Below are 72089 nucleotides of genomic sequence, written 5' to 3' on the forward strand. Positions count from 1 at the left end.
CTTAAAATGGAGATAATAATACAGGTTGAGCATCCTAAATCTGAAAATCCAAAATGTTCCAGAATGCATAACTGCTTGAGTGCCAGCATGATGCACAAAGGGAATGCTCATTGGAGTATTTCATGTTTTATGTTTTTGGATTTGGCATGCTCAACAGGGGCAAATATTCCAAATATAGTGCAATTATTCCAAAATTTGAGAAAAAGCTCTAAATCCAAGACATTTCTGTTCCCAACCTATATCAACTTTTCCAAGACATTGTGAAGATAAAAGTAAGCAGAAAAATTAGATCACTCGTAAGAGTTTCTGAGTGCTCACTTAAATGGTAAAACAAAAATACGTTGTTATTATATTGAGATATATATACAACATAGAAATGACAAGCTTTTAATATAACAATATCAAATTTTACTTTAAAGAATGCATTGCTAAAATTTTGCATTTATAGAAAAATTAATATGAAAAAACTCATGACATTAATATATTTATTTAACTTGGTAGCTTTCAGTTTTGCAACAGATGAGACCTTATTATTTAGATAAACTGAAATTCTAATTGCTCTATAGCATTTAGAAAGCTCCTCTAAAATGAAGATTAACCCAGAATGACTAAAACTACATTTGTATAGAATTTGTTTCAATCAAATTTATATTTACTATATGTATGTAGCTTTTCAGCTATTGCACACATTGCGCAAAAAGCAATAACTTGCATTGAAAGTATCTACAGCATGTACATCTTTATTCAGTTACATCTCATCTCAAGCAATTTTTTTCCTACCCTGCATCGATTTGGTTGTTTTTAACCTTTCATCACTTCTTCCTTTCACTCCTCTGTAATTCCAAAAGGTACATCATGATATCTTTACTCATTGTTTTGTAACAAATTCTCTTACAACCAAGGTGAATAGATGTTTGAGTTTATAAGAGAAAAATCCAGCATTAAACCACGATGCCACAGCAACAATCCTTTACACATACCTAAAGCATTCATGGTAAAATTTTAGATTCTTTATATTACTTGAAGATACTTTAATGCTGATGTGAATAAATTTTGAGTCACATTTTTCTGTTCCAAGAAGCAGGTTAACAGACAAAATTTTAAAAAATAATAATTCACAAATCAGTAGAACTTGATTTGAATCCTGACTCTGTCAGTTATTTGTTTTGTGATTTGGAACAGGCTGCTTAATTGGTTTACCCTAAGATTGAGCATCTATAAAAATATGCTAATTGCAGTAGCATTATGAGGAATTAAAAAGTTTATGTTTGATACCATTATATTATTTAGAAATAATTCTCAAAAGCCATAGAATCTGCTGATTAAAGTAACTTTTTTAGAAATCAAAAGTAAAGCACAAATATTAAATTTGCCTGGGAAGATTATATATGAATGATACATATATAACATAAAATATTATTTATAACAACATTTTAATGAATTTGAATGTAATTTTGGTATTTTTAATAAAAACGAAGTAAGGTTTACAAAGTGAAGTAAATTATCGCTCTTTGGAAAACACCTATTAGTGACAAATATGCCAATTTAAAACCGAGAAAACTTTGTACAATGTGAACAGATTTTGTTGTTACATATACAGGATTTTAAATAAGCTTATTCTAAAAAATCTTCAGCATAGAATTACAGTAATTAATGTGCACTAAACAAGCAATTTACTCTGGCGCATCATCCACATTTGACAAATGGTTATGGTTTGCAATTAGACTAAGCGCAGTTGCTTTAAATTTATCACGCGTGAGCTTAATTGTTGCTTTATCCTCCTTTATTGGAAATCTGTTGTAGCCTATACATAATGGATATAAAGTGTGTACAGGAAATGTTTTCCAATCATAAGCTTTAAGAAACTGTACCCTAAGAATTTAAACATATTACAATGCAATGTAAACTGAAGTTTAATCATTCCATGGAATAGGAAACTTCCAAAAACAGTATCTAACAAGACATTAATGCTGAGGTAAAATAACAGACACTGTGGTAAATAAATATTTGGTTCTCAATATTCAATTCTAATTGTGTAAAAACAAGTGATACATGTATTTATGTAAAACTACCTTCTCAGTTATTTTTCACCAAACATAAGTTGAAAATAGAACTAGATAAAATGAACAGTTACAGATATTTTGCTGAAGGTGTATATGTGAAAAAGGTAACTGAAGCATTATTAATACAAACACCAAGATATATGCAGTGATATAAATTTACAAAGCTGTATTTGAAGTAGAAAGGACAATAGTAATGATTTTTTTTTTGGAATTTTAGGCACTGTAATTATCAAATAGTTTCCCAAGCAGCTAAATACTCAGAGTTATCTTCAATTAATTATGCTAATTGCAGTTGGAAGTTTCCATACAATTATTTGGACCTTAGATATGTCTTATCCAAACATGTTTTCATGTTATTCTTAAGATTCAATTGTGAGTTTCGATTCTTCGAGTAACTGGAAAGATTATAGCTCTATAAATTAAGGATGTAGCCTATTATTTCTCATCCATGTTGTCACATTCTGGCACATTTTATTGTGTCTTTGGTGTTCCAACAAACTACAGTGAAATTTGTAGTGAAGAAATCCATTGTACTAAAAGCAATGGTAAAAGTGAATTTTATGTACCAGAAAAATGCATTTCAGAAAATAACAAATTCATATCTGGCAAATTGTCAATTTGTGAAGAGAAATGTTCAAGCAGAAAAGCTATTTCATGCAAGTTAATTTAAACATAAACAAAATTATTGATTATATTGAAGGACTGGCATGTAGAGGCTAATTAAAAAGCTACTTTGGGATTAGAAGTGTTTTTGATGATTACACGAATCACAACAAATTTCTGTCTATAAACTTTTTTCCAAATGCTGAATCACCAGAGTGGCAGTTTTAGATTCCTAACTTTTAAGAGATCACATCAATGTCATAAACGTATTTTGTACTTTAATGTCTCATCTTTGTCAACCACGTATTTTCAGCAGTCTACGTTCTGTCTCTCTAGCCCCTCTGTACCTCGTACTTTAGAATCAGAATTATAAAATTTTGAGAGTTCCACAAAATCTTGCTTTGTGTCTCCAAGCTTTTATTCATTCCAGGTGCTTATTTTTTAGTTTCTTCAGTCTACTGCATCATGGACACAAATTAAAGCCTGATTCAGGTATTTTTTCTATTACGTGATTCTTTCCCATCCTCTCTCAAATCATTGAGAACTTAAGTAAATTTGAAGTTGCACACATCTCTGTTACTGCTTCTATGTAATGATACTTTCAAATGAAGACCTGATCTCACACTCAAGTATGAAACCTATAGCATACTACAGAGTATTGTTTATCTTTGTGTACCCAGTAATTGACAATTAGAAGGTTCTCATTTAATGTTTTGTTAATTTTTAATTGATATATAATTATTGTAAATATTTCTGGCATATACATTATATTTTGATACATGTATGCAATGTGTAACAATCAAATCAGGGTAATTGGGATGTTATCACCTCAAACATTTATAATTTCTAGTGCTGAGAACATTCCAAATCTTTCTTCTAGTTATTTTGAAATATACAATAAATTATTGATTAAACTTTTGAAATGAATTATTACTTATATTACTCCACCCTTTTCTTCAATGATGTTTTCCATTAATTTGTGGTTATTTTCTATTTCTTTCATTATGATATCTACCTTAATAATATGTTATCTTATTCATATAATCACATTTAATAAGCTAACACCATAGACAATTAGTGAATTTAGAATAACAGCAGTAAAGATAAATTTTTGAAATACATAATTACTGAAAATTCAAAAGGAGTTTTGTCTAAAATATTTTCATCACATGTAAAATATTAATACAGCATTAAAAAAGTAGATTATGTGAATATATATATTTTAGTGATCAAATAGTCTACTTCCACTACATATCTATCAGCTAATAAATATGTAATTTCAGTAACTTTCAAAATACTTTTTTGTGTACATAGTAAGCATTTACTTTATGGAAGTGATTTTTAACATTAAAAATATATATGTATAAATCTAAAATCAGCTAATCTCCTGTAATAATTATCTTAAGTTACAAATTCATACATCCATTTTAGTGGTATTTTATTATTAGCCATATAATACTTGTATGATGTCTGCGGGTACTGGCTAAAGATTAATATAATTCTAAATCTATAAAATCATACAAGAATAAATCTTAGGCATAGGAAATTTAGGAGGTTGCATTGGGGCATGTATGTATGCCATGCAATGTCTTAATACTGCAGGTAGAGTCCTGGCAATTCAGTTTTATTGAGTTGGAGACTGGAAGAGAATAGATGATAGTAAAACCTGTGTGGCGAATTAGGGCAGAATAAAATCAGGCAGGGAAGAAAAATATGCTGTAGATAAATGCTGAAACAAAATATTGATTTATACCCATCAGCATCAACTCTGAGAAATGGCAGAAGCAGACATATCATGCTGTCATATTGTCATCTCAAGTGGGATGATTCCTTTGGAGCCCATGAATCATTCAGTCTGTGAGGCAAAGAAGCTGATTCTAAAGCAGCATTTGATCATTGAAATTGCAATGGTGGCCATACTGAGTACAGAATACATGTGTACACTGGGTGGAAGGAACTTCAGGTAACAAATCAGTCACATCAGACACGCACATAAACAAGATAGTTGCACTGGCAGTTCTTGTCATTGCATCTAGGTAAAAATGATATAATAATGTATGTCTAAAATCCTCAAATGGGGTGATATTCAATTTTTATTCTATTCTCATGATCTCCCTGAAGGTTGTTTTGTTTATATTTTTATAATCTAATATAAAATATCCAAGTCTTTTATGTATTGGAGGAACAGAATAGCTTTTTTGGGTAGTTTTTACTAGTAAACTTTCACGAAAATCAACAGTGTGATGAACAATGTTTTCTGAAAAATAGCTGGCTAATTTTTGTTCACAAAGTGGTGTATAAAGTTAAAATGACACTGATCTTATTCTTATATACATGTTCTTCAAGAGAGCAACTTCTTTAATGCCATTTTAACTGTACATACCACTTTATATTAGCAACTCTCTGAATCCCAGAGACCATAATTGTGTAGTTTAATTATAGTGTTCCTGTAATCAATTTTAAGTTACAAGAGCAATTGTAAATGAGCTGTCAATGAGATCAAATGAATAATAATTGTTTCTCTGACGCATTTTCAAATTAGTCTCAGATTTAGGACATGGACACAGCATGTATTTGGAAAAATTTAGAAAGTATACAAAATGTTTATTAGAAAGTGATTATTTAGACTTAGTATATAGCTACCACTTCATAAATGTAAATACATTAAAATATTTGCAATCACATTTTTGTGGAGTTATCCGTAATTAATATAACTACTTGTTAAATACTTGGAAGAGTATTTATAATACTTGGCAGAAAACTTCAAGCAGAAAACTTTACACTGAAATTTTAGCAGTTTTAGCCAATCAAGAAATAAAGATAAATGCATCTTTGGAATGATAAGCTTCCACACTAAGATTTGATTCAGTTTACAAAAATTTATTCATATCTGCACTTTCTTCAATGTATTCCATGCCAAGAGTGCTCCTGTTTTTCATATCAAGCAAGGGAGAAAAGGTACCTTCAACATTTAGTAAAAGTGTATTTAACATACATGTATCAGATGGAGTGAAATTCAAGGTATTTGATGGCTACAGTAGTGGATGCGGACAAGAACAAAAAAACATAGTTAATACTTACAGAAGCTTACTATCTAGTAGTATCAGTAAAATATTCTACCTACACTACAACAATATAAAAATAGAGATATTATAACCAAACGAATTTTAAAAGATTTATAAAATCAAAGTATAGAAAAAAATACTCTTTTTGGAAGAACTTACAGAAATATGATAAGGAAGGGAAAATTTAATTATTTGTATAAAAATGGCATTTTAAGCTTCAAAACAGTTTGAGTCCAGGGAAGAGACATAGTTTCGGGAAATATAGTTAGGTATAGCTGAAGCTGAAAGTCACGGGAAAGAAATTTAACGAAAACTTTTGAAATATTTGATGCTATAGTTTTGATCAAAAACTATTGATTTTTCTGAGCATTGAAACTTAATATTAATACTGGGCTTTGGAAAAGTTTAACTGAAAGCAATATAATCTGAAGATGGAAAATGTGTAAACAGCATGTTCGATCAGAATTTTGTTACAAATATCCAGATGATAAAGTAAACAGAAAGTGACAGGCCTGAATAGGTAGTAGTAAATTATATAACTTGTTAATGAAAGGACTGAGGGAGGAGTATTCAAGGATGACTTGATATTTCACAATGAATAGTAAACGATTTAGGAGGAAGAGGATAGAATACGAGAATGAATGTAAAAATATATCTCAGTCTTTTAAAGGTTTGAAAAGAGGATCAGAGCTCAGGAAGGATTTAGATTTGTGTTTATCTACATAGAATAAAGAAAGTGGTAGATTTAATATTGGCATTTATGAAGCCAAAAAGGGTGCCTGGGAAGGAAGAATAACTTCAGAAGCTTTGCCACCATTAATTGGTATTCTTGAAATATTTGTATTCTGATGGCTTACAGCAACACATTACCTCCAGGAATCTTTTCCACCACTCTGGAAGCTCCCCTCCTCCTTGCATGGAATTACCAGATAGACACTGCCCAAGGATTTTCTTTGTCTGATAAAAGGATGCTATCTGGAAAATGCCTAGAAGATAAGCCCTCCACCCCCACCTTCCAACCTGTAAGTTTTTAAAACTCTGGTTTTGAAAACAACTCTGGCAATAGCTGGGCCTCTTCCTTGGCTTCCTTCCTGCCACCCACTTCACCCTTAGCTCCATCACAGCAGACCTGGCTTGGTTCCAATTTATCACAGATGGCCAGGTCCTGAGTGTTTGCTATAGTGTCCCTTCTGTTGCCTCTCCTGTCCTAGGAGTGGTAGAGGTCCTATTGTTGCTGGTTTCTAGGTCATCACAAAGACTGCTGTTTGGCTCTCTCTTCAGCTGTATGACCAGCTTTTTTTTTTTTTAATTAAATACCTTCTGTTAAGAATAAGTTGTGGGGTTTCTTAAGTCTCCAAAATGAATAAAACTATTTTCATCAAGGGCTATGCCACCTGTTACGAGAAATACCATGTAATCCTTACAGAGAACCTATATAAATGTGATAGACTCTTTAGAATTGAAGGAGCTTGAACGTTAGACATAAAACCTACTTATTTTACAAATGATGAAGCTATAGTAATGAAAGCCCTATTGCAAATATAGGACAATTCTTTGCCATTTGTCAGAGAGGAAATTTGTCTTCAATTGAAGAGGATGACTGAGCAGGAGTATCCAAGAATTTAGGAGGCCATTCCTCAAAAGGCAGCTTTATTTCTTTGAGTGAGGATGAAAGGGGGCTTATATTGTCAAAATAAGTTGATATTTAGAAATAGTTTCATTTTTATATAATATGTTAGGAAAAATGAAGATTTCAGGTTTAATATTTTATTATGTAATTAAATTAAAAAATGGATGGCTTAAGTTGCTGCAGTTTAAAATATACTATAGAAATTTATAATAATAGCTATACAAAGTTTCAATATCTGGAGATTTTATAAGATCTCGTTAAATTGATGTTACAAAATGATGGCTGGAAGTAAAGACTAGCAGATGCTATTAGAGTCATTTCTCGCTCACACAATTACATTCTTTGTAGAGTGGGCAGTTTATTCAGAGGGAGTGTATTGACTCTATAACCAAAAGTTCCATTGGAAACATTATAGGAAGTTGTAATTTTGTATTCAGAGGTTCTTTAATAGTGATTATTGACCCATGAAAATGTAGTCATTATAAGATTTAAAGATTACTTTATTATTATAGTTCCAGTTTTTAAACAGGGAAAATAATAGACAAGGAATCAGAAGGTGTGTTATTGACTATAGTGCTAAAAATTCTCAGAGATAGCAGCATGGACAAGGCATTTAATTTCTCTGACTATTGAGGCTAAGAAATATTCTGATAACATCACAGAGTTACTACAAATATAAATAAAAAGCATCTCTCTGTATTATGTACATATTCATACAGAAGCTGTAAATAGTTGTACATGTAACATATATACTATATAATAATGTAGATATAAATATTCTGAAGATTATCGGTGTCTTTTTTTAAAGTTTCAAGGATATTTAATGAGTATGTTTGATAACCATAAAGTTGAAATAAAAACTTTATTTAGCTAGTATTATAACTTGCCACACTTTACTTGAAGCTACTCTATAGAAGAACTTTGCTTGCCTTATGTTTATGTTTATTTTCTTTATTAATGTTTGTAAACAGATAAAATTATAAAAATACAGACAATCTAAAATATGAATGGCCACCAAAATAGAATAATTATTTTCAAAATAACAAATCAGCACCAGCTTTATGAACACTTGACTGGATTGTATGCATATACTCATTGGTTTCATCCAAAACCATTTTGTATAATTTGAGGAGTAAAAGCATATTAGGATATTATCTCAGAGTTAGAAGTGATTTAGTATTTGGTTTCTCTTCCTTGAATGTGATATATAAAGTTTTATCAACTTTTGTCACAGTGAGGTATCTGAAGCCTTATATTTAAAACTGGTTAGACAGCTATTATTATCCATTTTATAATAGTTTGCTACCAACCCCTTAAATATCACACATTCTACTTACCCTCATTGCACTTTACTCATTGATTTAAATAACATAAAATTAAATAAATATAATAAAACATCATAATACATCCAATTCCTTTTCATATTCGAGTTAAAGTTTAGCTTGGAATTTCAAGGAAATTGTGCAATGAACATAGGGAAAATCGTTTTTAATTCTTATACAATGAAACTATAGTGTAGAAATTTAATAGATATTCAGAAAAGATCAGTTCATGGTATGTTCTCACATTATATGATCTAATAGTATGGCTTCATGAAAATATAGATGAATAAGGGTCTAATGTGATGACCAATAGAAAAGCAAAAAATTAGAACATATGTATCTCTTGTGTGTTCTAGTTGTAAGAGTGCACAATGTTCCTTTTACTATTTCTAGGTTCACTACTTGACAACTTTTTTTGGAGGAAGGGAAAGAAAGAAGGCAGGGAGGAAGAAAGAGAATAAGGAACAAAAGGAGAAAAGGAGGAAGGGAGAAAGGGAAAAAGGAAGGGAGAAAGGAAGGAAGAGGGAAAGAAGGAAGGAGAAAGATATAAAGGCAAGTGTAATGAAAACTAACATGCTTAGAAGATATTAACAAATATTGTTGCAGCTTCTGACATTTAAACTCTCTTAGCCAAATATAATGTAGACAAATTAGAAATATGTAAATGTTTCCTAAACCACTTCAAAAGAAATTATTATCCTGATATGCTTACTCGGATCAATCTTAACTCTTCAGATGTGGAAGTGAATCTGTGCCTTATCATCAACTACATACAACTGGAACACTAATTTATTAACTAGCAATAACAAATGTAAGTTTCCTCAGGACCTGGAAAGCCCTACTTGCATGAAGAACATGGTTGTGAGTGCCATATGTCTGTGGAAACCGGAAATGTTTGATGACCATAAAATTAGCACAAAATGAATAACTGATGTAACTTAACTTTTTCATGGTGTCAAGCTTTAAACCTATATTTCCACAATAGTACGTATAATACTCAGGGCAATATTATTTAATTTGGTTCTACATCCAAACGAAACAATGAATCTGGTAAATTCAAAAAACTGTGGTATCAAATACAGTTTCAATTTACTTAAGTGACTAGATTACATCTGTGAGAACATTAACATTAAAATATTTTAGTAAAAAAAAGCGTAAAAAATCATCATTGGTTCAGCTAGGTAATTGGAAACATATATATTATTTTTCTTCTTCAGTGGACACTAGCATTCCCCAGAAGAAAGGAAAGTTTATGTTTACAAGCTTATAATGAGATTAAATGACTAAACCTGATTGATTTTAGAATGCTGATATAGATTTAGAAGTCACTAACATATAACCTGGAAGTAATTTATGTACTTACAAACTAATAGGTGATCTCACAAATTTAGCATAGCAAACCCAAACAAAGCTTTATGTTTTAGTGTGTTATTCTTTCAGAACTTTGGACATTAACTGCTCGCCAAATTTGGGAGCAGAGTTGAAATTTAAACTGGCTGTGATTTTCCCTTTATAAACTTGAAATTATGTTATTAATCATCTATATTAGGTGTTTAAAGAAAACATTTCATTTATTTACTTTGGTGAAAACTACTGATAGTCCTGAAGGCCTAAGAATTACATTTTATTCAAAATTATTCAATTTCTTGGGCATACCTAACAGTTTGAAAATGCAATAAAGACTTTTTGGTCATAACTTCAAGTATTATAACAGTGAATCTAAAAAAACTACACAATATGCCTTTTATAGTTTGCATTTTGTTTTAATTATTTTAAATAAACAGACTATTAAATAATGTTGGCAATTTAGAAAATCTGTCTCCTGACAAAACAACAATGAATATATATATATATATATATATATATATTTTTTTTTTTTTGAGACAGAGTCTCGCTGTGTTGCCCAGGCTGGAGTGCAGTGGCGCAATCTTGGCTCACTGCAACCTCTGCCTCCCGGGTTCAAGCAATTCTCCTGCCTCAGCCTCCCAAGTAGCTGGGACTACAGGCATGCGCCATCATGCCTGGCTGATTTTTATATTTTTAGTAGAGACAGGGTTTCACCATGTTGGCCAGGCTGGTCTTGAACTCCCGACCTTGTGATCCATCCACTTCAGCCTCTCAAAGTGATGTGATTACAGGTGTGAGCCACCATGCCCAGCCACGAATATATTTTATTGATTTGAATACATATATATATATGTATGTGTGTGTATATATATATATTATATGTGTGTGTGTGTATATATATGTATGTATCACAGAAATTGTGCAACGAACATAGGGAAAAATGTTTTTTTATCCAGTGAAACTATAGTGTAGACATTTAATAGATATTCGGAAAAAGGTTAGTTCATGGCATGTTCCCACATTATATGATCTAATAGTATGGCTTCATGAAAATACAGATTAGTAAGTAAATATATTTATATTTTTGTTTATTAAGTCAATTTTATTAATTTGTTATTTCTTCTTTACTTTATTCATTCCCTTAGCAAAAACATTAAGGTCTTAAGGGTTTACTCAGGCCTCACATTGTTCTTGGTAATAGAAATAAAAAAAAAACACGCAATGTTGATCCCCTGTCCTTGTGGACAGCAAGTTTTCTTGCCAGGGAGCAGGCAATAGGTAATGATACTTTGAAGAAAAGTAAAGTTGGGTAGAGAGAAAGAGATTGTAGAGAGTACTGTTTAGAGTGTTTAGATGTTGAAAGTTGAACAGATGAGGATGTGAGGACTTATCAAAATGGATCACGGCAGACAATTTTTATAATCGCCCATAGAGGTAGTAAACAGATAACTTCAACAACCGTGATACGAATGTATCAAGTTACCAAGAAAGTTTTTGATTAAAGAACTGATACCTGTGTTTGCACTCATTTTTAACATCTAATTTAACTATAAATATGGAAGAAGGCTGTTTTAAATATCAGTTTCACAGAGTAAAACTGTTTGTTTATAAAATCTGGTACTTTGAGGAGGCTGAAGATAGGTCCCCAATCCCTTCTAGTTTGTAGGGTTTCTGCTGAGAAATCTGCTGTTAATCTGATAGGTTTTCCTTTATAGGTTATCTGGTGCTTCTGTCTCACAGTGCTTAAGATTCTTTCCCTCATCTTAGTTTTGAATGACCTGATGACAATGTGCCTAGGAGAAGATCTTTTTGCAAAAAATTTCCCAGGTGTTTTTTGTGCTTCTTGGATGTCTAGGTCTCTCACAAGGCCAGGGAAGTTTTCCTCGATTATTCCCCCAAATATATTTTCCAGGCTTTTGGAATTCTCTTCTTCCTCAGGTACACTGATTATTCTTAAGTTTGGTCATTTAACATAAACCCAGACTTCTTGGAGTATTTGTTCATATTTTCTTTTTCTTTTTTCTTTGTCTTTGTTGGATTGAGTTAATTCAAAGACCTTGTCTTTGAGCTCTGAATTTCTTTCTCCTACTTGTTCAATTCTATTTCAGAGACTTTCCAGAGCATTTTGCATTTCTAAAAGTGTGTCCGAAGTTTCCTGAAATTGTATTGTTTTTTCTTTAGGTTATCTATTTCCATGAATATTTCTCCCTTCACTTCTTGTATCATTTTTTTGGATCTCCTTGCATTGGGCTTAGCCTTTTTCTGGTCCCTCCCTGACTAGCTTAATAACTAACTTCCTGAATTCTTTTTCAAATAAATCAGGGATTTCTTCTAGTTTATATCCATTGCTGGTGAACTGGAGTGATTTTGCGGGGTGTTGAAGAGCCTTGTTTTGTCATATTACCAGGGTTGGTTTTCTGGTTCCTTCTTATTTGGGTAGGCTCTGTCAGAGAGAAGGTCTAGGGCTGAAGGCTGTTGTTCAGATTCTTTTGTCCCATGGGGTGTTCCCTTGAGGTAGTACTCTCCCCCATTTCCTATATATGGCTTCTTGTGAGCTGAACTGCAGTGATTGTTGTCTTTCTTCTAGGTCTAGCAAACCAGTGAGTCTACCCACCTTAGAGTTGGTACTGCGGTTTGTCTGCACAGAGTCCTGTGATGTGAACCGTCTATGGGTCTCTCAGCTATAGATACCAGTGCCTATTCCGGTGGAGGTGGCAGAGGGTATACTGGACACCGTGAGGGTCTTTAGATTTTCTGGTTTAATGCTCTATTTTTGTGCTGTTTGGCCTCCTGCCAACAGGTGGAGCTTTCCAGAAAGAAACTTCTCCCACAAACAGACCTTCAGCTTCTCCAGTGGGTCTGTGTGTTTATGAGAGGAGGGTCTCCCTTCTCCCTTTTCCACTTCTGCCATTGGGGCACTCACAGTATTTGGAGTGTCTCCCTGGTCTTGCAGGAGCAGTCTCCTTCCTTCAGAGGGTCTGTGGGTCCTCTTGGGATAGCTGGTTTGTTCTTGCAGTTGATCTGGAGCTAAAATTCACAGTGCAAGCCTCAGCATGCTGCTATGTCCAGAGCTGCAATCTAGTCCTGCCTCCCATCCGCCATGATCCCCTGAATCTTGCCTAGCAACAAAGCTGTTTTTAAAAAACATTATATAATAAAAATATTTGTTGGCAATACTCAGGATAAAATATACATAATATAGATATTAAAAATTGTACAATAAGATTCTAGTTTTTACTGTATTTGGTGAGGCAGAAGATGTTCATTGCATTGAACATAATAAAATAAAATACATTTGAAATATACTTGAAATATATTGAGCTATAGATTAGAAAACTAAATAAAAAACAGACATCAAACTCCCACAAAAAAACAATTATCTTAGGCATAGTTGTCATTTCTGAAAATAAAGGGTTTCATACCTTTAAAATATTTGCCAGCATAAAATTTGAGACTATGAATCATTATCAGAATAGCACAAACAGCATTTGTATTGATTAGACCATTTTACAAGCTTTAGTGGAGCTAATAATTTGAATGTCAAATAAATAAAGCGTAGCAGTTTCCAGTGAGGAAATGACCTTAATTGCCACTTGCAATGTGGAGAAAGGATGATTAGTAGACACTCATCTTTGCAGTGACCAAACTGTTATTTGATGATGAAACTGATGATCCAATGGACTCCTTACAAAAACATACATGCATTAAATGTAGCATGTGGATCTATTTATACATAGGCCATAATTTTAAAATTATGCAAATAATTATTAAAATATCAATTAAAATTCTTATTTTCCCTATAAATCATACATTTTAAAGTTTTGATGTTAGTCTGAAAATTGAGTAGATGCAGACCTGAATGATTTTATTGTCATGTTTGTGTTTTATATATTGTATTTGGGTGTTACATATTTTTATATATTATTTTACTTTTTAAAGCAATGTCTTAGCCTGAAATATACTGAACTTCAGTTTTCATTGTGCTTAATAAAAAGCACAATATTATTGCGCATTAAGTACACTAATACCAACCTAAGGATACTTAATAATGTTATTTTTTGCTAGAAATGTAGTTTCTTACTTATTATATTTAAGTAAATAACTTAACTGAGGGATAACAAAATTCATGAAATTTTCAGGCTTGCAAAATGCTCTCCTGGACAATAAAGCTAGCAAATGCGGACTTTTGAACCAAAATTTTGTTGATTGGAGATACTACCTCAGAACAATATAATGTTAATGTATGTCTTCTTTTATAAGTCTTCTATGCAATTATATTTAATTTCAGTATTTGGTAGTAATAATATATTCTGTTAAAATGTGTTTGAATGAACTCATTAACTTAAACATCAGTTTGGATAAGCTAATTTTTAGAACATATACAGTTTAAAATCTCTGTTGATTATAAAACTCAGGGGAAAAAAGTATTCCTTATTATGCATCTCTGGCTATTTATAAGGTAATGTGTTTGTTTACAGTAACTTAAAACAATAAAATTAGTCAATTGTTAATGCCATTTTTTCATTTATTTTGAATGTTTCAGAAAGGAGACTAATTGCTCAATAGGACTTAATATTGTGCAAATGTTTGATAGTCACCAGACATGCTCCAGTCGGTGTACGGACACATGTTTATTCTTAGGTAGCCTAAACTGTTTATGATTTATGTACACAAATATTTTATTTAATCAGTCTAACATTTATTTTTTACCTACTTAAAGGCTAGCACTATTCTAATGCTTGAGCGGCGCACGAGAGAAAAATACAGACATTCAGAAGTCTCCGTTACTCATTTGTAAATGGACATATTATATCACACCTAGAGCCTTTCTTGGATGGTATGACAAAAATAGTTTATGAAATTTCTGCATTGAGCTATTTCAATATATTTCCCCTCCAAAATATCATAAATATTCCACTGCTGTGTTTTTTCCCACATTTGAACTATATTTCTCCCTTATTTTTCACTGTCAGTATCCTATCATTCATCTAGGCACAGGTCCAGTGCAACTTTGCTAATAAGCTAATAAGTATTTCCAATCATCTTTATGTGCCATCTCAGAGGATAAAAATTCTCTGCCCAGTGAAATCTAATTCTTCAACAAGCACAACCAATTATAGGTAAGGATTTAGCTCCATCATCGAGATTTAGTCCTTTTTGCAACTTGACACTTTACTGTCTTTTGTGATGTAGGTCTCTTACCATTTTTTTTCTCTTTCTACTCCAATTATTCCTCTAGTCTCTGTTGTTGGTCCTTTTTTTAAATTATTATTTGCAATTAAAAGTTCTTTTTAAGTTGGCATTTTCAACCAATGTGCTGTCACTTTATTTTCTTTATATTCATTGTTTTTTAATTGCAATTTTCTACTGATACCAGACATATATATACAGTCTTGTGTTCACCTGAACGTAAGACTTAATATCCAAATGATTAAAGATGTGATAGTTTTTATAATCACCTGTTCCCAATCCTATTCAAGGCAACATAATAAATAACTGAGGCCAGTTTGCAGGAGCAGTTCAAGTAACCTTTCAAGCCTGTGCTTTAGGAATTTTGTTATGATCTTTCTCATTTTGATCTCATCAACTTATCAACTTATCAATCTCTCTGTGTATAATTTGTTTTCTTAGCCTTACTCTTTCAGACTGAAGTTACATTATATTACCTTTTAAATTTTCCATCTCAGTTCTGCCCCTAAATCTAGGGGCAGATGATTCTTATCGCAATAGTCTGAAGTGTAAAAGTCACGCCTGTAATCCCAGCAGTTTGGGAGGCTGAGATGGGCAGATCGCTTGAGGTCAGGAGTTTGAGACCAACCTGGCCAATATGATGAAACCCCATCTCTATTAAAAATACAAAAATTAGCCGGGCATGGTGGCACACACTTGTAATCCCAACTATTCAGGAGGCTGAGGCAGGAGAATTGCTTGAACCCGGAGTCAGAGGTTGCAGTGAGCCGAGATCACACCACTACACTCCAGCCTGGGGGACGGACTGAAACTCTGTCTCAAAAAAAAAAAAAAAAAAAAAGTCTCTGATGTTCTGCATTTTTTCTCTTTCAATGAGAAACTTCTATTAGATTTATTAAATTCTGTAAGTTACTTTTCATTTCAAGAAATCTAAAACAACTGAGTTAATACCTATTTGTTTTTGTTTTCCATGACTCAACATTGCTTCTTCAAAAAGTAATGTATTAATACAACTTGATATTAGTTGTCTGCTTTGTTTTTCAATGAATTTTTGTTTACTGGCATATGGGAGAACACTCGAAGCATCATTTTGCTTTAAAGTCAATTATTTTAAATTCGTGAATGTTCCCATAAGTATCCCTTGTAACAACGCTAATAGACATTAAAATTCGTCAGCAAGAGGCATTATGAAGTAGACAATGTCATTTTGATATTAAAAGTGTAGAGTTAAATTCGTTATTTTAACTTAGTTTACCAACAATATCTGCATTATATGGATAAAAGTAAAATTGTTTTTTTAATTTAATGATTGCTACATAGATCATATTTTATCTGAAAACTGCAGCTACTTATCTTGAATGATGTTAATGAGTGCGACCATAAATAAGATATGCTTATACATTATCTGAGAAAAGATTGTTTTGAATAAAAAGTAATTAATATTTACTTTCAGTCTGAGAAGTTGTACTACATTATATTATATTTAGCTTACTAAAATATAGTGAAAATAACAAGATAACCATATCCATCTCCAAAACTGAAAACAAAAAGCACTGAGAAGATACTTATTATTCTTACTCTTTATCTGTCTCTATCTATGGATATGTATAAATTTGTATATTTTCATCTGTTTGACAATTTTGTGAGAATATGATCTTACAAATAATGAATTCTTCCGGTAAACTTTGGCTTTTTGTATTTTATTTTATTGTATCTTATTTGCTTTTTAAAAAGAATATATAATCTCATATTCATACATTACAAATTTGTCTTTTAACACCAACCATTAAAGAGTTAGACATTACTTAATGTGAAGAGACTTCAATATGCTTCCTGTTTGATCTCTAAATCCTTCGCAGGCTTATATTAACTTTTCTCTCCCCTTCTATTCCACATTAAATAATGTTTTATTATTCAATAATAAGTCTTTTGAATGTAATTGTAAATCAGATACACATACTTTTGATAGTGCCATCCTTAATAGGATTATTACTCATTGACATTTATGAACTTGAATTTATACAGTTCCCAGAATACCATTACAGCAGCCATGCAAATCATTATGTAATCAAGGTCTGAGGGAAATAAATCAGTCTTAAGAAAATTAGTCAGCAACTTGAAGTCCTTTCAGTGGTTACAGACAGGAGTCATAATAATAAAATTCAAACTCCTTACAGAAACCCTGCCTTGATTCGCATCCTAACTGTCCTGCTTCATCTCCTTCACTTTCCTTTGTTTTGGTCCAATTTTAAGTAAATTTCTTCAATACTCTTGGCAATGTGTCTATGCTTTGCATAGCCCTTCCCTCTTACTAGCATGTCCTTCCTAAGTTTTAGTTCACGTGTCTAAATCTTGCTATTCCCTCAAGTTTCCCCAGAGGTTAATTCCTTGTAAGATAATAACAATAGAGTTTCATATAAGCAATTGCACAGAACTGGGAACATGACAATAAATAAAAATGGCTTCTGTCCTGAAGCGGCTATCCACTGGTTTTGATTCTTCATTCTCGGTCTGACCTTCTTTTGTGTCCCCAGAACTATGTTTGCTTATTTTTATGGCAGCACTTAATTCCCTAGCTATAATATTCATCTTCTTATAAGAATTCCCAATAAACTCTAAGCTCTGTTGTAGTAGACAGTGTTTTTCATCTTCAAATCTCAAGATCTGTCACAGTCACTGACAAACACTAGGCCAACTACAAATATTTATTGAATATATTAATGCATAAATGAATGAATGAAGTGTCACATTAACCAGCATCAAAAAGAGGAGGGCATATGTAAATGAACCTTTATATAATAAAATAAATGTATCTCATTTGTATGTAAGCATTTTTTACATTTAACCATTTAAAGTATAAGTCTTTATAATATCCTACCCATGTAAGCATCTTTCCCAGCAAAGTAATTATATTTTTTATGAGTTTTGATTGTCATTTATAATGATTATTTCTGTACCTGACGAGTGAATTATTTAAGGACACTGGGGTTAGCAAGATATTCATATTTTCATTTATTATGACAGACTGTTTTTACTTATCTTGAGACATTAACTTGAGTTCCTGTTTATTTAAAACAAATTTTGTCATTTCTACAATTATAAGTATGAATGTGGCTCTAGCCTATTATCTTGGTGAGCACTTAGGAAACTTCCATGAACTCAGATATCTATTTGTAAGATTGAAATTTTGCAAACTAACAAAGCACTAGGGAATGTACTAAATGAAGTATTGAAAGGAGTTCCCATTAGTTCTTTGAAAATGTCTCTACTATCTAGAACGAAGGCTTTTATAGTTTGTTTTTATTTGTTCTTGATTATCAAATGCTCTGCTACCTGATGTGTTCTAGAACTACACTTTGTAGTATGATAATAGTAGCCACATGCAGCTATTTAAATGTAATTAAAAGTAAATAAAACATAAAATTTACCTCTTCAGTTATAAGAGTCACAACCCAAATACTCAGTAAGCATCTCTGGCTAGTGGATACTGTATTGGACAGTACAGTAATAAAACATTTCCATTATCTCATTTTCATCCCATTAGACATTTTCTTTCTCTTGAAAGTAGAAGAAACTTGACAAGTAAAGCTCTAGTAAGATATTAAATTATAAACTACAGCTACTGCATATTCTTTTGTGTTTTATAATAAACTATATGTACCAATTTTTAAATTATGTACCAATTATGTACCAATTTTATGTAGCAATATTAAATTATGTACCAATTTTCTTTATATGGCCATAATATTTTGTTTGAAATCTTCCATTCAGCAATTCATTTCATAATGCAGAATAAATAATCAGCATCTAGCATTTTCCAGATTCAAATTCCTCAAGGTAAATGAACTCAGACTCCCCCAAAATTTAGAACAGATAATCATATTTCCACTTAGCAAAACAATTATGCTTCAATTAAATTTTTTTCTCTACAGTGTATAGCTTATTTTATTTTTTTATTTGAAAACACAAATTATGTGTATATTACTGGATATTTTAAAATGTAGCCATATAGATTACTTAATTTTCAGATTTTATTTTCTAAAATATTTTTGATAATTAATGTAATATTGAGTATATTGCCTTCTGAAATACAATTTTATTATTATTTTACTAATATTGGACATATCATAATAACTGAGCTACTATACTAGTCAAGTTCCTCAAAATTTCAGAGTTGTGCACGAAGGGGAAGTTCAGTGTCATTTTCAGCATATCAAGGGATGTTAAAATATTTAAGACATTGACTAGCAATCTTTAATGTATTTATTCAAGAAATATTTATCGAATGTCTATTACGTGGTAGGCTTTTCTGTTTGTATGTTTGGGGCATTCAGTAGAGAAAAACGTTGGGATTCTCAATAATCTCTGAGATACGATTTTTTTTCTTGATCCTAGTAAAAACAGAAAGAAAACACAAATATCTTCAACAATAAAGATCTTATGATATTTGGAGGAATATTATCAGGAGGGAATGAAGATCTTCTATTAAGGCTGCTGCTTCTCCCCATTAAGATCCTTTAATCTTCATAATGTCTCAGAATTCTGTGGTGTTTAAGCACCAGTTCACATGTTTTGCTAACAAATCCAAGTGGAATGAGACTTAACTTGAGCTCTTGTTATCAATGAGCCATATGAATACATAGATCAGAGGAAAAACAAAATAATCTGAAACCTAGATACTAGTTAGGGGAAAGAGGTTCGTCTTATTGAGTGGGTAGGCAAAACCTTCTTCTTGTAATCAATACTTCTTTGATTACATGCTATTCAGCTGATTGACAACACCAATATTCAGGTTATTGTGACCCTAATCATCACACCACTGTGCGAGTCTTTATGATCGCCTTCTTATCACCCTCTACCTTCACTTCCTCCTCCTTTTTTTCATAAAAAAAGATACCCAAATGAAAGTCCTGAAGAATTAATCACTTTGTTCCTAGTATAAGAATTTTCCTTAGAGACTTTTGTAAAGCTTAAGTTTGTTGAATTTAAGATACGGTGCTGCAAAGAAGGTAAAACTAATAAAAATTTATCGTACATTTTATCTTTGGTAAGTTCCATTGTCTAAATGTTTGTGTTTCACCCCCAAATTCATATTTGAAATTCTAACTTTCAAGGTGATAGTTTTAAGAGAGAGTGCCTTTGAGAGATGATTCGGACATGGGGGCAGAACTCTCATGAATAGAATCAGTACCCTTATCAAAGAAACCCTGGAGAAGACTGATCTCTTCTACCATGTGAAGTTATGATGAAAAGACAGCCTTCTGTGAACCAAAAAAATGGGCCCTCACCACACACTGAATCAGCCAGAAGCTTGATTTTGGGCTCACCCAGCCTCCAAAACTGAAAAATAATTTCTGTTCCTTATAAGATGCCAATTTTATGGCATTTTGTTACAACAGTGCAAATGGATTGAAACAGTAGACAAAACTCCACCCCCACACAATTAACATGACACTGTAAATATATTATGATAAAATGTTTATTCTCCTTTTGGCTCTTATATCATTGCTTTATGATTGGAGGAGAGGGAAAATGGAAGACAGAGTGAATAAGAGAAAAAAAGAAAAGAAAAAAATGAAGGAAAAGGAAAGAAGAAACCAAGCAACTAAGCAAGAATAGAGCATGTAAATTATAATTGGGAAGGCTTTAGAAATATATTCTGTCTAACTTGCAAATCCTTAGCTTTCAGAAACAAAAGTAAAGAAAGAAGGAATGTAGAAAGATTAAGGAAAGGGAAAGGAAAAAAAAATAAGATAATAAAAGAGAGGAATAGAAGGAGGCAGGGAGGAGGCAGGGTGAAAGGAGAAAGGGAGAAATGAAGAAAGAGTTTTTTAGAGTAATAATTTGCTTTCATCCGAATCTAAACCATATTACTAGTAATCACGGATAAACTCTGAAAAGGCCCCTCCTAAATATGCACTTAAACAGCTTGACAAAACCTGACAGGTTGGATCCTCCCACTTGCTACATAGGTATTTTCAATGAGCGAACTGATGCCACTAGTTCAAACTGTACTTATGCAAGCTGAAGCAAAGTGGCAGCTTGGCATAAATTCAGACAGGGTTAATGATAGTGAAGCTGGTGGGCTGACAAATGTGGGCAATCTTTAAATGGCTCGTTGAAAGGTTGGCTGCTGAAATGGTAGGCAAAGTGATTCATTTGCTAAAAAGGAAAATAAAGTATAAATTATAATTAACAAAAGAAAACAGACTTTAGAAAATAGATTGTCTTAATTTGCAAATCCCTGGCTTTCAGATGCAAAATAAACTTTTCCAAAGTAGATTTTTATCTTATGGGTTTAGCATTTACTAAACTAGGGCAATTAGATGAGGTTTTTTTCTCTATTCTATATAGTCTTTAATTTGACCTTTAGTTGAATTTGCTACTAAAAAGTCTACATAGAAAACAGTAAGAAAAATATAGCTTCGTGATTTACAAAAATTGATGCATATTTTACGGTTCTGTTTGAATTAGCACACTGTAAGGTTTACAATGCTTCACTAATATATATTTGAAAGTAATTGGACAGTTCTAGCCAGATGAAATTGGTTATACAAGTGTAACAATGCAGAACACTGCTGATAACTGTGCTTTAAAAATCCCTAAGTGTTAGTTGGATTTATTCAGTTATGAATCAAGGTTTCATTTTTATTTCATGAGAAAATATTTTCATAACTATTTGAGACATATGAACTTAATATGAAATGTATGTATAAGAAAGAAAAGGAAGATGAACTCTCATATTTGTCCTACCTCAGATTTCAAAGTAATTGTTCATCCATACAAAGATGCTTGTTTTTTCCATTTTAGCTTTTGGGTAGCACATTCTATTAGAAGGAGAATAGCATTAATTGGGTTGTAATAGCTGCAACTAATTAAATATATAAATATCTTTATGGAGAAGGCTTTTTTGTTTCACTTCTGTCTCACATGAAAATTAACAAACAGAATAATTTTTCCCTCATGACTATTATAATTGGAAATCATTTTGGCTAACAAAACTTACTTTGCTACTATTAATCATATTAAAATTATTAAATGTCTTAAAAAGGTCTACAGACAGCATGGAAATTGTAGAATTGTATCTTTCTACTGTTTTTAAACTCCGAATTAATAAATTAAAATTTTGAAATCTCCCACTGTAGCAAAATTTGTTAGAGGAAAGATTTGATAGAATCTATTGATTTAAATAGCATTTGATGCATATTTTCTCTACAGATATAAATATCCACTTGGGAATTCTAAGAAAGACTTTACGGATTATAGATGAATGATGAATTAACACTTTTAATGTTTTTCAAAATGTCTAATACTGTATATCAATATGTTAACCTCCATCGTGAATTGAGAGACAGATTCTAAACTACATAAAAATATCAAATCTTCAAGTTCATATTTTAATGAGAATATATTTCACCAGGTTTTGGTTATTTTTAATGACACATGTTTTGTATGCTAAAGCCCCAAAAAATGTATCAGAATACTTTTAGATGATTCAATATAATCGATCAATTCCATTCTATTCTAATTGTTATATTTATAGTCATTTGATTTTCAAAAAGAATGTTGACAATTCAATAGAAAAAGAATAGCATTTTCAACAAATGACGCTTGGACAAGTTGAATTTCACATATATAATAATGCTGTTGAACTCCATCCGCACACCATACATGAATATTAACTCAGAATTGATCATCATCTAAATGAAAATATGAAACACCTAGAAGAAAATTTAGGTGTAAATGTCATGACCTTTAGTCAGGCAAGGTATGACATCAAAGCCCAATGAACAAAGTGAGGAGAGAAAAAGATAAATTGTACTTTATCAAAATGAGAAACAGTTGTGCTTTGAAGGGCATTTATCAAGACATAAAAATGTTAACTCACAGAAATGGAAATACTTGGAAATCATATATCTGATAAGACACTGGTATTCAGAAATCACAAACATTACTTGCAACTCAGTAACAATAAAAAGACAAAAAGCTAAATTAAAACAGGTCATATAATTTGAATGTATATTTCTCCAAAGAAGATATACAAATGGCAAACAAGCACATGGAAAGATTCTCAGCCTTATCAGCCATTAAGGAAATACAAATGCAAATGATAATGAGATCCTACTTCATATCCACCAGGAAGGTTATAATCAAAAAGGCAGACCATTACAAGTGAAGAAATTAGAATCCTACTACATTTATTTGTAAATGTAAATGGTGGAAGTGATTTGGAAAATAGTTTGGAACTTCCTCAAAAAGTTAAACATAGAGTTATAAAGTGCCCAGCAAATTTTCTTCTAAGTACATATCCAAGAGAAATGAAAAAAAGTATATATATAAATGTTATATATATAATGTTGCTATGAACATTCATGCACACGTTTTTGTAGGTATATATAATTTTTTATTTCTCTTGGGTATGTACTATATATTTATATACACATATATATATATCCAAAAATGTGTGCATGAATGTGCATAGCAACATTATTCATAATAGCCAAAAACTGGTGATACCCCTAATGTCTATCAACTAATGTATAATAAAGAAAATAAAGTATATACATACAATGGGATATAATTTGATGTTAAAGATAAGGTAGTACTAATAATTGCTCAACCTGGAGAAATCTTGAAAACATTATGTGAAATAAAAGAAGCCAGCCATAATAAACCGTACATTGTGTAATTCCAAACATACAAAAACATATAAAATGCCCGGAATAGAAAAATCTATATATACAGAAAATAGAATAGTAACTAAGCAGTGTGGGAAATGGAGATAATGGAGAATTATTCCTAATGAGTGTAGCAGTCTTGGTGGGGGGGGGTAATGAATATATTTTAAAATTAGAATGTGGTAGTAGATGCACAATTATGAAATATATAAAAATTAATAGTTTATTTTAAATAGGTATTTTTTCATATGAGAATTATATCTCAATAAAGTTATTGAACTATAAGCAAATATAAACACACATACAGGTCATTGAAATTTGAGGATTTAATTTCACATACAAACCTATATTGCACAATGTTTATTTAAATCATAAAAAAATTAGTGAAGTAGAAAGTAGACATATAATAGAAAATATTAACAAAGCCCAAAGCTAGGTGCTTGAAATAACAATTAAATTTTAAAAGAGTAAGACTAACCAAGAAAAAAAAAGCCGAGGAACACTACTTTAGTAAATGTCATGGCATGCACCTATTTGTTCGTCTAAAATCTGCAGATGCCATAATGATCCTTTCTCATTCTCTGTATCCAATGAATTACAAGAGCTATTAATAGAGTATCAAAACATAAGACTCAGAGTTTGGTATTGAATGAGATCAGGATATGGCATTCCAAACACTTTGGCATAAGAATTATTTTTAGCAAAAGGCATGTGAATTTCTAAATTTCCTTATTTTATAAAAGCAGACTCTCCCAAAAGAACTCAATTGTCATGAACACCCTCCCCAGGAGCGACTCTCATCTTCTCAGAGGAGTCTGCATCACACTCTAACATAGTCACTGGACTCCTGCATTTCCCATCTATTCTCCTAGGAAAATATTTATTTTAACAAAAAGTCATTTGTTTTTCCATAAGTGCCCTTTCTCTTCCCTCCTTTTCTCAGCAAAGTTGCTAGGATGCTAGAGAGAAAAATTTTTCCTTCCCTAAAGTATTAAGAAATTAAAACTTTGTATATAATTCTGAATATATATCACAGCAAAACTCACAATTTTCAAAAATCTTCTACATATATTATCTCATCCTCAAAGCTATGGAAAAAGTAGAGAATAATATTAGTTATATATATTATAGTACACTATGCAAATCTATTTGACATATCATTTGTGATTTTTTCAACATTATAAAGAAGATACAATTTGACAAGAATACTTAACATTTTAATAAAAATATTTCTTTGCCAATAACCAGTCTTTTAAAATACTGATGTTATCTCATTGATTTTGAATGTATTAATTGAAATGCATTTCTTTCTAAATAACTTCTTGATAAAATAAGCCATATTTTCTTCTTTTTGTTACAAATTTGATGTTTTCTTTATAAATAGTTGTCCAAATGAATTTAAGAGAGTTGCCTATGCTCTTGAATGTTCAGTTTCCTTTTTCAAATAAAAGCATAAAAAATATATTATTATTTGTATTTGCATATATTTCATTGTAATTTATTTTGGCAACTATAGGAAGTAACTGGCATTTGAATAAAAGGGTAATATATATGCATATAAAGAGAGAGGGAGAAGGAAACAGACCCCACTGTAGTATCCTTACTATCTCAATATTTCTTATGGCACTTGTTTTTGAACATACCTCTTGTAAATAAAATATAACATTTTAATTAATAGATTAGACTTTCATGGATTAAAAGACTTGACATATAATTTTCCTTTTTATCTGCTTAGAACAGGCTTTACAAATGATGAATAGTGCTCAGTCTCTATAATTAACTGTCTCTGCAACTATCCATATGGACAAGGAATTCTTAAGTTACCCTTCTTGGTTAAATAAATAAAATGTCAAGGATACTAAAAAATGGCATTGATTTGTCATGATTTATTCTAGATTATGAATAACTTTACCTTTCTGGTTCTTTTCATGGTAGAGCATGAATTTCATTACTATTGGGTTTCAAGGAAAGTAAAAATCTGAGTTGTATTCTGTCTTTTTATTGGGAAGGCTTTTAATCTAGTGCCTCTCTCTTTCTCTCTCTCCCTCCCTTTCCTCCTCTCCTTCTCTTTAAGATACTTAACACCTTTATTTTGCACCCTTATATCATATTCTTATAAACTTGTTGCAAAGTTTCAAAATGTATGATTTTTCTATTCAAGATTTAGTTGGCTATGACTTCTATTTCTCTCATCATCAGCAACACATTTTTATTTTGATTGATAGTGATTGCTAGTCAGTCCTGTGGAGCTCCTGTTATGATACAAATATTATATTCACATTTTAAAGAGTAATTAGCTCACATTATTCCTGGATTTTTATTGATTTGAATCAACAAAATGTACATGAAAGTTTTCCTGGCAAACAAATTGGCCCAATTAAGAATAATCACTTTTTAGAGGAAATTAATGACATTAATTTTTAATGTATACAGGAGTAGTGTATATAAGTACAAAAATTATGCTGAATATAATTTCAGACTCTGTAAAATTTTTTTGTTGTTGTTAGTCATGTAACAGTGTCTAAATGTGTGCCATAGTTGCATTGTTCTCATGTTGCCCATGACTTTACACTTCATAGGTGAATACACTGGGATTTTCTTAAATTTTCCTCATTTAAAATGTTTATCGTGGTATCATGACTTGTTGACTGTAGCCTTGTTTTCAACTCCGTGTCAAAAGAAAAAAATCTGATTTAATCTCGAAGTAAATATTATACTACACAGGTTAATTTGAAAGCTCATTCAAATGTGGTGTCTTCTAAGTCTACTAAAAATATCAAATTATTTATTTTCTATTTTTATAAAGGTAATAATGAATTTATTTTCAGTGCCTTGAAACTTTTCTTGAGACTTGTCTAAAAAGAATGTTAGACTCTTACCCTTCATAGAATTTGTAATGAATTTAGGTATATCTCACAATTGTTAAACGGCAGATGATTGTTTGAAGGCTAATAAATGCACTCAAATTTAAAAGAATAAAGGAATATTATATTTTGTGTCTCATAAAAATTAAACCACTGGTAATTATTGGTTCAATTTTGAAATGTTAATCCAAGAGTCATACTACACTCTGATATGTTGAAAGTTTGAGTTCTAGGCACAATAGAAAGCGTATGACATGTATTTCCCTTTTAGTAGTTTATGTCTCCACAAGCTATTTCTCCCATTAAAACATATTTTTTCTAAATCACCTAATTGTACAAGACATAAAATAGCTAACCTATACATGAAGCTATGATGATATATTAATGAAATAAGAGATCTGCTTATCCTATGATGAAATATTAATGAAATAAGAGATCTGCCACAGATCTGCTTCTCAGGTTGTATTTTATTATTTATTTTAAAACACCAAATTTTCTTCATTATGAAAGTAATGAATGTTCATAATAAAATATTTATGAAGCACAGAATAACTATAAGAAAAATGTAAATGATGTATAATTCAACCAACTATGATAACCTCAGTTGGAGTTAACAATTGAATAATTTTTAAATACCTCTATAAGGCGTATTTTATTCAGAATATCTGCATAGCATGGTATATACTCCTATAAAACATTTTTTGGATTGGCATGTTTCCATTTAATACTATTCAATGTTATAATTTTACCATTTACATAATATTAAATTATATGTCTATTAAAAATTTTACACAGCTAGTTACATTAGGTCACTTACATTTTAATTTGGCTAATGATGAATTTAATATAATCAATGACAGTGATGTTTGTAAATTTCTCAGGAATTAGTGCATTATGAATTAGCTATATATATATTGAATTTCCCAAGAAGTAGAATTTCAAGGCTGAATAATCTATATATTTATTTTTATATAAAATTCTACAGTGCATTCTGATATTTACGATTGAGAAGGTCACATAAACAATACTAAATAAGGCACTTAATCTTAGTCAATTTGGAGACAAAATACATTTATTTCCTAATATTAAAATTAAACATGTTTCTTGTTTTATTTTACTTATTTATTTATTTTGAGATGGAATTTCTCTCTTGTTCCCCAGGCTGGAGTGCAATGGCATGATCTCAGCTCACTGCAACCTCCGCCTCCCAGGTTCAAGAGATTCTCCTGCCTCAGCCTCCTGAGTAGCTAGGATTATAGGCGCCCGCCACCACGCCCAGCTATTATTTTGTATTTTTAGTAGAGTCAGGGTTTCACCATGTTGGCCAGGCTGGTCTTGAACTCCTGACCTCAGGTGATCAGCCCACCTCAGCTTCCCAAAGTGCTGGGATTACAGGCCTGAGCCACCATGCCTGGCCTTATTGTTTTATTTTTATTGGTTACTTTCTTCTGTGAATTGCCTATGCATTTTTGTTGCCTATTATTTCAATTAAGTGTTGTTATTATTTATTGACCTTGAAAACTCTTATTTTATGTATTAAGATCATGTATATTTCAAATTTCTTCCAAATATGTCTCTTAGTTTTGTGTATGTATTAAACATATCATCACTGCTTTTGAAAAATAATGTTTAAAGGAGAGTCAAAAGCATGCCTGATTACAAAACAGTAAACTAGTTGCAGACAAAAATAATACATGTGTTTTTAGTTATAAATACACCTAAAACGTCTTATTGTTTATCTGTTTACTTATCTATCTATTTATTATCTAAGCAAAGTAATATTGGAAAGCATGGCTACCTAGAGCCAAATAAATGGAAGACAAAAATTCTGTTTTCTGTTCAGAACCGTAATAATAAGAATTCATAATACTTCCTCAGAAAGTTTATAACAATATTAAATCATTTAAAATAAAAACTTTTTATTTGATTTATTTTATTTGATTTATTTAAAATTTAAAAAGACAATAAAAATCATTTAAAATCAAATCAAATCAAAATAAAAAATCATTTATTTAGTGACCTAAATATTTTTAATTGGTCATTTTAATTTTAATAGGTCATTAGTCACTTTTACTCTTTGTTTTAATGAAGTAATTTTCATTTTATGAGGAAAATCAATTCATATGGTATATCTCATTGCTTGTTTACCTCAATTGAAATCTTCACTGCATAAAAAATGAAAGAAAATTATTTGCACCTAATTTTTTTAAAAAAATCAAATCTTTACCAGAAATGTGTTTGAAAATATAATTTCAACGTTTCCCTTCTTTTTCACAAAGTAACACTGATTTTTTACCTTTCTTTTGACATTTTTATAAACTACATTTTTTATTTATTTTGGTTACTTGTAATCTGTCACATCCACATATAAAACATAGAAAAATGCATTCACATATTGATTAACTTTGCTAATCAACCATGATATACAATTGCTATATTTAGAAAAAGATTCTCTGGAAAACTACATATTTTATATATAATTTCATTCTTTCAAAAATATGTATATAACTGATGTATATTAATTTTTCTGTTTAATGATCCAGCAGCCTACAATGCCTATTATAATTATTAAGTGTATTATTTGAGAAATATTTACTCCTGAGTTTTTGTTGTGATTTTTTTTTTTAAATTAATAACATTTCTTAGCAAGTAGCTCCCAGAATTTTCTTGTCTGGCATCACATTTCAAATTTTAAAAATCAGTTCATGCCATATCTACATTGCTTTTTTAATGTAAAACCTTGTAAGATCATTACTAATTCACTTACACAATTTTTTAGTTTACCATGGAAATAAGATGTTTCAAGTAAGTTACATTTAAACCAATATGCTTCATAGCAACTTAAATAACAAAACTTAAAATTATTTTATTATAGAACCTGCATGTCAATATTGATATTAAGACAGTGTGTGTCTGTGTGTGTGTATGTGTGTTCTCTGATAAATTGTCCTCTGAAATACTCTGCCTTCAGAAATGAAATGATGTATTTTAAATGGTACTGTGAAAGTACCAGGCTTGGTAAAAGCATTTATTTATTTGAACATAAAATATGAAATTTCAACAGAGTCGTTCTGGAAGTAATAAAATATGAATTCATATGTTTAGAAATGTCCACATGATATTAAGCCATTGGGTTTATCCAAGAAAAAATATTTTTAAAAAATAGCACACTTGTTTGGTCAACATGGAGCAGTAATGGCTTCAATTTCTTCAAATAGTTATTTGTTCAAGGAAGAAAAAAATAATTAAGCCTTTTATTTCTCTACAACCTACCACCTAGAACCTCCCAGAATTTAATCTTATAAAGATTAAATTGGAAAAATGTACGTAAAATATTTGGCATACTTCCTGGTGTTTGTGATTAATCGGTGTTGTGTTTCAACTTATTATTTTCCTTAGTGTGTGAAACGATGAACTGTCAGCCAAAATCTATGTAGATTTCAACTCCTAAAAATAGTAACAAAATGCTAACTACTACAATATATGGAATTTTTAAGTGAGTTACTATTTAAATTTTGATATTTTACTCTATACTGACTTTTTGTTGTCCTTGGGCTGATGACACTTGGGTTATCAGGGATGGATTTGAGTGTACAGGAATACTTACAGTCACATGTATTCTTAGAGTTTTTGTGCATACTCAGTATATTATTCATTTATCTGATAAATATTTAATGAGTATTTAAAATCATCAGTTAACTTGTGCACTTCTAGGAATATTGGAGAACAAGGATGAGTTTTTCTACTAATGGAATTTATCTGCCAAAATTGATAGCTATTAGATAATCATGCTAACTAATTTATAGTTGTCATCTGAGATAACTGCTCTGAAGAAAAGAGAGATGATCTTTGTGAGCACACAACAAGGCAGCCTTACTTAAACAGTAGAGTTGCTTTGTAAGGGACACAGACGATGCTGAGCGCTCAGTATCAGCTACTCATATGTAAGCATTACGTTATAGCTGTCTTTCTGTCTCCAGTGACAAGCACAGTAACTAGCAAGTAATCAAACTATTTATTCAACTGACTTTATGTGACAGAACTTTTCAAATGACCGTATGTTGTCATCACTATAAAAAGAATAGATATTATTATTAAAACTAATGAATAAAAGCATGTGATCAGAAGATACGTAAATTTTGGAAATGTATCTTAGGTTTCATGAAGACAATATTTTTAAACAAAATGTATTGTTTATAAAATATCAAGAAAACACTTGCTGTCATCTAAACCTATACGAGAATTAAATACATGCTTTTAGAAGCACGACCAGAAAGAAATCCTATGTACAATTTGTTTTACACAAACTTAAGTAGCAAAATTAATTGTGCTCACTAGAACACCAATCACCACATATAAAGATTAGAGTCCTGGTCACATGTTATTGGTATATTTAAATGGTTATAGGATAGATTTGTGAACATCAATGAATATCATAAAATATAATAGATAATGGCACTTCATCACACTCTTTGTTAGTATATAACCTTTGGATCATTATATTGCATTCTGTAAACACTGACAAGATTGATTATAGCAGAAGATTGTTGTGGACTGACTTGTTTCTTTTCAAAAATGTTTAATAGATAAGTAGTAAAAACTAAATATTATAGAGTAGATAACTAGGAGGTTACAGTGATATCCTACTCCCTCACATCACTTTGCTATTATCACCAGTTATTTAGGGAAATATAGGTACAGCCATAGGAAGTTAGGATCCACTTAGCTTTAATGGAAAGGATACTCGCTTTGGGGAAAGGAGTTGTGCGGAGTGGGAGGGAGTGGGCTGGATCTAAGAGAAGAAAGGTTTCTTTCATGCCTTTAAATTAATGAATATCACCTGCAGGTCTCAGCTCTAGGATCAAAAGCTAATGGATTAAAAGTGGGAGTAATTGGTTCAAATGTTAATGAACCTAAAAGATTGTCAGGAACATTCAACGATAATTTTGTGGTATTTCATGTTGGCCTTTTAAATAATTTAAAAACAACTGTTAGTTGTTGAAAGATATACTATCTATACACTTTTAAGGGTTTTACAGTTGTTAATATCCCATCAATACATGTTATGACCATTGGGGTGTGTTTGTTCATAGGATATATTTAAATAATGTTAACAGTTTAATCATCATGGCTTCTTATTTCAAATACTGCTAATAGGGTGTTAATCTACATTGCATAAACTGTATTTAGTGAAGTAAATAAAGCTATTTTAAAATTTAATTTAAAAAATTCATATAGAACAAAAAGCAATCATAAATTTAAGCAGTGTTTAAATTTTATACTGGGTTTTGAGCCACTGTTGACAATTTTTAATTTTGATTTTTAATTTAGAGTTGCTTTATTTGATATAGAAAATAATAATGTGGTAAATATGTAAGTTGTATTAAATCAAAAAATTCTAAATGTCAACAGCTATTTGTACATTTCTATGTAAATGATACAATTTTCTAGTTTGTAAAGATAGCTTTCGGTGGCCCTTTAAATTAAAGACAACATTTATTTAAATATATTTATGTTAACTACTAGATTAAGTTTGATAATAAGTCTCTAAAGGAGATATTTTATATGCTTTTTTTATATAAACCTGTGAAAAATATTTCTGGAGTTCTAGAAATCAGTATTGAAAAGTTCAAGTATCTGAAAATACATGACAATGTAAATAGGAAAAACCATATATCTTCAAAAATAGAAACAAACATATAAATATTTATTACAAGCGATGTACTACACACATACATCTTTGGTTAATTAAATACACAAATACATATTTTTAGTTAATTAAACCTTCGTGCTACCAATATGAATTTTCAACATTATTGCTGCTGCATAGGTCACAATAGTCTTTTTTTAACTTATTATTTTTTCAAAACCCCTGTAATAATTTTCATTTACTCCTTTTTGTTGATATGTTTTGTCTTCTTAGTACTTTTACTTAACCTGTTTCTAAATATGTCAATTTTATTATTTAAAAAAACAAGATTTAGTTTTTTAGATTTCTACTGTATTTTTTCTTATCAATTTCATTGCTTTCTTCATTTATTTTTTTTTCTTCTGCTTTCTTAAATTTTTTTTTTTTTTTAGTTTCTTGAGTTGAAGACAGATAGAAATTCAGATTACAGATAATCAGCCTGTCATTATATATCTGGAGAGAGAAATATTTGAGGATTTTCTTTTTTTATTTAATTTCCAACTTTAAAGTTCAGGGGTACACTTGCAGGATATAGGATGTGCAGTTTTGTTGCATAGGTAAACGTGTACCATGCTTGTTTACTGCACAGATCATCCCATCACCCAGGTATTAAGCCCAGCATCCATTAAATATTCTTCCTGATGACCTTCATCCTTCCACCCCCAACCATCTGACAGGTCCCAGTGTGTGTTGTTTCCCCATGTGTCCACGTGTTCTCATCATTCAGCTCCCACTTGTAAGTAAGAATATGCAGTATTTGTCTTTCTGTTCCTGTGTTAGTTTGCTAACCATAATGGGCTCCAGCTCCATCCGTGTCCCTGCAGAGGACATGATCTCGTTCCTTTTTATGGAGGTATAGTATTCCATGGTGTATATGTACCACATTTTCTTTATCCAGCCTATCACTGATGGGCATTTAGGTTGATTCCATGTCTTTGCTATTGTGAATAGTGCTACAATGAACATAAATGTGAATGTGTCTTTATAATAGAACATTTGTATTCCTTTAGGTATATATCCAGTAATGGGATTGCTGGTATGATTCTGCTGTGGTCAGAAACATATTTTCTGCATATAATTTTACTAATTTAAATTTTTTTGGACTAAACTTAAGGCCCAGGATATAGTCCATTTTGGTAAATATTCTTTGTGTACTTGTAAACAATGTGTGCTTTGCAGTTGCTGGAGGCAAATTACATGTATTTCAACATATTTACACTTTTTGGTGATTTTATTCAGTTCCTAAAAGTAGGGTGTGTTAAAATATTTAAGTGTGTTGTAGATGTGTCTATTTCTCATATTAGTTCTGTATCTGCTTTTGAATTATCTGTTATTGATGTTACATTCACATAAAATAAAATTAAATCTTTTAAAGTGTACATTTCTATGAGCTTTAATAATGTTGTATAGCTACTGCCTATGTGAATTCCAAAATATTTTAGTCACCCCAAGATAAAGTTATTTCTAACATTTTACTTTTATTTCTGATTCAGTAATTGCTGGATTGCTGTAAAAGTTTAATTTTTTAATAAATTTTCAACTTTTATTTTACATCTAAGGGAAAGAGGTGCAGGTTTGTTACATAGTTACATTGCATGAACCTGGGGTTCGGATATGAATGATCTTGTTACCCAGGTAGTGAACATAGTACCCAATAGTTAGTTTTTCCTTCCGTGCCCTACTCCCTGCCATCTTTATGCCCACGAGTACCAATGTTTAGCTCACACTTGACAACAGCAAAAATACCAGAATAGGCAGCTCCAGGGGCCTGTTCTTACACAGAAACACCACTCGCTATTTCTAAATAAATATTCTTCAGTTTTTGTTTTAAACTATTTAAAATTTTATATACTTTCTGAAGAAATATACATTATTATTATTATTGCCCTGGACAGACAAGAGAGTCTTTTGTCTTCCAATTTATATGGCTTTAGGTAGACATGCTTTCCAAATATTACCTTTCAAGTTAGATATGTTAGATGATAGATAGATACTTAGAGAGAGAGAGAAAGAGAGAGAGAGAAATAGATACGGGTAAGGCATTTTTAGTTATATTTATAGCTATAAAGGCAGATCTTGTTTTTGTCTGGTACTACTTGACTGTTTTGTAACCATGCCTGCTTATGAATTTTCTTTATACTTCATTTTTCAAAAGCAGTATGCTATGTTTAATACACATATAAAATTAAGAGAAGTTTTAAATTTGGAATACATTTAAAACATGGGTTATCTTGACAAAGTTGATTCTGACAGATTGTGCTAAATTTATTAGTGTTTCTATTGGGGGACGGGCCCTTAGAATTCCCTATTCTTCCATTTCTGCTGATGTGTTACTACATGCTTTTGTATTTTAAAACTGTATTATGAGCTGTATATACATTGAGAGTTGAAATATCTTTTTGCCTAATTTAATCTTTTATCATTTAGGAATATCTATCCTCATCACTAGTCGTATTTTATAGCCTAAAATCTAATATGTTTGATGCGATATATTAACTCTATGTATTAAATATATGTCAGTTTTTCCTTGAGCTTAACTTTTTTAGTATATCTTTCCCTTCTTTTACTCTCGAATAGTCATGCTCTTAATCTTTGTATGTCTCTTGTATGCCTCATATTATTTGTAGTGTATCTTATTCAGTCTAAAAATATTTGCTTTGAAAAGAAAGTAGAGGACACCTATGTAAATAGTAGAATTTATTATATTTGTGGTTTGGAAGGCCCAAAATTGTAGTTGTTATATTTTCCCAAATTGATTTACATATTCACTGCTTTTTCAATACAAATTTGAGTATTGGAAAGAAAAGTTACTCACAAGCTGATTTTTAAAACGTAGACTTTTGCCTTGCTCCTTTGGAGTTTTGCTGTGCATTTGTCTAAATGTGATTTCCTTTCTACTTATCTATTTATTCTGCTTGGAGTTCATAGAACGTGATGAATCTTTGGCATTTTGTCCATCAATTTTTCAGTATATCTTCAACTATTGCCATTGACACATTCATTCTACTGCCTTTTCTGGTGCTCCCATAATGTTTATGTCAGGCCTTGTCACTGATTCCCATGTGTCTGGTAGAATATTTTTCTGTATTTTATCTTTTTTTTTTCCCTGTGTGATTCAGAAAAAATATGTTTTCTGTCAACCTGTATTTTAGCTTAAACATCTTTTTTTCCTGTTATCTACTGTTGAAATACAATACTTTTAACTTCAGTAATGATCTTTATAACTTTTAGTATTTCTATTTTATTTCATTTTCCATTTATCAGTTGAGCATTTTGATTGAATTTCTTTCCTTAACATGTAAATTATACTTCTTTTTGCCACTTTTTATTTTTATTTATTTATTTATTTAATTTTTTTTTTTTTTTTTTTTTTTTGAGACGGAGTCTTGCTCTGTCACCCAGGCTGGAGTGCAGTGGCACAATCTCGGCTCACTGCAAGCTCTGCCTCCCGGGTTCATGCCATTCTCCTGCCTCAGCCTCCGGAGTAGTTGGGACTACAGGCGCCCGCCACCACGCCGGCTAATTTTTTGTATTTTTAGTAGAGACAGAGTTTCACTGTGTTAGCCAGGATAGTCTCGATATCTTTACCTTGTGATCTGCCCATCTCGGCCTCCCAAAGTGCTGGGATTACAGGCGTGAGCCACGACTCCCTGCCCTTTTTGCCACTTTTTAAAAATGTTTGTCCTAGACTTTGCAATATACAACTACTCCAAGTCTATTTTTAAATAACATTGTACAACTTCATGGATAATACAAGTACCCTATAATACAGGTAACAATGTATTTCCAGTTCCGTCTTCTATATTTTATATTATTCCTGTCATTCATTTCACTTATCCATAAGCTATAAAGCTATAATCACAGAATACATTGTTTTATTATTTTGAACCAAACATTATTTGGTAGATCAATTACTAATAAAAATAATAGTTTTTCAGCCGGGCGCGGTGGCTCATGCCTGTAATCCCAGCACTTTGGGAGGCCGAGACGGGCGGATCACGAGGTCAGGAGATCGAGACCATCCTGGCTAACACGGTGAAACTCCGTCTCTATTAAAAATACAAAAAATTAGCCGGGTGAAGTGGCGGGTGCGTGTAGTCCCAGCTACTCGGGAGGCTGAGGCAGGAGAATGGCGTGAACCCGGGAGGCGGAGCTTGCAGTGAGCCGAGATTGTGCCACTGCGCTCCAGCCTGGGTGACAGAGCGAGACTCCATCTCAAAAAAAAAAAAAAATAGTTTTTCTTTTACTCTCACTCATTACTTCACTTATGCTCTTCCTTTATGTAGACCCTTCTTCTGTCTCTCTGGCAACTTCTAGTCAACCTGCCCATAGACAAATTTTCATAAGTTGAAAGCTAAAACGATACATAATTCCACTGTATATGTATATTATTTTTGATAATTTTGTCTTCAAAATATTGAAAACTGATTTACTTCCCCCTACTAAGTTACCTGTAAGAAAGTGAACATAAATCTTCATTGTAATTGTCTTTTTAAATACAGAATATGGCTACTGTATCAGGAAAGGGTTTGGCCAGATTCTGTTTTGATTACTTTCAGGGTCTGTAATATCAATATAATGAATTTCATATTTTCTTTGTGTGTAAGTTCAAATAGAGGCACTTACTGACAAGCTCTGCATATTTCAGTATTACAATGCCTCTCTAAAACTATTTTCTGCTCTATAAAAAGAATAATAATATTATATACCTCACTTGCTTTTTGTTAGTATTTAACTTATACCATATACTGTATTTAGTTACTGCTTGACTGTACTTAGCATACTTCTTGACAAGTATTACTCAATAACTAGCCAATTTGTGAATATTATTATAATTATATTCATTGCTAATTGCAGAACATTTTTAGGATCTTTTAAATTGCATGGCATCATTAGTGTTGATGAGCCAATTTTACTAACTTAAAATAAGAGCTCCCACCTATTTATTAAATTATTGCTAAAATTATTCTCAGATAGTTCTGCATCTGACATCAGGGATTTTACTATTATAACTTGTGTTTGTGTCACCTTGGACTATTATAAATAGGAGGTGACAAATATTTAAACTATATATTATGTTTTATGCTTGTTCTTTTCAGTTTCTTTAACATTTTATACAGTGCCAGACTGAATTAGCTATTTCTGTCTAATTGACAAATGCAACAATGTATTGGGCTAAGTGCTTAGAGAGTTGCAACAAGAGAGATTTTTTACTTCAGTGTCAAGATCCTGTCACTGCTGCAGGCTATTTACCTTGTTTCAATAGCAAGGTCACCATTAGAATCACCTGCCTTTTTGGATATGAAAAACTTGTTGGCAGAAAAGACGTTTGGAATTCTTACAGCTGGTCGAGAGGGACAGAAGATTTCAATATGCTGCATGTAACAAAAAATAGATTTTGTTTTTTTTATCCACTACATAGCTGACTTTGTTTTAGCTAGTGTTGTTAACTTTGCCTCTGCCAATATTTACCCCTTGGATAATGACAGAACAGGCCCATGTCTCAGCGTTTCAGCCATTTTTAGCCAGGGCACATATGCAATACAATTTCATCAATGTGTTTTGCCTTATACTGGCTAATGATGTTTATTTTCCTTATATTGGCTCACAAGATTCTTTTTGTTTCATTTTTACTCATCTGTACAAGTCATCTCTTTTTTTTACAAAATTTAACTTTCTGTTACATAATTTTATTTTGACCAAATATATGTGTAATCTTTCTCCAAAATTCATTTTTCAGTTTTCACTTTCCTCGTATTTGTACATATAAAGGAACTAATATCCTTCACACCAAGGCTTCATCAGGGGTCTGATTTATGACAAACACCAGGAGGCACAAAATTGAAAAATGGCATCAGCCTCTGCAGCCTATAAAGATTGGGATACATTTTTGTTGGCTGTAGACTCCATATTTTGTAGGTCACGTTTAAACTCCATTGCAGATCCTTAGCCTTTGGTTTCTAATCTCCCTGTTTACCCTATTGGGTAGGTTGACTCAGGTTATCACCTTGTGTTTTTGCCTTGTTTTGCTGTTCCTTTTGATGATAAGTTCTCTCTAAAATTGTAACTTTCCTATGAATATCAGCACAAACAAAAAATAAAATATTTCTCTCTGGCACACTGCAGTTTAGATTTTTTTACACTTGAATACTTTTAGTTCCTGAGAGAGCTTCTCCTAAATTGAGGAAGAACAAGTTTGGGTGTCTGTCTCAGGATGTGACATGAGAGGACACTGAAAATCAGATAAATGTAAGCTGAAAAATGTTTCAAAAAAGAGAGAAGATTGAGTATAAGCAAGAATGTCAAAGGAAAATGTTCACACTGGTTGTGTGCTCACTAAATCCCTAGTCCTTTCCGCTTGTGAACTTTCACACCCTTATAATTAAATGGGCACTATTCTTATCCCCATTTTATAAGTGAGTAAATCAAGTCACAGAGAGGATAAGTAACTTAAGGTCTTGCAGTCAACAAGCGGTCACAACAAAATTTGAACCCTAGCAGTTTGTCTGCCCCACAGCACACACTGTTATTGTTATATTATATCATTATACTAGAAGTGCTAGCAAGTATCAGGTGGAATAGCAAAAGTGAGTGCAAAAGAGATACCTGTATGTGCCTAACATTGATAAGGCTGAAAAATTACTTGAGTTGGTAACTGTGATAGTTAAGACAATAACCTCTTATGAATAACGAAGTTGACAATATAAATTTATCATCCAGACCTGAACACTTTTGAGGATGAAAAGGGACTATTAATAATTATTCTGAGACAACAGGCTTAATTCAGGGCCATCTTTAGTAATCTGGACATTAGATCAGCTAATGTATGAGTGGCTTCCCCAACAGTTGAGGTGCAGCAAATAAGGCTAACACAGAAGATTGTTACACTGATCTAGCCTGTGGGAGTAAGCCAGGAAATAACTGTTTTGTACCAATTTTTATGTAAACATTTCCTGCCATGGGCAGGTTACTTACTACATTTATTATACGTTTTCAGAAAGTAATATTACACCTTGCAGAATATCCTTTACAGAATTTCATTTTAAAATGCTGCTCGCTTGATTTCTATGTCGGAATATGACAAAAAATAACCATATGAAATCCCTTGCTGCACCTGTTCCAGGATGGGTTTGTGACAAGTGTACATTATATCATCCAGTATCCTTTCTAAAAATGTGACACATGAAATATTTCATTTAGAAATCAATGTTAGAAAAATGTTTTCTCTAAAATAGATAGGTTTACTTTTCTTTAATTATGAAAATTACTTCATTCTGTTTTAATTTGGCCTGCAAAATATGTTGTCTCTTCTAATCTGCATACTTGTCTTCTCAAGTACTTGGTCTTCAGTATCTATGTATATTTATATTTTTTCTTGTCTGGATTTTCTATTTCAATTTTCTGTTTTTAAAATATTATAAGTACTTTTTTTGTACACAGCTTTAAATCCTTCATAAATGGGATTGAACAAAGTATTGTAGATACATTTGTGTTGTAGCAAACCAGTACAATCTAAATATAGCTTTAACAGTGATCCTTCTGTAGACAACTATCGACAATGTTTTTTGTTTAATTTCTTTAAAGGAAAATACCTAAACTAATGTCCACTGATTGCATCATCAGTGTTTCTGAATAACTAATTTATGTATAGTTTATCCTCTAAACCAAAATAAAGGCAGCGCTGTTCAGAAATGCTTCAATTCTTGCCACTAGCTCCCCTAAGTGGGGAAGGCTGGCATAACACTGATTAAATACTTAGGTGTCAAACCTTCTGCACAAAAGCCAGCGAGAGTCATACCTACACCAAAGATCTCTTATTACATTTCTTAAAATGCTGTCAAGATGAAAATATGGCAGGCCATATAAGAAAACAGGTCCTGGTATATTTAATATAAAAATTCATAACAAAGGAATTTTGTAAGCATTGAAATTTGGAAGAGCATAGACCTGTGCCTGATTAGATGTATTATATATTAAACCTAATGAACAAAGAGTTGTCACATTATCCCTGATTCTAGACCAACCACAACTTGAAAGGAGCTTGCCCCATTGTGTTCCTCCTCAATATAATGAATTACTTTTAGACATAGAAATTTACTTGGTAAAAGTCATTAATATCTGTACTATAACTAAATGTTAATATAAAGACCATAATTTAAACCATACTAGATAAAAAAGGATTGGAGAATAGAGAAGAGACTAAGAAACTCCTCCAAAACTGGGTAAAGGAAACATAGGGCCTAGATTGATTTGCCATCAGTCAAAGGAACATAAGTAAATTTTAAGTGCTCTCATCACAAATAACTGATAAGTATGTGAAGTATATGACATGTTAAGGAGCTTGACTTATTCTACAATGTATACCTATTTCAAAAGATAAAGGTGCATACTATAAATGCATACAGTTTTACTGTCAATGTTAAAAAGACAAGTATAGATTCTATAAATAAATTTGAAACTACTGGAGAAAGAATAGTGTCTCCGAAGATCTAGAGGAAGTGCACAATTTAAAAATATTTTCTGTGGCAAACATAAAGTAATATGACAGTAATTTTTTCTCTAAAGATTCTGAGGCACAAACCTATTTCTTTCTAATTATAATATTAAGCAATTTGGTAAACATGCTAGACAGATGCATAGATTGATCAAATTGTGTTTCCCAAAATGATACCTCACGTCCTCACCTCTGGTAACTGTGAATGTAACCTTATTGTGAAATGAGGTCCTTTCAGGTGTAATCAAGTTAGGATGAGGTCAGACTGGATTAATGTCTACCCTAATCCAGTGATTGGTGCCATTATAGGAGACATAAAGAGGGGAGAATGCCATATGAAGATACACAGACGTGAACACAGGCAAGAAGGCATGAAAAGATAGAGGCAGAGATTTGAAGTGGCAAACACCAAAAGCTAAGAAGAGGCAATAAACTATTTTTATCTTCTGTCTTTAGAAAGAACATGGCCCTGCTGCCACCATAATTTTGAACTTACAGCCCCCCAAACTGTGAGATAATAAATTTGTTCTTTTAAGCCAACCAGTTTGTTTTATTTTGTAAAAGCTGACCCAACAAACCAATACAGACAATTAGACAATAAACTAGAGAGATAAATTCTATACATACAGGAGGCACGCAACCTTGCCCTGAGTTTCATACCTGGATAAAATAAAGTCCTGTCCCTTTCAGTATTATTTAATGAGGCTATATTTGCTTTGCTCCCTTGGGACTCTTTCTGGGGAGCCATGAATTCTTTGCAATATTTGATAGATAGCGGAGGCACGGCTCTTAAGCAAAAATTACTATTGCTCTTACCCTAATTGATATGGTTTGGCTGTGTCCTCACCCAAATCTCATCTTGAATTGTAATTCCCATAATCCCCACATGTCACAGAAGGGACTACATGGGAGGTAATTGAATCACGGGGGCTGTTTTCCCCATGCTGTTCTTGTGATGGTGAGTGAATTTTCACGAGACCTGATGGCTTTGTAAGCATCTGGCATTTCCCCTGCTGGCATTCATTCTTTTTCCTGCCGCCCTGTAAAGAGGTGTCTTTTGCCATGATTGTAAGTTTCCTGAGGCCTCCTCAGCCATGCTGAACTGTAGGTCAATTAAACCTCTTTTTTTTTTTATTAAGTCACTGTCTCGATTATATCTTTATTAGCAGCGTGAGAACGGACTAATACACACTAGTCTACGATGTAACTGAGAGTATAAAAACATGACCACAGACACATCATTCAAAAAGTCAAGCTTCACCTTAATTCAGAAAACGTATTAGGCAGGGAAATGCCTTTATTAAAGGATACCTCTCGGACACCATTTTTTTTAACTTTTATTTTATGTTCAGGTGTACACTTGAAGGTTGCTACATAGGTAAACTAGCGTCATGGGGGTTTGTTGTGCAGGTTATTTCATAACCCAAGTATTAAACCCAGCACCCAATAGTTATATTTTCTGTTCCTCTTTCTCCTCTTACCCTCCACCTTCTAGTTGACCCCAGTGGTCTGTTCTTTCCTTCTTTGAGACATCAAAATTTAAATGTCTTTTTTCTTTGCATCTATTTACATTCTAGATGGGTGAGAAATATTTTTATGTATATATGTGGATAGGTACATATATATGTATGTATATGTTTATGTGTAGGTAGGCATGCATATATGCATTTATGTATGCATGTAGAACTCTATGTATGCATTTAAAAATATAGATTAGGCAGTCTCTTTAGGAAAAAGAAGACATAGAAGTTGGATATCTGGAAACATTCTCTTCAAATGATCTGTGCCTGCATATTTCCTTGGAAATGATTTGGGTACAGCAGAGGTAACATTATTTAACCTAATTTGAAAATTAATGCCCCTAATTATATGTAGGAGTCCCCATTTATTCACAGAGGATACTTTCCAAGATCCCCAGTGGATACCTGAAACCACAGATAGAACTGAATCCTATATATGTAAAAATTTCTTTTTTCTTCTTCACAATTTTATGGATAGAAGATTCATTCTAACCATAGATCTTAGCAGCCTCAGCATACATTTATTTATTTATGTTTTTACTAAGTCAAAAATTTCACCTTGTCCACTCTAGGAAGCACTTTGGCATATCTAAATTGTCAGCATCACTATTCTTGCTCTGTGGGGTCATTACTAAGTAAAATAAAGGTTACTTGAACAAAAGCTCTAAAAAAAAAATACAGTTGATCTGGTAACTGAGCTGGCTACTCAGTGGCTAACCTGTGGGGAGAGTTTACAACATGGATACACTAGACAAAGGGCTGACTCACATGCTGAGCCAGACAGAGCAGGACTGCCTAAGATTTCATCATACTACTCAGAATGGCTTGCAATTTAAAACTTATTAATTGTTTATTTCAGAAATTTTCCATTAATTTTTTCAGATCTCAGTTGATTACATGTAACTGATAACATGGAAAGCAAAACTGCTAATACGAAAGGACTACTGTAATTTGAAATTTTTAGCATCATATGAAAAAAGGTGTCCTTAATCTGATAAAGAATAGCTAAAAATTTCTGTAGCAAATATCTTAATTAATCATGAACTATTGATGTTCTCCTATTTGAAGTATGGCATGAAAGAAGTTGTTCATTATTATTTTTATTCAATATGACACTGGAATTTTCACACAATTTGAAAACAAGAACTGACAAAATCATTTGAGAAGGAAGAAATATAGCTGAGATTATTTGCAGAAAACTTGATGTGTAGATAGCCCAAAGAATCAAATATTAGAATTAATAAACAAATTCAGCAAGAATTCTGAATCCAAGTAAAAATTTAAAATATTTATTAGAGCAGAAATTATAAAATAAAATTAAAGGATATCCTTTTTGGTAGTATACAAATGAGCTTCAGATTTAGAAATAAATCTGACAATGATATGAAAATCTATAAAACTTTGCTGAATATAGTAAGTCTTAAGTGAATGGATTGCATTACTAAGAGATGTTCATTAGAATATTCTTTCAAAATTGATCTGCATTTCCAACATAATTTCACTCAAAATCTCATCAGTGTATTACCAATCCTAGTATATTCTATAATGTATATATAAAAAAATCAAGAAAACCCCCAGTTAATCTTGAATTTAAAAAACCAGATTGGAGAATTTACATTATAAAATATGTTGACCTACTAAAACTATAGTAATTAAGGCATTACTTAGTTACTAAAAGTATTTGTGAAGAGATAGAAAATTGTACATAAAAGTACAGAAACTAACACATTATTTATACCAAAGAAGAAACTGTAGAGTAGTGGAGAAATTATGTGCTTTTGATAAATGTTACTAGATCAAGTCAGTTGGGAGAATAATATTTGCTATATGTATGTATATTTGTATGAAACTGAAAGCATGTATACATACATATGTGTGTGTGTGTGTGTGTGTACACGTGAATGTATATAAAGAATTCCTATATATAAATAGCAGGTAGTATCTCAATAAAATAAATTCACTTTTGAATTTATTTGTAAATAATGAGTTCACAATTTAACTTTTGTAATTGAATTCAGCACTATATATTTTTAGTTAACTTCTTTACCAATACTTTCATTTGTATGTTTTCCTAGTCAGTAATTAAAATTCTCAAGAACATTGGTGGTGGTGCCAGGAATTGCATTTGAAAAAAAAAAACATAAAAATATATTAAGCTTCACCATGGTGTCATCAGGAGGTTTTTGACAAGGCTATTTGTAATCTTAGACCTTCTCTGTACTACCATTTTCATTTTATTATCTTTCCCTTAGAAGACAGAAGACTTCTATATATAAAGGTAGGCCAGAACTCACTCTCCGTTTCTGGAAACTATTCATTAATAAGTTGTACCCTTAGTAAAATGATCTAGTAGTGGTCACAATTTCCGCTTTTTTTTTTTTTAGCACTAAGTCAAATCAAGTGACATGTTTTTTACTGCGGATTTGTATCTATCATACAATCATGTGTGGATTGACACTTCATTAGCAATCTATCACATACCAAAAATGATTTTCAACAAAAAATGCATTTATATTTGTTGTCTTCATCTAAGTGCATCTTTTCTTATGTAACCATGGCACACAAACATATGCTAACCAAACGATAAGCTTATTTCACTCTGGTATGGTTTCCATCTATACAGAGAAGAAGAAGGTGATTGTGCTCTCTGTCTTATCTGCTGCTGGTATGTGAAGAACTGATTCATATAATGAAAATCAGTGAGACTAGACCCCCCATAAAGTGAAACAAATGCTAGCATGAACAGTTGATAGTAATTCTTCTAACATTTAAGTCCTTTGTATATGTTACATCTAACATGCAAAGATTAAAGATCATTGATTTCCCAAGACTCTTGACAATTGGCTCAGTTGTGCATTTGTATTAAAAATAAAATTGGAACCATTCGAAAGCATTTTGGTTGGATTTGTTATTTTTCATTTATCATACTTAGTTTATCTCAAGAAAGTTTTCAGAGAAATGGTACAAGAATGTGGAACATTGAGATACAACTCCAACCATGGGGAAGATTTTAAACTTTGGCCAACTGGACTACTTTGTGCTTAAATACTGTCTGCTTTATGCTGTAGTGAAAAGAATATTAGGCTGATAGCATCACTACACATACTTTTATAAAAGATTATCTGACCAAAGGAGCAACTTTGGACTCTGTTTTTAAAACCTTCTAAACTATTACTTAAGATAACTCTGAACAGCAATGGTGTTATTGTCAAAAATAATCAGTAAATAAATTGTGCTAGTTTGTTTTGTATTGTTGTAGCAGAATACCTGAGGCTGGGTAATTGATAAAGAAAATAGATTTATTTAACTCACCGTTCTGCAGACTGAGAAGTACCAAAAGCATTGAACTGGCATCTATTCAGCATCTGGTGAGAGAAAGAGCCACATTTTAGGTCAAAACATAGTGAGAAGTTCAAATGGGAAGCCAACACAGAACCTCATGAAAAGAGAAGCTCCTGGCTTTATAACAACTCATTCTCAAGAGGGAATGAATCTACACCAACAAGAACTAGTCCAGTCTTGCCAGAGTGAGAACTTGCTTACCACCGTAAGAATGGCACCAAACCAATTATTAGTAATCCACTCCCATGAACCAACACCTCCCACCAGGCCCCCTGTCGCAAGATCACCAAATTGGGATCAAATTTCAACGTGAGTTTTGGTTGGGACAAACCATATCCAAACCATAACAGGAATCATACTTAAGAAATGGCCAACCATAGCATTATCAGTGGTAGCTAACCAGATATTATATGCATTTGAGGTCATGCGATATTGATTATACAAGCTAATGAGAAGATGCTGGGTATAGATTTTTTAAAATGTGATAAGTGAGGCTGCATTACACATTAAAATTTAAAGCCTAGCATAGTTAGATTTTGCAAATACTGGGTGTACATTCTATTAGGGGAAGCACAATAAGAAAATCAGCTGAGGCACATTATAGCAAATATATGGTGTGCCGAGTTCTGATAAGTAAAAATTTAAAATGTGAAATCTTTGTGTCATCGGAACTATGTGTATTCACATAGTTTTGTAGACCCTGCTCCAGTTCTTTTTTAGTACATGTAGATCTAGCCAAAATACTCACACTAGAGCTCAAAAACAAGTATAAGCTGATACAATTCAAGTTATATGATGTGAAAGTATTGAGGAGTGACATGGTGTGGCTCTGTGTCCCTACCCAATTCTCATTTTGTAGCTTACATTGTTCCCACATGTTGTGCGAGGGACCCAGTGGGAGATGACTGAATCATGGGGGAGGTTCTTTCTGATGCTGTTCTCGTGATAGTGAGTAAGTCTCACCAGATCTGATGGCTTTGAAAACGGGAGTTTGCCTACACAAGCTCTCTTTGCCTGCTGCCATTTACCCAAGATGTGACTTGCTCCTCCTTACCTTCTGCCATTACTGTGAGGCCTCCCCAGCCATGTGGAACTGTAAGTTCAATAAGCCTCTTTCTTTTGCAAATTGTCCAGTCTTGGGTATATCTTTATCAGCAGCGTGAAAACGAACTAATACAAGGAGATTATCTAAAAACAATCAGTAATTTATGTCGAAATTTTCAAACTTTATTTCTTATTGAATAACAACATTTATGATTAGCCCCTAAAAAGCTTTACATGCTTAAAATAATACTTGTAAGGCACTCTTCCCAAAACAGTGACTGAGAGCTCCATGTATTATATATTGCTCACAAATATTACAGTAATTAACAATAAAAATATGTATTAAGCTCTTAATATATGTCATAATTTCCATAACAATCTTTTGAATTATATACCATTATTATCCACTTTTGTATATAAAAAACCCTACACATAGGTTCATTAGGAAGTACCATGCCTAAGGTCATGCAGTAAGTGGCAGAGCTAGAATCCAAACACGGGGATTTTGGCTCATATTTCTATTCATATTTTTAGAAAAATAAAACCATTAAACAGTAAGTACCAAATGCAGACAATTTCCGAGGCAAATAGGATAATTGCTGAATAAATCAGTATATTAGATTTAAAAAATGATGTTTTGACATAACCGGTTTTTTACATATTATTGTTAATTTATAAAACAGAAATATATATATTGTGTGCCATATTAAAGTGATTTTTCTTGTTAAAGTGAGTATGCATATTCTTGTTAATGTGAGCATGAATGTTCTGTTTTGTTAATGCCAATGGTATTTTTCCATCCTGATTTGTTTTTAATATATAGGAAAAAATGAATTTTTCAAGGGAACTCTGACTTCCTATTTTATAGGCACAGGTAGTGTCATTGTTTGCTTTGAGATGATGGGCTATCTCACAGTCAACTTCTGAGCATAATGCAATGTTTGCCTCTTTTTAGTTATACATTTCATCTTTGGTCTTTTGAAAATACTTACATGCCTATAAAAATGATAAGAAGAAAAACAGTATCATCCCATGTGCTTTGGTAAGGCTACTCCAAACCTTTCCATGACCTTATAATGTTATAATTTTGCATTGAAATTTTATGATATGTAAAAATGATAATTAAAGACACTGACAATTCAATACTTATGTATCCCATTTTAATTTTGCTTAGTTTTGTTTTTCACATATTAATTTTACAATCCAATGTAAACTAATTTTTTTGTTGATTACCAGTAACTGACAACGTTATCAAATCACACAGAATCACAGAAGTGTTGTAGCCAAGCTGAAAGCAGTTGTAACTATTTGAAATAATCTATGTGTTCACTGGTGTATATAAAACATTTGTAAGGAAATAAATACCGTGAACTTGTGATTATTACTAAGGCAGGGGTGTTGTATAAATTAATAAAATTCCACATTGAAGAAAAAAATTAGCTGGAAAAATACTGGCAAACCTGAGTATAAAATGACACAGTCGCTTTATTAACAACATATTTTGTTAGAAAACATTCCCTCAAAGAAACATTATTTGAAATTTACAAATAATTTATTTTGATTTAATGAAATCCATAAAAATAAACTAACAAATAAATTAATAACAGTCTTGGAAACATAAAAGTATACTACTATATAATTTTTTTCAGTGAGAATCTTTTGCAGGAGTACATTTTTGACACTTTATGGTAAGAAGAACTCCAAAGAGAAATATTGGGAAAACCTTTTAGTTTTGTGAAGTCTATGACATATAGTTTTGCAAACATGACTTGCTATTCTTGATGAACTTTTGACTAATTTTCTAACCATACCTCTTTGCATTTTGGTTGAGAACAGCATGGCAAAAATTATATAAATAACAGATCCTGTATCATAAATAGCATCTTTAAAAAAATAATAGTTTGCTTAAACAAAGCAGATCATTTCCATATCTGCACTGTTTCAACCTTTAAGAAAACTTCATCTTTCCTTCAGTTGAGGTCTTGTAATAAAAAAAGTTAAAGTGTCTTAATTAAAAATATTTTACAGCTCCATCAGCTGCTTTAAGCCCTTCTCTCCATTGGTTATTCTAGTTATCCATTCTTCTAATTTTTTTTCAAAGTTTTTAACTTCTTTACTATTGTTTTGAATTTCCTCCCGTAGCTCAGAGTAGTTTGATCGTCTGAAGACTTCTTCTCTCAACTCGTCAAAGTCATCCTCCATCCAGCTTTGTTCCGTTGCTGGTGAGGAACTGCGTTCCTTTGGAGGAGGAGAGGTGCTCTGCTTTTTAGAGTTTCCAGTTTTTCTGCTCTGTTTTTTCCCCATCTTTGTGGTTTTATCTACTTTTGGTCTTTGATGATGGTGATGTAAAGATGGGTTTTTGGTGCGGATGTCCTTTCTGTTTGTTAGTTTTCCTTCTACCAGACAGGACCCTCAGCTGCAGGTCTGTTGGAATTTACTAGAGGTCCACTCCAGACCCTGTTTGGCTGGGTGTCAGCAGTGGTGGCTGCAGAACAGCGGATTTTCGTGAGACCACAAATTCAGCTGTCTGATAGTTCCTCTGGAAGTTTTGTCTCAGAGGAGTACCCGGCCAAGTGAGGTGTCAGTCTGTCCCTACTGGGGAGTGCCTCCCAGTTAGGCTGCTCAGGGGTGAGGGACCCACTTTAGGAGGCAGTCTGTCCGTTCTCAGATCTCCAGCTGCGTGCTGGGAGAACCACTACTCTCTTCAAAGCTGTCAGTCAGACAGGGACATTTAATTCTGAGGAGGTTCCTGCTGACTTTTTGTTTGTCTGTGCCCTGCCCCCAGAGGTGGAGCCTACAGAGGCAGGCAGGCCTCCTTGAGCTGTGGTGGGCTCCACCCAGTTCGAGCTTCCTTGCTGCTTTGTTTACCTAAGCAAGCCTGGGCAATGGTGGGCGCCCCTCCCCCAGCCTGGCTGCCGCCTTGCAGCTTGATCTCAGACTGCTGTGCTAGCAATCAGCGAGACTCCGTGGGCATAGGACCCTCCGAGCCAGGTGCGGGACACTATCTCCTAGTGTGCCGTTTTCCAGGCCTGTTGGAAAAGTGCAGTATTAGGGTGGGACTGACCCGATATTCCAGGTGCCGTCTGTTACCCCTTTCTTTGACTAGGAAAGGGAACTCCCTGACCCCTTGCACTTCCCGAGTGAGGCAATGCCTCGCCCTGCTTCGGCTCGCGCACAGTGTGCTTCACCAACTGTCCTGCACCCACTGTTTGGCACTCCCTAGTGAGATGAAACCAGTACCTCAAGCAGAAATGCCAAGTTTCGAGAACTACGCAAAGATTGCAGAAGCCTCAGTAGCAGATGTGATCAACTGGAAGAAAGGGTGTCGCTGATGGAAGATGAAATGAATGAAATGAAGCGAGAAGGGAAGTTTAGAGAAAAAAGAATAAAAAGAAATGAACAAAGCCTCCAAGAAATTTGGGACTATGTGAAAAGACCAAACCTACGTCTGATTGGTACCTGAAAATGATGGGGAGAATGGAACCAAGTTGGAAAACACTCTGCAAGATATTATCCAGGAGAACTTCCCCAATCTAGCAAGGCAGGCCAACATTCATATTCAAGAAATACAGAGAACGCCACAAAGATACTCCTCGAGAAGAGCAACTCCAAGACACATAATTGTCAGATTCACCAAAGTTGAAATGAAGGAAAAAATGTTAAGGGCAGCCAGAGAGAAAGGTCGGGTTACCCACAAAGGGAAGCCCATCAGACTAACAGCTGATCTCTCGGCAGAAACTCTACAAGCCAGAAGAGAGTGGGGACCACTGTTTGACATTCTTAAAGAAAAGAATTTTCAACCCAGAATTTCATATCCAGCCAAACTAAGCTTCATAAGTGAAGGAGAAATAAAATACTTTACAGACAAGCAAACGCTGAGTGATTTTGTCACCACCAGGCCTGCCCTAAAAGAGCTCCTGAAGGAAGCACTAAACATGGAAAGGAACAACCGGTACCAGCCACTGCAAAAACATGCCAAATTGTAAAGACCATCAAGCCTAGGAAGAAACCACATCAACTAACGGGCAAAATAACCAACTAACATCATAATGACAGGATCAGATTCACACATAACAATATTAACATTAAATGTAAATGGGCTAAAGGCTCCAATTAAAAGACACAGACTGGCAAACTGGATAAGGAGTCAGGACCCATCAGTGTGCTGTATTCAGGAAACCCATCTCACGTGCAGAGACACACATAGACTCAAAATAAAGGGATGGAGGAAGATCTATCAAGCAAATGGAAAACAAAAAAAGGCAGGGGTTGCAATCCTAGTCTCTGATAAAATAGACTTTAAACCAACAAAGATCAAAAGAGACAAAGAAGGCCATTACATAATGGTAAAGGGATCAATTCAACAAGAAGAGCTAACTATCCTAAATATATATGCACCCAACACAGTAGCACCCAGATTCATAAAGCAAGTCCTGAGTGACCTACAAAGGGACTTAAACCCCCACACAATAATAATGGGAGATTTTAACACCCCACTGTCAACATTAGACAGATCAACGAGACAGAAAGTTAACAAGGATATCCAGGAATTGAACTCAGCTCTACACAAAGTGGACCTAATAGACATCTACAGAACTCTCCACCCCAAATCAACAGAATATACATTTTTTTCAGCACCACACCACACCTATTCCAAATTTGACCACATAGTTGGAAGTAAAGCTCTCCTCAGCAAATGTAAAAGAACAGAAATTATAACAAACTGTCTCTCAGACCACAATGCAATCAAACTAGAACTCAGGATTAAGAAACTCACTCAAAACCGCTCAACTACATGGAAACTGAACAACCTGCTCCTGAGTGACTATTGGGTATATAATGAAATGAAGGCAGAAATAAAGATGTTCCTTGAAACCAACGAGAACAAAGACACAACATACCAGAACCTCTGGGACACGTTCAAAGCAGTGTGTAGAGGGAAATTTATAGCACTAAATGCCCACAAGGGAAAACAGGAAAGATCCAAAATTGACACCCTAACATCACAATTAAAAGAACTAGAAAAGCAAGAGCAAACGCATTCAAAAGCCAGCAGAAGGCTAGAAATAACTAAAATCAGAGCAGAACTGAAGGAAATAGAGACACATAAAACCCTTCAAAAAATTAATGAATCCAGGAGCTGGTTTTTTGAAAAGATCAACACAATTGATAGACCACTAGCAAGACTAATAAAGAAGGAAAGAGAGAAGAATCAAATAGACACAATAAAAAATGAAAAAGGGGATATCACCACCGATCCCACAGAAATACAATCTACCACCAGAGAATACTACAAACACCTCTATGCAAATAAACTAGAAAATCTAGAAGAAATGGATAAATTCCTCGACAAATACACCCTCCCAAGACTAAATCAGGAAGAAGTTGAATCTCTGAATAGACCAATAACAGGTTCTGAAATTGTGGCAATAATCAATAGCCTACCAACCAAAAAGAGTCCAGGACCTGATGGATTCACAGCCGAATTCTACCAGAGGCACAAGGAGGAACTGGTACCATTCCTTCTGAAACTATTCCAATCAATAGAAAAAGAGGGAATCCTCCCTAACACAGTTTATGAAGCCAGCATCGTCCTGATACCAAAGCCTGGCAGAGACATAACCAAAAAAGAGAATTTCAGACCAATATCCCTGATGAACATTGATGCAAAAATCCTCAATAAAATACTGGCAAACCAAATCCAGCAGCACATCAAAAAGCTTATCCACCATGATCAAGTGGGCTTCATCCCTGGGATGCAAGGCTGGTTCAACATATGCAAATCAATAAATGTAATCCGGCATATAAACAGAACCAAAGACAAAAACCACATGATTATCTCAATAGATGCAGAAAAGCCCTTTGACAAAATTCAACAACGCTTCATGCTAAAAACTCTCAATAAATTAGGTATTGATGGGACGTATCTCAAAATAATAAGAGCTATCTATGACAAACCCACAGCCAATATCATACTGAATGGGCAAAAACTGGAAGCATTCCCTCTGAAAACTGGCACAAGACACGGATGCCCTCTCTCACCACTCCTATTCAACATAGTGCTGGAAGTTCTGGCCAGGGCAATCAGGCAGGAGAAGGAAATAAAGGGTATTCAATTAGGAAAATAGGAAGTCAAATTGTCCCTGTTTGCAGATGACATGATTGTATATCTAGAAAACCCCATCGTCTCAGCCCAAAATCTCCTTAAGCTGATTAGCAACTTCAGCAAAGTCTCAGGATACAAAATCAATGTACAAAAATCACAAGCATTCTTGTACACCAATAACAGACAAACAGAGAGCCAAATCATGAGTGAACTCCCATTCACAATTGCTTCAAAGAGGATAAAATACCTAGGAATCCAACTTACAAGGGATGTGAAGGACTTCTTCAAGGAGAACTACAAACCACTACTCAATGAAATAAAAGAGGATACAAACAAATGGAAGAACATTCCATGCTCATGGGTTGGAAGAATCAATATCGTGCAAATGGCCATACTGCCCAAGGTAATTTATAGATTCAATGCCATCCCCATCAAGCTACCAATGACTTTCTTCACAGAATTGGAAAAAACTACTTTAAAGTTCATATGGAACCAAAAAAGAGCCCGCATCACCAAGTCAATCCTAAGCCAAAAGAACAAAGCTGGAGGCATCACGCTACCTGACTTCAAACTATACTACAGGGCTACAGTGACCAAAACAGCATGGTACTGGTACCACAACAGAGACATAGATCAATGGAACAGAACAGAGTCCTCAGAAATGATGCCGCATATCTACAACTATTGGATCTTTGACAAACCTGACAAAAACAAGAAATGGGGAAAGGATTCCCTATTTAATAAATGGTGCTGGGAAAACTGGCTAGCCATATGTAGAAAGCTGAAACTGGATCCCTTCCTTTCACCTTATACAAAAATTAATTCAAGATGGATTAAAGACTTAAATATTAGACCTAAAACCATTAAAATCCTACAAGAAAACCTAGGCAATACCATTCAGGACATAGGCGTGGGCAAGGACTTCATGTCTAAAACACCAAAAGCAATGGCAACAAAAGCCAAAATTGACAAATGGGATCTAATTAAACTAAAGAGCTTATGCACAGCAAAAGAAACTACCATCAGAGTGAACAGGCAACCTACAGAATGGGAGAAAATTTTTGCAACCTACTCATCTGACAAAGGGCTAATATCCAGAATCTACAATGAACTCAAACAAATTTATAAGAAAAAAACAAACAACCCCATCAAAAAGTGGGCAAAGGACATGAACAGACACTTCTCAAAAGAAGACATTTATGCAGCCAAAAAACAGATGAAAAAATGCTCATCATCACTGGCCATCAGAGAAATGCAAATCAAAACCACAGTGAGATACCATCTCACACCAGTTAGAATGGCCATCATTAAAAAAGCAGGAAACAACAGGTGCTGGAGAGGATGTGGAGAAATAGGAACACTTTTACACTGTGGGTGGGACTGTAAACTAGTTCAACCATTGTGGAAGTCAGTGTGGTGATTCCTCAGGGATCTAGAACTAGAAATACCATTTGACCCAGCCATCCCATTACTGGGTATATACCCAAAGGACTATAAATCATGCTGCTATAAAGACACATGCACACGTATGTTTATTGTGGCACTATTCACAATAGCAAAGAGTTGGAACCAACCCAAATGTCCAACAACGATAGACTGGATTAAGAAAATGTGGCACATATACACCATGGAATACTATGCAGCCATAAAAAATGATGAGTACATGTCCTTTGTAGGGACATGGATGAAACTGGAAAACATCATTCTCAGTAAACTATCACAAGGACAAAAAACCAAACACCGCATGTTCTCAGTCATAGGTGGGAATTGAACAATGAGAACTCATGGACACAGGAAGGGGAACATCACACTTCGGGGACTGTTGTGGGGTTGGGGTAGGGGGGAGGGACAGCATTAGGAGATATACCTAATGCTAAATGATGAGTTAATGGGTGCAGGAAATCAACATGGCACATGGATACCTACGTAACAAACCTGCACATTGTGCACATGTACCCTAAAACCTGAAGTGTAATAAAAAAAAAAATTCTAAAAAAAAAAAAAATATATATATATATTTTACAAACCTCTTTCATTTGCTGTAAGTCAGTTTGTGGAATATGTTTATCACTTAAACTAAAAGCAGCAGATTTGTAGTGCACTCATCACTAAGCAGAATAGTTGTTTTTCTTTGCTTATTCAAGTTGTATTTTGCTGTACTCTACAATAATGGTAAATAATTACAGTCTTTGCAATTTAGACTTCATTTCAAAAAGGACAACTATTTCAAAATTATTCATTCATCCAGGTTGGATAGTAAGAAATATAAGAAATTAACTATCAATTTTTAACATTAAATGTTATCATCTTAATTGAAAATGTAAGCACAATTTTCATTGAGTTACCAAACCAAAGGCAATTCACACTTAAAATTAGATGTTTACTACTCAATTAAAAAACACCAGAAGAAGATAATTGATGAAAGCAATGTGATGATAAAATATATCTGGTATTTCTGTGGAAAATCCTCTATCTTTTTCAAATTGAAAAGTAAAGTGTCTGTATTAGACTTACTAATAGCAAGCTCTTCAACTCCTTGTTGATTATATCATTATACTTTTTGTATAAAGTTGAATAAACCCAATCAATGGACAGAGAAAAGTTTCATATCAACTCAACTAGCTCATAATTTCTTTAAACATGTATGCTTATTTGTGGTTTGGACAATAGTATATAGAGTAGTACAATTATAAACTCTGAAAATAACACAAAAACAATCAAATGAGAAATCTGAAAGGTAGTAAGGCAGGCCACTGTAGGACTGAAGAAAGATTAGTGTCAGAAGGTTTTTACATGCCCTTGCAAAACCAAAGAAGGAAACCCTGACATGGCACTTCCTGTCCCCAACTTACCAACAAAAGGCAGCAATATAGGCTGATTCCTCCCCTGATTCCACCATGACACCCTCTGCAACACCAGGTGAAACAAAGGATTGATAGACTCTGCTAAACATTAACACCAGGGAAGCTCTCAGGTAGAGATATCTAGCTAGCCTGGAAAAGCTTATCCACCATGATCAAGTTGGCTTCATACCTGGGATGCAAGGCTGATTCAACATACACAAATCAATAAACGTAATCCATTACATAAACAAAACCAATGGCAAAAACCACATGATTATCTCAAGAGATGCTGAAAAGGCCTTTGACAAAATTAAACAGCCCTTCATGCTAAAAACGCTCGATAAACTAAGTGTCAATGGAACGTATCTCAAAATAATAAGAGCTATTTATGACAAACCCACAGCCAATATCATACTGAATGGGCAAAAACTGGAAGTATTCCTTTTGAAAACCAGCACAAGACAGTGATGCGCTCTCTGACCACTCCTACTGAACATAGTATTGAAATTTCTGGCCAGGGAAATCAGGCAAGAGAAAGAATAAAGGGTATTCAAATAAGAAGAGAGAAAGTCAGATTGTCTCTGTTTACAGATGACATGATTGTATATTTAGAAAACGCCATTGTCTCAGCCCAAAATCTCCTCAAGCTAATAAGCAACTTCAGCAAAGTCTCAGGATACAAAATCAATGTACAAAAATCACAAGCATTCCTATACACCAATAACAGACAAACAGAGAGCCAAATCATGAGTGAACTCTGATTCACTATTGCTATAAAGAGAATAAAATACCTAGATATCCAACTTACAAGGGATGTGAAGGACCTCTTCAAGGAGAACTACAAACCACTACTCAAGGAAATAAGAGAGGACACAAACAAATGGAAAAACATTCCGTGCTCATAGATAGGAAAAATTAATATCATGAAAATGGCCATACTGTCCAAAGTAATTTATAGATTCATTGCTATCCCCATCAAGCTACCACTGACTTTCTTCACAGAATTGTAAAATCCTACTTTAAACTTTATATGGAACCAAATAAGAGTCCACATAGCCAAGACAATCCTAAGCCAAAAGAACAAAGCTGGAGGCATCACGCTACCTGACTTCAAACTATACTAAAAGGCTACCGTAACCAAAATAGCATGATACTGGTACCAAAACAGATATGTAGACCAATGGAACAGAACGGAGATCTCAGAAAAAGCACCACACATGTACAACAATCTGATCTTTGACAAACCTGACACAAACAAGCAATGGGGAAAAGATTTCCTATTTAGTAAATGGTGTTGGGAAAACTGGCTAGCCATATGCAGAAAACCGAAACTGGACTCTTTCCTTACACCTTATACAAAAATCAACTCAAGATGGATTAAAGACCTAAACGTAAGACCTAAAACCATAAAAATTCTATGAGAAAACCTGGGCAATACCATTCAGGACAAAGGGATGGTCAAAGACTTCATGTCTAAAACACTAAAAGCAATGGAAACAAAAGCCAAAATTGGCAAATGGGATCTAATTGAACTAAAGAGCTTCTGCACAGCAAAAGAAACTATCATCAGAGTGAACAAGCAACCTACAGAATGGGAGAAAATTTTTGTAATCTATCCGTCTGACAAGGGGCTAATATCCAGAATCTACAAAGAACTTAAACAAATTTACAAGAAAAAAAAAAACAGAAAAAAGTGGGCAAGTATATGAAGAGACACTTCTCAAAAGAAGACATTTATGCAGCCAACAAACATTTGAAAACATACTCATCATCACTGGTCATTAGAGAAATGCAAATCAAAATCACAATGAGATACCATCTCATGCCAGTTAGAATGGCAATCATTAAAAAGTCAGGAAACAACAGATGCTGGAGAGGATGTGGAGAAATAGGAATGGTATTAAACTGTTGGTGGGAGTGTGAATTAGTTCAACCATTGTGGAAGACAGTGTGGCAATTCCTCAAGAATCTAGAACTAGAACCAGTTGACCCAGCAATCTCATTATTGGGTATATACCCAAAAGATTATAAATCAGTCTACTATAAAGACACATGCACACATATGTTTAGTGCAGCACTATTCACAATAGCAAAGACTTGGAACCAACCCAAATGCCCAACAGTCATAGACTGGATGAAGAAAATGTGGCACATATACACCATGGAATACTATGCAACCATAAAAAAGAATGAGTTCATGTCCTTTGCATTGACAGGGATGAAGATGGAAACCATCATTCTCAGCAAACTATCACAAGAACGAAAACCAAACACTGCAGGTTCTCATTCATAAGTGGAAGTTGAACAAGGAGAACACACGGACATAGGGAGGGGAACATCACACACTGAGGCCTGTTGGGGGGTGGGGGCTAGGGGAGGATAGCATTAGGAGAAATACCTAATGTAGGTGAGGGGTTGATGAGTGCAGGAAACCATCATGACACGTGTATACCTATGTAACAAACCTGCACATTCTGCACATGTACCTCAGAACTTAAAGTATAACAAACAAAATAAATTTAAACAAAATAAAAATAAACCAAAAAAGACAAAAAGAGAAAACCGTACTCCTGCAACCAAAAAGTGAGTCGTGTAGACTTCAGAATACAATATATGAGATCAACACATAAATATGTATATATTTCTGTATTTTAGCTATTAAGAAGTACAGTAATATCCCCAATTGCTTGAAAAAATAAATATTTCAGTAGACACTTAACAAAATATGTACAGTATCTGTAGGCTGAAAATTACAGAGCTGATCAAAGGAATCAAAAACCTAAACAAATGTAGAGACATATCATGTTCAAGTGTTTTTTCTTCAAGAGCATCTCAGTTGTTTTGACCTTTTGTATTTACATGTAAATTTTAGAATCAGCTTGTTAAGTTCCATTAAAAAAATCTGTTGGGAAAAAAAAAAGAATTGGAAGGCTCAACAGAGTAAACATGTTACTTTTTTTCAAACTGATCTTTTTCAGATTTTAATACAATTTCTATTAAAAGCCAAGCAAGGATTGTATAGGCATAAAAAAGCTTATATAATTTTTATGGCAATGCATATACCCTCCAATAGCCAAAACAATCTTGACAAAGAAAAAACTGTGGGGGGAATCATCTTAAAATTATGTTAAGGCTTACTATGTAGCTACATTAATCAAGATAGTATGGTATTGATGGAAGGATAAACTTAATCTAAGAAACAGAATGAACAACTCCAAAATAGACCTACACAAATATGATTAACAAATTTTGATAGATGGACAAAAATAATTCAGTAGAGGATGAAGCTATTCAAGTAAATAAATAGGTATCAGAACAAAGACTATTACCTGGAATAAACATGATAATTTTTTAAGGATAAAAGGATTAATTTATCAAAAGGACATAAAAATCTTAAGTATGTGTGCCTTCAGTAAGAGAATTTGAAATAACTTACAGGAAAAGACGATGGAACTGCTAGAAGAAATAGAGAAATTTATAATTATATCCAAAGATTTAAATAGGCCTATTTCAATAATTGGTGGAACAGACAGAAAATCAACAGGAACATAGCTGAATATGAAACCTACCCAAATGTCCCATAGACCTTTTTTTGCAAATGTAGAAATTGACCCTTCTGGTCTCAAAGTTTGAAATTTATATTTGTTTTATCTGAGTTCTTTTCTCAGAAAACAACCAACCTTCATACCTCTCAAAAAAAGTAGCAAAGAACTAAAACTCACCAGATCACCACTTCCAGGCAATTAGATGCCAGACCCGTCATTCATTATGATTGCTTCCTTAGGCCCCCTGGGTTCCTATTTTCTTACAAATTGTTACATTTCTTCCCTGCTGATTAAAACCCCTAGTTTTAGTGGGTCAGGGAGATGGATTTGAGACTGATCTCCCATCTCCTTGGCTGTGGCACCCAATTAAAGCCTTTTTTCTTGGCAATACTCATTGTCTCAGTGACTGGCTTTCTCTGTGGTGAGCAGCAGGACCCAGACGGAACTTCTGGTGTTTCCATAACAATTAGAATATTACTATTGACCAATTTAATCAAGCTGACATTCATTGAACATTCCACCTAACGACAACAGAATATGTATTGTTATCAATTGCAGGTGGAACAATTATCAAGCCAGAAAATATTCTGGGTTATAAAACAAATCTCAATAAATTTGAAATGATTAAATTCTTACAAATATCTTATCTGACCCCAACTAAATTCATTAGAAACCAATAACAAAGGTGTCTTCGGAAAACCCACAAATATTTGGAAATCAAATAATGAACTTTAATTAGGTACCCATGAGTAAAAGGAAAAACCTGAAGTATTTTGAACTGAATAGAAATACTACATATCAGAAGTTTTGAAATGGCATTGAAACATTACTTAGGGGATACTGTAGTATGAGATGCCTATGAAAAAATTTTAAAAATAGTCTCCAGTCAATAATATCAGCTTCTGTGTTTTAAAAAAGGAGAAAGAAGTGGAAAACAACAGGAACAGAAAATAATTGGAAGAAATAATGTAGTAAATGAAGCAGAATACAGCAAAATATAAAATAAAAATGTCTATAAAACCTGACTCTTTGAGAAACAAAAATCAGTAAAAATGATACAATTTCAACCTGACTAACTATGAAAATGGAAGAGCAAAAGTGGCCAAGACCAGTTAAGAGCTAGGAGGTGACATTACTAAAAACTCTACATAAATTAAAAGAATAATAAGATAAAATTATGAACAACTGTATGCCTAAAAGTTGGACAACTTAGGTTAAATAGATAAATGCTGTACTTTGAAAGACACAACCTATTAAAATTTATATAAGATGATATAAATAACCTGAATGGTCATATATTAAATTTATTTAAAACCTTCCGACAAAGGTGTCTTCTGCCCCAGATTGCTTCAGTGGTAAATTCTACCAAATTTTTCAAGAAGAAATAATAGTAGTTATACCAAAAAAAGATTGACAAAATTGAAAATGAATTAATTCTACCCCACTCTTCTAAGAAGCAGGTTTTACCCTGATAGTAAAACCAGAAAATTTATTGTAATAAAAGAATATTGCACAAGTCATAAACATTGTGTAAAATTTATTTAAAAATTAGGATTTTTGAGTTTAATAATATATAAAAAGGATAAAATATTTTGATGAAGCCTTTCTAAGGATAAAGGGATCGTTTAGCATATGAAAATCAATCAATGGAATTTACCATATTAATATTTTTAGTTATATTATCATCTACATATATTCAGAAAAAGCATCAACAGAATCGTACATCGATTCCACATAAAAATCTTCACAAAATAGAAATTGATTTATTTAACCTCATACAGACATCTTCAGAAATTATCAGGCTTAATAATGAAAGAATGAATGTGTTCCTCCTAAGATTAAGGACAAGGTAAGAATTCTTTTCTCATCACTTCTATTCAACATTCCCATGGAAGTTATGGCATCCCTGTGGGCTTTGCTCCTATATATTTTTTTCACGTTTTAGAAGAGTATGGCCAGATGAACTTCATAAGGACATCTCTTTTGCTCAACAGGTTGTATTCATTATATGTCCAGTACCAAAATTTTTTCTGACATCTAGAAAGTAGCAAATAAATATCAGTCAAATGGCTGAACAAATAGACAGACACATGAATGAACGAATGAATGAATGAATGAATGAACCAATCGATAGGGATCATGCTTCTGTGGTTAAGTCACTAGTCTTGCCATGAACCTTATACCTTTGATGAATATCATAAAGTCTTTTGTCTATAGGAAAGGAAAATAAAATTATGGGTACATATTTTCCTTTCTTTCAAATACTTATGTGATATTTACATTATTTATGGTAAATGATTGCTTGCTTAATTTATTTAAAAAAACAAAAATTTAAATGAATTGTGTATAACATTTACACTAAAATGTAAATTAATTTAAATATATTATGTCAGCTAATATTATTCTTTGATAAAATTAATAGTCTATTTTTAGACTAAAATATTAAATTATTATGAAATCACTTCACTCGAGCCCAAAGTGTCATGCAAAGTAAAATGAAAAATCTGCCTTACTTCTGTTATCCAAGTTTAACGCCTAGAAGGAAACAGGCATGGCAGAGGGCAATGCAGGGCCCTGATGATGTTTGGTTGCCACTGAGACTGACTGTGCAAATTCAAAGTCAGAGAGAGACACACTCCTGCCAATCTTCAGCTTAGTTGATCCTCACATATTAATTGTCTTTCTCTTTCCCTGGAACAAAAGTACAACAAAATATTTTAATAATAATTAAAAAATCTAGGTAAATGAATGTTGAATATAATGTTTGTAATACTTACTGACTTCGTTATGCCTTACCTGTTGTTGTTGACGTTTGAGAAGAAAATCATTCTTGTTAGTCCAGACTATTTAAAAGTGACGTTTTATTTTCCAAAATAAAGAAATGATCCGCCTTCTTGTGATTATATTCAAAATGCCTTATTCTCTGGATTAGGAGCTTTTCATTGCAAAATAGGGGGTCTAATAGTGAAAACAGGTCAATTAAATTGTAATGAAATTACACTCTCAGACATATTTTCACAGCTTCTGATTATTTTAAGTAAAGAAGCTTCTATGTGCTGCTTGTAGGACCCAAAAGTTTAGCTTATTTTCAATCATTTTTTAGTTGTCATAGAAGCAAATGGTACGGAAGCAAAGTCAAAATAACGAGTTTAACAACTCTCGCTTGTTGTATCTAAGCTGTTCTATTTAATTATGGAAAACATAAGCTGTTTAAAAAATACAAAGAAATCTTTGCTAGCTTTCAGAATATAGACTTTTGATTATATTTCTAGAGTCTAAAATGTGTTTTTGTTGCATATAGGTAATGCATATTCCAATTGAATACTGCTTTTTAAAATTAGTTATTATCATTGCCTTTTAACTAATGAATACAAAGCTTTTGAGGTCAAATTCTTTTGGAACTTATTTATTCATTTATAAAAACAGGCTTTAATCTATTTTAGGTTATTACCCCCAAATGTTAGAGTATTTCCCTCAAATGGTTCTTTGAGAATTTAGAAACCATATTAATAATTATTGTCTACCTATACTCTTTCTAATAAAAGAGATTCAGCAATGATATCCAAAATATCTCTTTTTATTTGAATTAAATGTTCTTTAAATAAGTTTTATTTTAAATCACAAGAGTGTGGCAAGTGAATGTGAAGGAAAAGCATCTATTTCTAACACTAAATCACACCTAACTATGGAGTTAAGGAGTCATATTTCAAGAGGACGGAAAGCATTATTTTATATAATCTAAAATTTTGGTATTAATTTTTAAAAAGCTTTTCATTTTCATATTGAAAATTCTATTATCAAGTAACTATAAAAATACTCCTGAAGAATATCAACCCCATTCATGAGATTATGTTTGGTACAAATGATTTCTTGTGCAGTATGTGGAAATAGAACTCCACATGTATTGGAACCACAAATTACAAATGTGGAAATTTAGAAGTTCCTACAGTTTAACTGCAGTGAGCCTGACATCTGGCAGCTACACTGCTGAGACTCTCCACTTGAGGGCAATTTGCTGCTCATTTTTGGGTTATTGTAACGTTTTCCCTGTGCAGCAACTTGCTATGTCCATAATATAAATTGTCCTGAGGTAGAAAAGAAAAGCCAATCATGAACCGATGGCCAGGTGAAGTAGCTCACAAATGAAGCCATTCCTCCTTATTCTTTCCCTTTCCAAGAGGAGCATATGTCATATGTAGCATAGCACTTTTAGATGGCATGGAGTATGGAAGACTGCCAAGTTTTTCTCACTATAGATTATAATTTGGTTCTAGAATTTAGTATTCTCCTAACATTGATTCATCGCATATTTTATAGCTTTGATTATAATTATTTTCAATAATTTCAGAAAATTTTAAATGAATAAGTCAACACTCAAAGATTCCAGTTGCAAAAGATGTTGCATGAATTAGTTGCCCCAAGATCCAATAACCTTGGAATACACTGTTATTTTATAGCCCCTTTGGAAATTCACAATGATTAGATGATTAGTAGCCTAATACCATCTATGAGAAATCTGAGGTTAAAATTATGGTTTATTTTTTAACCAGGATTTCTTAAATTCAGTGGTTCTTCTGACATCTATAAGCAATATATAGAAGCAGTTGGGAAATGCTTAAGTGAAAGATTTGGTTCATTATGATTAAATAAATATACATATTTTAACATGATAGACTAAATTGCTGGTGAAATTTCACACAAATTTTAATAAGGATAGTAAATAATATCAAATGACTTCAGGCCATCTGCTTTGCATGACATATCCATGGGAAATGCTGGAAGCCAGGCTGATATTTTCACTTCCTTGAATGTTCTCTACAGGTATTGTCATTACAGTTCTTATTAAACCAGATGGAGTCATAAAGACAAATAATAGTATCTTTTAAAAATATGTTTAATACAATGCTTTTGTGTGGGCATAGATTCTTAAAAATAATCAACAACATAGAATTAAGTGATGTGTTATACTCAAGATCCAGAGGCAAAAATCTTCACTTTCTCATCTAATAGTAGGATTGGAGTGCAAACATGCAATTTTAAATTGTAAGAATGCCTTTTAGTGATTGTGTGTTCCATCTGTCACAGTCTCCACATTTCATCATTGACAACATTTCTGATGCGATCCAAGAAATTGTTCCCAGCATGTTCTATCGTATCGAATAATGGTGTTTTTTTTTATATGGGCAGGTTGTTAAATCAGCAGCATTCTCAATTTCAGACTGGAAATGAAAATCAACACCAAACATAGCAAATAAGTGAAACTAATGTATACTTATAGATAATTTTATGTGTGAATTTAAAAATGTAGTTAATACAATGTAGACCATATGAAAGTATAATAAAATGAAATAATAAAATGAAATAATAAAATAAAAGGGATTCTTCAGGCTCTCTACAAAATATGACTCAATTATAGAAAGAAAAAATGCGACCCCTCTCCTATGCATTTTACTTAATTTGATAATTAAGCCAATATGTGTTTCTTTGTTGGTTCAGACCCACTTGAATCCCTAAAGAAAATGTCTGCTGTAAACTATTGGAATACAAGAAGTGTGGTAGTATCTGCTTTGTTTGGGTTATCTTCTGCTTCTTAACCAACAACCCAAAAATGTGATGGATTAAAATAATAATGATTTCATTACATCTAGTATTGTTGTAGGTGAGTAATCAGACAAGTCTTACCAGATCTATTTTCCTGTATATGGTAGCTACGGGGTCACCCAGTAGATTTCAGCTGTCAGTTGGGTAAAGGGTCTAAGATAGCATTACTCATGTTTGATGCATGCTGGGAATTCTGGAAGGCTAGGCTCAGCTAAGCTCCTTTCCATCTCCTGGTAGTATCATTGCCTCTCCAAATGTCCTTTCCAGCAGGATAGTCTGAATTATATAGGGGCTCAGAACTCTAAAGTAAAAAGAAAGAGTGTGTAGTCCTCTAAAGGACTAGATCTGGAATATATTTATTCAAAGTAGTAATAAAAGAAGGGAAAATAGACCTTAATTTTTGATGAAGGAAGTATCAAAGAATTTGTGGACATTTTTAATCTACCACAGTCCAATATCTAGTCACAAAACATTTTCATTTTTCCACATATAAAATATACTCACCCTCTTTACTATGGACTGAATTGTTGTCTCTCCCCAGTTCATAGGTTGAAGCCTCAACCTCCAGTGTGCTTGTATTTGGAAAAGAGGTCCTTGGGAAATAGATGTGGTCATAAGGGTGAGGTTTTCATGATGGAATAATTATTATTCTTATTAGAAGAAGAAACACAAGAGCTTGCTGTCTCCAGCATACAAGAACACAGTGAGAAGGCTGCCATCTGCAATCCAGGAAGAGGTCTCTCACCAAAAACACACCATGCTGGCAGCCTAAGCTGATACTTCTAGCAGTACTATGAGATATACATTTTTGTTGTTTCTTCCACCCTATTTTATACTGTTACGGCAACCCAAGCTGACTAAGACATTCTCCAAAGACTCCTGAAGTCTCACGTTTTTAGGAGGTTGACTCAAATTCCAGATTCTCACCTTCTAAATCAGGTCTAGGTGCAGATGAATCTTCTTGACTGGGGTTCATCAAGTACAACATCTCTCCTTTAGAAAATTTATGATGTAAAGAGACAAGATATTTGATATAAAGAGACAAGATATTTGCCACTGACATACCCAGCACACAATGAATGAACATAGAGAGGGACTACTGTCATGAATGGGGGATATGGGAAGAAGAGAACAATAATTGATCCATATCAATTCTGAAATTCACCAGAGTACACAATGCTGGTTCCTTAATTAGGGGCTTATTCTACTTTATGGATGTAGTTCTTCATTGCTTGTAACTTCATATTATGGAGTCTTGGCTACAGTCCCTGAATTATCTTTTCTTTTTCATAAAGATGGTCTGTGTTTGCAGATGGTATGAGTATTTTCTCAGCCTATTTCCTGTATATTAAAATATTAAAGGTTGAGGAATTGAGGGTGATTTTCATTAATCAGTCTTTCAAACCAAATAATGTTTCTGCAAAGATATATATATGTATATATACATATACATATATATATACATATATATACACATACATATATATATGTATCTGCTTTGACTGAGTCACATACTGTGGAACAATGACAATAAGAATCTTTACAGTTCTAATGGGTATTTCCTTAGTATTTATCTGAGATGTCAACAAAGTATCTTGAAACTGTATCCTTGAAATATTTATCTAGCTGCCATACTATAAAAAATGTGTCCTGGATTTTATGTTTGCCTTGAGTGTATTTCTTATTTTACAAGTCTTTTGCCATCTAGAGGGACTGGGTCTTAGAAACAGTTTTATTTTAATCTAGAAAATTCTGGCTCTTTTATATTTCCTGTAAGCTCTGCTAAAAACTGACAATTCTTCCCTTAGCAAATATCTTGTTTCTCATATTTTAACATAGGAAGTTAGAATAAGCATTTAAACTTTGTATATTCTGCTTGGGAATCTTTCCAGTAAAATTCATGAGCTTTTGTCATCAGCAAGCAAGGAAGAGTGTACTCACAAGGACCCAGCCATGTTAGAACCCTGATCTAAGACTTCCAGCCTCCAAAGCTGGGGGAGAGAAAATAAATTTCTGTTGTTTTAAGCTACCCACTTTGTGGAATTTTGTTATGGTAGCCTGAGCAGACTAAGACAGATTTTAGTACCAAGAAGTGGGGTGCTGTTGTAACAAATACTTAAATGTGTTAGCAGTTTTGGAATTGAATGATGGGTAAAGGCTGGAAGAATTTTTGAAGTGCATTCTAGAAATACGGACTTTAAAGGACATTCTTATGAGGGTTCAGAAAGAAAAGACAAGGGCTGGAGAGACAGCTTTTTAAAGAATATGCAGGTCTGTGGGAGTTTGCTAGAGGTCCCCTCCAGACCCTGTTTGGCTGCGTGTCAGCAGCGGTGGCTGCAGAACAGCAGATTTTCGTGAACTGCAATTCAGCTGTCTGATCGTTCCTCTGGAAGTTTTGTCTCAGAGGAGTACCCGGCCGAGTGAGGTGTCAGTCTATCCCTACTGAGGGGTGCCTCCCAGTTAGGCTGCTCGGGGGTCAGGGACCCACTTTAGGAGGCAGTCTGCCCGTTCTCAGATCTCCAGCTGCGTGCTGGGAGAACCACTACTCTCTTCAAAGCTGTCAGACAGGGACATTTAAGTCTGCAAAGGTTACTGCTGATTTTTTGTTTGTCTGTGCCCTGCCCCCAGAGGTGGAGCCTACAGAGGTAGGCAGGCCTCCTTGAGCTGTGGTGGGCTCCACTCAGTTCCAGCTTCCTTGCTGCTTTGTTTACCTAAGCAAGCCTGGGCAACGGCGGGCGCCCCTTCCCCAGCCTCCCTGTCGCCTTGCAGTTTGATCTCAGACTGCTGTGCTAGCAATCAGCCAGACTCTGTGGGTGTAGGACCCTCCAAGACAGGTGTATGACACAATCTCCTGGTGTGCCATTTTCCAAGCCCCTTGGAAAAGCACAGTATTAGGGTGGGAGTGACCCGATTTTCCAGGTGCCAAAACGAAAACCACATGATTATCTCAATAGATGCAGAAAAGGCCTTTGACAAAATTCAACAACCTTTCATCTAAAAACTCTCAATAAATTAGGTATTGATGGGACGCATCTCAAAATAATAAGAGCTATCTATGACAAACTCACAGCCAATATCATACAGAATGGGCAAAAACTGGAAGCATTCCCTTTGAAAACTGGCACAAGACAGGGATAGCCTCTCTCACCACTCCTATTCAACATAGTGTTGGAAGTTCTGGCCAGGGCGATCAGGCAGGAGAAGGAAATAAAGGGCATTCAATTAGGAAAAGAGGAAGTCAAATTGTCCCTGTTTGCAGATGACATAATTGTATATCTAGAAAACCCCATTGTCTCAGCCCAAAATCTCCTTAAGCTGATAAGCAACTTGAGCAAAGTCTCAGAATACAAAATCAATGTACAAAAATCACAAGCATTCTTATACACCAATAACAGACAAACAGAGAGCCAAATCATGAGTGAACTCCCATTCACAATTGCTTCAAAGAGAATAAAATACCTAGGAATCCAACTTACAAGGGATGCGAAGGACCTCTTCAAGGAGAACTACAAACTACTACTCAATGAAATAAAAGAGGACACAAACAAATGGAAGAACATTTCATGCTCATGGGTTGGAAGAATCAATATCGTGAAAATGGCCATACTGCCCAAGGTAATTTATACATTCAATGCCATCCTCATCAAGCTACAAATGACTTTCTTCACAGAATTAGAAAAAACTACTTTAAAGTTCATATGGAACCAAAAAAGATCCTGCATTGCCAAGTCAATCCTAATCCAAAAGAACAAAGCTGGAGGCATCACGCTACCTGACTTCAAACTATACTACAAGGCTATAGTAACCAAAACAGCATGGTACTGGTACCACAACAGAGACATAGATCAATGGAACAGAACAGAGCCCTCAGAAATAATGCCACATATCTACAACTATCAGATCTTTGACAAACCTGACAAAAACAAGCAATGGGGAAAGGATTCCCTATTTAATAAATGGTGCTGGGAAAACTGGCTAGCCATATGTAGAAAGCTGAAACTGGATCCCTTCCTTACACCTTATACAATAATTAATTCAAGATGGATTAAAGACTTACATGTTAGACCTAAAACCATAAAAACCCTAGAAAGAAACCTAGGCAATACCATTCAGGACATAGGCATGGGCAAGGACTTCATGTCTAAAACACCAAAAGCAATGGCAACAAAGGCCAAAATTGACCAACGGGATCTAATTAAACTAAAGAGCTTCTGCACAGCAAAAGAAACTACCATCACAGTGAACAGGCAACCTACAAAATGGGAGAAAATTTTCACAACCTATTTATCTGACAAGGGGCTAATATCCAGAATCTACAATGAACTCAAACAAATTTACAAGAAAAAAACAAACAACCTCATCAAGAAGTGGGTGAAGGACATGAACAGACACTTCTCAAAAGAAGACATTTATGCAGCCAAAAAACACATGCAAAAATGCTCATCATCACTGGCCATCAGAGAAATGCAAATCAAAACCACAATGAGATACCATCTCACACCAGTTAGAATGGACATCATTAAAAAGTCAGGAAACAACAGGTGCTGGAGAGGATGTGGAGAAATAGGAATACTTTTACACTGTTGGTGGGACTGTAAACTAGTTCAACCATTGTGGAAGTCAGTGTGGCTATTCCTCAGGGATCTAGAACTAGAAATACCATTTGACCCAGCCATCCCATTACTGGGTATATACCCAAAGGACTATAAATCATGCTGCTATAAAGACACATGCACACGTATGTTTATTGCGGCACTATTCACAATAGCAAAGACTTGGAACCAACCCAAATGTCCAACAATGATAGACTGGATTAAGAAAATGTGGCACATATTCACCATGGAATACTATGCAGCCATAAAAAATGATGAGTTCATGTCCTTTTTGGGGACATGGATGAAACTGGAAACCATCATTCTCAGCAAACTGTTGCAAGGACAAAAAACCAAACACCGCATGTTCTCACTCATAGGTGGGAATTGAACAATGAGAATACATGGACACAGGAAGGGGAACATCACACTCCAGGGACTGTTGTGGGGTGGGGGAAGGGGGGAGGGACAACATTAGGAGATATACCTAATGCTAAATGACGAGTTAATGGGTGCAGCACACCAACATGGCACATGGATACATATGTAACAAACCTGCACATTGTGCACATGTACCCTAAAACTTAAAGTATAATAATAAAAAAATAAGAAAAAAAGAATATGTAAATAATCATGAATTGAATGTGAGTGACCTATGGACATTAAGGGACATTCTCGTCAGGTTTCAAACAGAAATGAGAAACATGTTATTGGAAACAAGTAAAAGCAATCTTTGTAATAAAGGGGCAAAGGACTTGACTGACTTGTTCTTTAATGTTTTATGGAAGGTAGAACTTGTTAGAGGTGAAATTAGGTATGTAGCTGAGGAGATCTCTAAACAAATTATTGAGGGAGTGGCTTTGTTCCTTCTGACAGCTTACAGTAAAATGCAAGAAAAGGGCAATTGATTGGATAATTAATTATTAAGCAAAAAGAAACTAGGACTTGGAGATGTGAAAAATTCTCAGCATACCTACCTTGCAAAAAAATGAGAAAGCTTGTTCTAAAGAGAACACTAAGGACATGGCTGAGCAACCATTTTATAAAGAGATCATGAGAGTGACTCAGGAACATAAACAGCACGTCACTGAAAGCCAGGAATAGAGATGGGATTATATCAGCACAAACACTGCCAGTTGGAAGTAAAGGAGAAAGGGAAAGTGAGCTGGAATGAAGGAAGACCGGCAGACTTCTTGGCTTCTACAAGACAGGACCATGCAGTGACTTGGCTGCAAACATGTGCTATTTTTTGATAAGTGAACTGTGACCCCAAAGGTGATTCTGAGATCATCAGAACTGTCTCCTTGATTTCAATGAGTGGGGCTACCGCCCCAGTATCAACAGGCCAAATGGTATTCACCTAAAGCCTTGAGGCAGAATTCCCTTGTAGAACTGTGAAGAGTAGGATTACCCAGCAGAGACTCAGGGTCTCAACCTTCACTCTGCAGAGCTATGGGGCCAGGATCACCATGACAGTGGGTCCAGAAGGTGGGACTGCTGCATTAGTGGGCCTGGAGGGTAAGACATTGAGACAAAGATGGCTATCCTCCTCAAAACTTAAGATCTAATAAAATTTGCCTTGCTAGGTTTTGAATTTGATTGAAACTCATAATCTCTTATTTCTTTTCTATTTCTCCCTTTTGAAATAGGAATATCTATCCTACGCCTGTCCCATCATTATATTTTGGAAATCCATAACTTGTCTTTTTTCACATATTCATATCTGGAGAGGAATTGAATTGTGCCTTAGGATGAATCATACCCTGAATGTCACCCATATCTGATTTAGATCATACAAATTTAGATGAGACTTTAGACTTGGACTTTAGAGTGTGTGCTGGAATGGGTTAAGACTGTGGGGCTGTTGGGATAGAATGAATGTATTTTGCATGTGAGAAGAACATACATTTTAAGAGGCTGAAACAAAGTGCTATTAATTAACTTGTGTCTCCTTAAAATTCATATGTTGAAGTACTGACAACCTATCTGGTATTAGAGATAAGGCCTTTAAGGATGTGATCACAGATAACTGAGTTCATAAGCATGGAGCCCCGAACAAATAGAACTGGTGCCCTTATAAGAAGTGAAAAAGGATATCAGAGCTCTCTCTCTCCACCATATGAAGACACAGAGAGAAGGCAGCAGTCTGCAATCTAGATATGGATGGAATGGATCCCTCACAGAACATGATCATGCTGGCACTCTAATCTTGGACACCTAGCCTCCCAAATTGTGAGAAAAAAAGTCTTGTTGTTTACGTCACCCAGTCTATGGTATTTTATTATGGTGGCCCAAGTGAATACAAGAAGCTTTGGTTTATTGCATGGGTAATTAAACATTAAGTTGTAGTGTGCAGTAATTCCAAGATATAGCAACGTAATTTTGTGACTAATGTTTGCTTAAAAATATCAGAGGCAAATTTTTAAATTTATTTGGGGAGGAGTATTCAGGAGAAAAAATATGAAGGATTCGGAGAAAAATGGACTAATGTGACTAATCTAAATATTTGCTATGCTTCGCATTACTTGTTTAAATAATGATATTCACAGAA

The sequence above is a fragment of the Nomascus leucogenys genome, chromosome 22a (assembly GCF_006542625.1).
Source record: "Nomascus leucogenys isolate Asia chromosome 22a, Asia_NLE_v1, whole genome shotgun sequence".
NCBI classification, from domain to species: domain Eukaryota; kingdom Metazoa; phylum Chordata; class Mammalia; order Primates; family Hylobatidae; genus Nomascus; species Nomascus leucogenys.